Here is a 72089-nt window from a genome sequence, read left to right on the forward strand (position 1 = left end):
AAAGTTACATAGGAATGTGCATACATGTGTGCACTGTTCTCGGGGATTTTACACCTTGGGCGGTCCCTCATTTCTCCTGTATTGTCAATCATCCTCTTCTTCTATGAGGGAAAGTTCCCATTAGCATAGAGATGTGCTCTGGTGTCTTCTGACTTTAGCCTCCATCTCCTGATCCTACATCCCCTTATAGCTACCCTTACCGCCTCAGGGCCAAACTCCAAGGAGTTGTATTTGCATGCTGTCTCTAATCACTCAGGCCCCATGAATCCTTTGTCCTCTTATGAATCCACCTCCTTCCTCAGCATCCTGTGCTAAACCCAAAGGTCACTTATACATCTTCATTTAGTTCAACCTTTTGGCAAAAAGGACACAGTTAACCACTCCCTCCTTGAAATGTGCTGCCTTTGCGGCTTCCAGGATGCCATCTTCTGCCTGCCCTCCTCTCCCCTACTTACCCGGGTTTCCCTTCACTGGCTCCTCTTGCACCCAGATCTGAGATGTTGAGGTTCTTCAGATTTGGCTGTGGGCCTGCTGTCACCTCTCATCCACTCCCCTGTGCTCAAGTCATCAACTACATGGATTCAAAAACCATCTTTCTGCTGATGACGCTTACATTTTTATCTCTTTTTGCTCCAAATGTAAATAGCCAACTGCTCCCTGACGTCTCAGTGTGTATGTCTTAAAGACATCTCAGATTTAACATATACAGAATGGAACTCTTGATTTTCCCCACATGACCTAAAAAAGAAAAAACAAAAACAAAAACAAAAAACAGTACCTTCCAGCTAGTGGCTTAAGCCAGAAATCGAGGTGTCATCCAAAGCCCCTGCCATCTCATCTGCCAGATACTGGTTTATGTGTGATATTTTATTCAGTTCTGGCCACCAACTGTGAGGGAGAGATATTCCTTATCTGTAGAAACACACACAGGAGGAAATGCCTCTCTCGTCCGGGTAATGACTGAAAACTGCTGCTACAATTTTGTGGTTCTGTGAGGGGACATCGCCAACATGGTACAGAGGGCAGAACAGAAAGTGCCCAGCACCTGGGGATGTGACTGCACCACAGAACTGACCAAGCCCCACCTGTGCACTTCTTAGTAAGGGCGCCAATAAACTCTTCACTGTAAGATGCTTTTCACTGGGTCTTAACGTTATTTGAAGCCAAAAGCAATCTGCCTGACACATCCCTTTTCTATCAGTTATCTGCACAACAAATTATCTCAAAACTTAGCGGTTCAGAACAGCAACAAATGTGGTATGTCTTAAAGTTTCTGGGGGTCACGAACTCCGAAGTGGATTAGCTGGGTGGTCCTGGTTTGGGGTCTCTCAGGAGGCGGTGGATACTCTGTTGACTGCGGCTGAGTCAACTGGAGGCTTGACGGGGCAGGTGGACCCACTTCCAAAATGGCTCATTCTCATGGGTCCTTCACAGGCACAGCCTGGCGCTTGCTCGGGGGCAGGGGAGGGGGGGTCTCAGTTCCCTCCCACAAGGGATTCTCCACAGGCTGCTAGCTCATGACATGGCAGCTGACCTCTCTCCAAATGATCGATCCAAGGGAGAGCAAACCAAGTGGAAGCTATTTTTTTTTTACGACCATGCCTCAGAAGTCACAGAGCATCACCTCTGCCACGTTCCATTCATTAGAAGAGAATCACGAAGTCCAGCCCAGATTTAAGGGACGGAAATTAGTCTCCATCTTAGGAAAAGATGCGCAGACATATTTTAAAACCATCACATGCATCTTTTCTCACTGCATTCTAATGCCAGTGATCTTTCAGCTTCTAGAATTTGAAGTCCTTTCCACCTCAGAGCTCTAGCACATATGACCACGATTACCTGGATCGTTCCTCCTTTGAATTTCTCTCCTTCAGGCTGGTCCTCCCTCAACACCTTTCTGAAGTTGCTTCCCCACCCCATCCATTTCTGTCTTGGCCCCTTGTTTCTTTCCTTCATCACAATTTATTGTTACTTGATTTTACTTTTTTGTTGGTCTGTATTCACCCCTTGGAAATACGTTTCATCTTTTTTTTGTCCACGCAGCATGGGGGACCTTAGTTCCCTGACCAAGGATCAAACCCGTGCCCCCTTCAGTGGAAGCGTGAAGTCTTAACCACGGGACCGCCAGGGAAGTGGTTACCATTACATCTCCAGCATCTAACAAAGTCTGTCAGGTATCAGGCACTCAAAAACAGAGCGAATGAATGAATGAGAAAAACTTGGGCATGCGTCCACAAAATGGTTTTGAACAGTGGCATCTGCACAACCATTCAGGGGAAGATATCTAAGATGATAAGGAGTTCAGGAAGTTCGATATGCAGAGAGATATTATAGCTATCTTTAGCTATAGTAAAGCTAAAGATTATATTCTTTTGAATATTCAAAGGACTATCCTTGGGAAAAAAGATTAAATTTTTTCTTTCTGATTCATGGAGTAGAATTAGAATGAATAGGTATAAACTATGGGAAAACAGAGTTTAGTTCAATAAAAGGAAGACTTTTCTAATGATTAGAGTTACCTAAAAGAAATGAAACCCATTGATCTGTAAGAGAGTAAGCTTCCTATCATTTAAACATATGCTCTAAGACCACCTGCCTTCAATGTCAGAGAAGAAATTCAGATATTGGCGACCAATTGGACCAGAGGACTCTAAGCTCCCTTTGTACATTCTAGGACTCTATAATATAAGCCTTAACAAAATATACATTAAAAACTTTCCTACTAAAAAAATTTTTGAGATGTAATAATGAGATAAACATCCATAAGAAAAGATTTCTCTCTACACTCTCATGCTCTTGGAGATTTTGATTACACAGAAAATGAAATTAAAAAATTCTTTTTTACGATTACAAAAGGAGTGTGTTTATTTTCAAAATCTAAATCCTGTCATATATTGATGAAATATTGATTTCAGAGCTGAAGAGGTTTTAATTGAATGTTTCACCATGAGGCATATTTTCTAATATCCTTTGTTTCTGGAAATAATAAACTATATTAGCTACAGTTTTTACTTCTGCATTTACTTAATCTTTTAAACATCACATAAGGGAAAAAAATATTCTTCAGAAAATAACATAAATAGCCTTCAAAATGTGAATGGATAAACAAGCTGTGGTACATTCATACACTAGAATATGATTCAGCAATAAAAAGAAATGAGTTATCAAGCCATGAAAAGATCTGAAAGAACTTTAAATGCATATTGCTAAAGACAATAAGTCAATCTGAAAAGGCTACATATTGTATGATTCCAACTATACAACTTCTGGAAAAAATAAAACAATGAAGACAGTAGAAGATCAGTGGTTGCCAGGGGTTCGTGGGGGAGAGAGGGAAGGATGAATAGATAGGTAGGTGGAGCACAGGGGATCTTTAGGGCAGTGAAACTGCTATGTTATGCGCTTTAAATGGTGGATACAGGATATGTCTTTATACATTTGTCCAAGTCCACAGACACCAAGAGTGAATCCTAATGCAAACTATGGACCTTAGTTAATGATAATGTATCCATATTGGTTCATCAATTGTAATAACTATACCACTCTAATACAAATGTTAGTATAGGGGAAACTGGGTGGGGCATATGGGAACTCTTTGTACATCTGCAAAAGTGGATAATAAGAGACTGTGATAATTTGGTGTAACCCATATGGTATTAAGCATTAAGGTATGTAAAGACAGAGAATGGGGAGGAGAATGAAACAATAATGAGGTTAAAACGTATATCCAAAATTTGAAGGATTATAGAATTTGTAAAAAAAAAATTGTAGAAGAGGATACAATCCAGCCTAGTGAAACCAAATGACTGAAGGTTCAGAAAGAGAAACACTATTAGGGAGCGTATTGCCACTAATAATGAGTATTATAAATATTCATGTAAGATAGCCTTAGCTGAGCTTATGATTTACTGAAATATTCAACACATATTTGCTTGGGTAAAACACTGTGATAATTAGACATCAACCCTGCTCTCAAGAAGCTTGCTGGAAACTGAGAATTACATGATTTCATAAAATAAAAAACAGAATAGGAAACTGATCTGGAAATATATTAAGATACCGCTAACATTGGCTGTCTTAGGAGAGGGGAAACTAAACTAAATGAGACCAGGGGTATGTGATCAACTTTTCATCACATATGCATCTGCAACTTCTGAATTTTTAACTATGTGGATATATTTCATAATCATAAAGAAGATTAAAACTTAAAGAAGACAGTAAAATTAAAATTATATAAATATTTAAATAAAGAATCCCGAAATACCAGAATAAAACATGTCTGGGGCATTTTCTCTGACCAGTAGTCTGAAGCATAGCCTATTAATTAAGCACAAAAGAAAAGGAAACAATTCAAGTTGAGTTCAATCCTCAAATTGCTGACTTTCTTCCAAGGTTCAGATCCAGATGAAGACCCACCCCTACATTTACATGAAAGCGGAGGACTAAAATAATCCTTTTGTTTGAGTCTCAAAATCACATTCCTATATTAAATATCACTACCTCTAAATTTGCATACCTTTAGATATTTCAACCATCCAGAACTACATTGTGCATGTATGTTCTCATTGGAGCTTTCAAGAAAATTTAAAAGTATGGCATCGCTGCCCATTTTAGCAATATCAGTAACTAATGTGCTCCAAGATCTAAAGAGATTAATACTCAGAAATCCATTTTTAAAGGTAAGACAAAATAACCTTCAGACTGTACTCTTTTGTGAACAGCCATAAAAAATGTTTCTTCCGTTGTTGAGGTTCATAATGTGATTGAATGACTCTGAAATATTCCAATTATTCTTAATAAGTCACAAACCAATGAATAACACACCTCAGATGTCCAAGGCAAACCCAGTCAATCTGGGAACTTGTAATCTGGTATAATCCCAATGGTAGCTTTGGCAATCATTCACTTAACTAAATTTATTACAGACCATTTGTATTAAATAACTGTACCAACTATCAAGTTACAAACAGAATTGAGTTATTCAAGATACTCTATTCCAACTCCCTCACATACAAATCTATTCGTTCAGCTCATATGCGTTAAGTGCCCCCTATACAGAAAGTACTACATAAGACAGTAAAGGTAAACAGAAAACATGGTCACTGCCTTCCTAGAGCTCACAGACCAGTAAAAGGAGAGAGAGAGAGAGAAGCATGGAAACTGGAAAACACTGTGATTAGTGTTCTAATAGAAGCAAACAGAAGTGAGTATAAAAACTGTGGTAGCACACGAGATGGGATTGTTAACCTACTCAGCAAGGGGACAATGGTGAGGGCTCTTGGGAAGGATGCTACTTCTCAGTTATAGAGCGTGACAGTGGCAGAGCCTTGCTAGAATTCAGATCTCTGGATTTCCAGGCAGTATTCATTTTGCTACCCTTGTTCCCTAACAACTTGATCAAAGGTCATCAATACTGTAGCTATAGCACACAAGTACATGAGGGAGTAATTTAAGCAATGTTTTAAAGCCGTGTCTTGCTAACAATCACCTACTACACAGAGTGAAAACGGATCTTTTAAATAACTCTAACCTTGTACCAAAAGCATTTAACACTCACACACAGGTAGAGCATGATATATATGTGTGTGTACATGTAGTTTCACATAGAAGTTAATAAAAACACACAGCTAGTAAGAAGTGTTATTTCCAAACCACAAGTCCAATTCAGTCTATTTACAATCACTTTGGTACTGAAAGTTTGTTAACTAACCAGCTGTCAGACTGTATTGCTACAAAACTCTTTATCCCAGCAGGACACTTAAATTAGAAGCGAGGATGAATCTTTTCCATATTGGCATCTCTTATTCAACAGAATGTGTTTCAGAGGGATTACCTGGCTTAATGCAGCTAATTCAATACAAAACTGAGTTTGCTACTCAGACTGTCCAAATACCCTAGCCTCCTCAAATGTGTGCAAAGCAGTTAAAACCTCTGATGTTATGTTTGATAAGAATTAAGGTACTCCAGCACACCAAATGTTAATTCCCAACGGGTAGCAAAAGACCAAATTTGGCAATGTAATAGATAACTCTCACTATTTCCGATAACTGGAAATTCTGTGTCAATCCACTGGCTTTTAAGGAATGACGACACTGTACTTCCGTCCCAGAACCAATAGCAATAATAATGGATAATAATCAGTGGGTATTACCCCCAAACCATTTTAATGAGAAGATGCAGCTTGCGTACAACTCTTGGTATTCTCAAAACTCTTTTGAATAATGACCTTTAATATAATATGAGAATGCCACTTTATTTTTTTAAATGGCTTTAAGATAATTTGAGTCTTATTTGCAGGGTAATGTGCACTACATCTCCCCAGAACCGGGTGTTCTTCACCGAGGTTATATTCAGTAGCGTGCCCTTGGAAACAGAGCCTGTGTCTCATGTTTAAGTGCATGTGGTGTCAGCTATTCCCTGGTCCCTATATTGCCACACATGTGAATGGAATTTCTCCTGTTATCGCATAAGCCTGAAAAATACACTGTTTTTATTCCATTCTTCCTAGCAAACTTAAGACAAAAAATTAGGGGGGAAAGGTAAGGGAAAACACCATCTTCTACATGATAGCATGCCAAAGAGGAATAAATCAAAATGCTACAATTTTTCTCCAAGTAGTTGGTCCCCAGCCTTTTTCCCCTGATGAATCCAGTATACTATTGTTACAAGATGTTTTAAGTAATATTTCTCTTTCCATTTTAGTCCTATTGCAGATAATTTAAATGTCTAAGTGAATGAAAGCTAGCCATTCTACTTCAAAAAGAATTTACATTGCAGTTAAGACCTAAATCACATTAAAATAATCACACACAGTATAAACAGAGTAACAGAGCCTTTGTTCGAATTAGATAATCAAATAAATGGATATATATATATCCAAAGAAATGAGAAGCTTATTTTATGAAAGGCTGTTGTGATGAAATTAAACTAAAGGCAGCTGAATCATGGTCACATATTATAGAGTTGTAATGAAAACTGATTAAGAGAATTTCAGAGGTGGGGAGGGATTTGCTAAGAGGGTATTGGGGAAAGAGACTTTCTAAATCCAACAGTTCTATTAGCAATTTATGGACTTGATTATACCTTCAAACTGAACACTAACCCAGTAAGAACTCCAGTAGAAAGACTCTAAAATTTTGTGATATGGGGTAATCAGGGTGGCAACCATCAGCATAATAGACATGATCCAAAGAACCAGCAATTCATGGTAAACATAGCTGAGTAACACATTTGTCATAAGAAAAGACAAAATCTCATTCTTAAGACTAATTCAAAGAACAGAGAAAATCCTTCACATTAAACCACATCCTTGATTTATTGGTCATTGATTACAATATTTCAGTTTCAGGGCTTTAGCTTTTAAGCTGAAAGAAGTAATTTCCTTAAAACTTATATACAATATCTTAAAAGATTAAAGAAAACAGCCATATCATTTACCTATCCAGGTTTTATTTAACTGTATTTATTCAACTGTAGAAACTTCTCTAGAGTACAGAGAAAACAGAAATAGGTAAAAACCTACCTTTCTGTCATGAATTGGTCCAATATTAGTTACAAAGAGAAATAGAACAGAACAAATTTCCTCCTGGTTCTTTAATTCTTTGTTTCTTTGAAATGCAAAAGTACAATGTATTTAGAAAGCAGTTTCTATGTCAAGTAATGAATATTATTTTACATATTAAGTATATCTATATATTATGCTATTAATTTCTTGGAAGAGTTTCATTATGCATTTTGCAAGCGATTTGAGATTTTTACCTACTTTCTAGTATTAAATATAACACATTGCCTCAACTGCAATTTTAACTAACCAAATATTAGAGTGACTTCCACAAATCAGGCTAATATTGTAATAAAAGCTTGCACCTTATCAGAAGTCAGTAAAAAAAAAATCTAAAAAACAAACAATAATGTATCTTATGGTCAAATGAACGCTTTGATACTAACTATAAATTTTTAATTTATTTAATTGTATCAATGGATCAAAACTTATCATTTGCATAAAAGCATCTTGGGCAAAATTTCCTGACAGAGAATTCCTTTTAATATTTCTCCCCTTAGAATAGGTAAAAGACTGATTTGCCAGGCACTAGGTTCTGCTAAGTGGTGACTGTTTTATTCCAAAGATGCAGAGTAGCCATCTAACCACTGCTGCAAGGTTGTCTCCTAAGACATCAATGTGAGAGGTCCTGAAGATGTACAGTGTGGTGCCCTGGCTAAGGACACACCCAAAAGTATGTCTCTGGAGGGCCATTTCTATTGATTTCATTTGAAAATACAAGCAATCAATTTTATTGAGGAATTTAAGTTTAGCTTGCTTTAAAATAATATACTTGTAACTGTTAAATGGTCACAATCTATGTCCTGAAGACATATGAACAATAAGAACAAAACTCCACAAGAATAATGTTCACCTTTGGTAGGTCCTAAGCAGCAGACTTCTCATTGGAAACAATGCAAGCAGAAAGATCCTCTGCTGAAACATCTTTAAAGTATTGAATGGAAAACATCTATCATCCTAAAATTCAAAATCCAACAAAAATAACTTGCAAAAACAAAGGCGAACTAAAAATTTCATCAAAAAAGCAAAAATTAACTCAAAATGGGATCACAGATCTAAATGTAGAACCTAAACTATGAAACTTCTCAAGGAAAACAGAAGAAAAATCTTTGTGACTTCGGGTTAGGCAAAGATTAATCAGATATGACACAAAAAGCATATCTACCAAAAAAATTATAAATTGAACCACATTAAAATTAAGAACTTCTACTCTATAAAAGACGCTGTAAAGAAAATGATAAAGGAAACCTCAACATGGAACCTCAACATATGTTCAGGAACATATTTCAAAATCTCATTTCTGATCAAAGGATTTGCATGTATATAGATATAGATATATATAACTGTAACTATATATAACTATATATATATAAAACTATATATATATATATATATATATATATATATAAAACTCCCAAAATGAATAGTAAGAAAACAAGCAAACCAATTTTTTTAATGGGCAAAATATTTGAGCAGACACTTCACCAAGAAATACAGAAGATATACAGGATGATATCGGATGCCAATAAGCATATGAAAAGATGTTTGATATCACTAATCATTAGGAAATTGCAAATTAAAACCACAGTGAGATAATACTACACACCTACTAAAATGGCTAAAATTCAAAAGAGTGACCACACCAAGTGTTCGCAAGGATGGGGAGCAACCAGAATTCTTACGTGTTGCTGGTGGGAACATGAGATGGGACAACTACTTTGCAACAGTTTAGCAGTTTCTTAAAAATTTAAATACACACCTACTATATGACCCAACCATTCCACTTCTAGATATTTAACCAAGAGAAATGAAACCTCTGTCTACACAAAGACTTGTACATGAAGGCTCAAAAGCAGCTTGATGAATAACAGCCAAACCTGGAAACAACCCGAACAGTCCACGAACAAGTGGAATGATAAAGTGTACACTGCATGCAACTGAATATTACTTAGCAGTAAAAAGGAATTAACTATTGATAAACACAACAACATGGGTGGACAGCAAAATAATTAATCTCAGTGGGAAAAGGCAGACAAAAAAAGCATATAAGATAGGTTTCCACTTATTTAAAATTCTTAAAATTTCAGACTAATGGATAGTGATATAAAGCAAATTAATGGTTGCTTGCAGAAAGGGTAGCAGCAGCGTTGGGTCTGGGGGACAGAATATAAACGGACAGGAGGAACCTTTGGAGGTACTAGGTATGCTCATTACCTTGATTTTGGAGATGTTTGTATGTATCTACATACATCAAAACATCAAATTGTGCACCTTAAGAACATGCAGATTGTCAATTATTCTTCAATAAAGTTGTCAAAAAGTATACCATCAATCAAATTGGTCATGGTTCTGAATGCTCGTATTCTTGCTTTATAACTGTAAATTATTTTGACTTTATTTGTCCTTATTGATTTCATTGCTGTGTGTCTATTTTAACCCTACTGCATGCAGTAATGGATATTTTTGCAACAGTATGTTTAAGCTAAATTTTAAAAACAGTAACATGAGTCTATGCATGCACTGCAATTCCAATATTAATCATTCATATCCACAGTTAAATATTGATATGGGGGTTTTCTAGCTCTCATGGTGAGCCCTGAGTTGACAGCTAGCTGACCATGAAAGTTTAAAAAAAAAAAAAAGCCAGGAAAATCCCCCAGCCTTATAAGTACAATTGTCCCTTTCCCATTCAAGTGCCACAGCAACCACGAAGATGAATGATTCATCTTCATATTCAATCCACCACAGGTAGGAAGCGCCTTAGTAGCCCTGATGCCATGGCACACCAGGAGGTATCCCTGTCGCCACCTGACTGCTGAGCGACCCAGTTCCAGAGAACTGAGACGCTGCATTTGAGACTTTCTTCTTACACCAACCTTCGTAGCTTGGTTTTCCCCCAAAGCTTAACCTAAGACAACTACTTGTGTGCAGCCAGGTCATTTGGGAGGTGATCCTAGTAAGAAGCAGTAAGGGAATGGGGAGAAAGAGATAGAAGATGATACCAGAGTGTGTTATTGAAGTTGCTGCTGTGGGCAACCAGAACTCAGTTTCACCAGGACCTCTGAAGAAGCATGGAGAATGGTCTTACAAAACTATCTTGTTACAGGCTGAAAGACAAGAACCTTTACCCATTGGCTACTGTCTCCTGATTGAAAGCTGACCCAGGAGTGTTAACTCACCAACACTTCAAAGCTGTGCATGGTGTGAGCTGAGAGAGCTACTGCTGGCCTCGGGTAGGCAAAGTCAGAAGCGCCTCGGGGCAGAAAGCAGAGCAGCCTGGCAAAACGCAGAGGAGAGAAGCCGTCAGAGAGAAGAGTGGAAGCTTGCGTGAAACTGTCCCCCCAGTGAGTCAGAAACTAGAAAGGATGCTGAGCATATCAGTCAGGACACCAAAGGCTTTTGACACAACAGGACTATGAATTTCTTAGAAGTTATAACCAATTCATAGCTGCACATCTTTAATTTTGTTTGGCAACAAGGGTTATCACAGGGGGAAATGGGCAGCAATGCACCAGTCAGTATTGGTCAAATGCCTCCTCTATAACAAGTACTTCTCCAGAGCATCTCTCATACAGCTCGTATGTGACCTGTAAAAATATGTCACTGACTGTATTACTTCGCCAGGACTGCCACAACAAAATACCAGATTGGGTGGCTTAAACAACAGAACTTATTTCCTCACAATTCCAGAGGCTAGAAGTTCGAGACCAAGGTGTTGGCTGTGTCTTCACATGGTCTCCCCTCTGTACATGTCTGTATCCACATTTCCTCTTTTTATGGGGCCACAAATCAGATTGGATTAGAGTCCACCCTCGTTATTTCATTTTAACTTAATTACCTCTTTAATGAGCCTATCTTCAAATACAGTCACATCCTAGGGCACTGGAGGCTAGAACTCAACATATGAATTTTGTGGGAGACACAACATTGTCCATTACATTGACCTTTATATTAAAAAATATTTATAATATTTAATTAAAGTACTACTCATTTGATTTAATACAAAGTTTACCCTGGATTACTAAAGAGCAATTTCCATAATAAATGAACTCTTTGAGTATCAAAAGACAATAGTCATGCTAATCTTTATGATTAGGTTTATGAAAATTACTGATGACTAGTACCCACTTATATATTTATATATATAATTTATTTTATTTCTTGTTTTATATATATATGTATATATGTAGTGGTTTAAAACATTATGGCAGGGCTTCCCTGGCGGCGCAGTGGTTGAGAGTCCGCCTGCCGATACAGGGGACACGGGTTCGTGCCCCAGTCCGGGAAGATCCCACATGCCGCAGAGCGGCTGGGCCCGTGAGCCATGGCCACTGAGCCTGCGCGTCCGGAGCCTGTGCTCCGCAAACGGGAGAGGCCACAACAGTGAGAGGCCCACATACCGCAAAAAAAAAAAAAAAAAAAAAAAATTATGGCAAAGAATTAAATAAACATAACTTTATAATGAAGCACTGTCATAGTTGAAATTGGGATAGTTTTAGAAAGTGAAACTATTCGATTTTCTTCTTTCTTCATACATAATACCTTTGGACTTGCAACGGGAACTGCAGGGACATTTAATCCAGCTGGTTCTTTGTGCCCTATTATTTTCTTTGTCCTTCATGTATATGAGAAAACTTAAAATGCATGTGTCACTTGTGCTTTATTTAAACATTTAATTCTCTGCTATTTTCGATATTTTCTTTTTCATGGTTTAAAACAAATTCCAACTATTCTTTAAATATATTTCCCGGTCAGTCTGGAATTGACAGTATCTGATGGATACAATCTAAGAAGGATGGCATTTGCTGGTAAAGAGGGAAAGATAAACTAGCCTTGATGAGGCAAAGTGAATTTTCAGAGATGTGCTATTAGCAGTTTCCTATTTTGGTTATACTTTTAGAGGTCAGCATCTAGAACTACTGTAGATTTGATTACTGCCTTGTCTAGTGTCTCTGTTTACTTTGGTTGACTCTGCTCGGACTACCCTTCCCCCCCACTTTCCCCCTTTCCAAACAGCCCCCACCCACCCAGTGTGAATCCTCATCATCATTTAAATTCCATCGTCTAAAGGAAGCTTTCACAGACCACTCCAGGCAACATGTGACTTCTTCTGAATTTCCTTATTACTATCCTAACACTCATTTGGCACTTATTCATTCACCAAGTATTTACTGAGTGCTGACTGTGTACTGGAGCGCTCTGTTCTAGATGACGGCAGTACCGCTGTGAATAAATGAGACAAAAGTCCTGCTCTCATGGGACATTCCAGTAGAGCCAAAGAGGTAAGGGAGACACAGATAACAAATGTGTGGAAAGTGTGTGTGTGTGTGTGTGTGTGTGTGTGTGTGTGTGTGTGTGTGTGTGTGTGTGTGTGTGTGTGTGTGTGTGTGTGTGTGTGTGTGTGTGTGTGTGTGTAGGGTTAGCTCTCCTAGATGGACAGTCTGGGAAGAACTGTCAGGTCAAGTTACATTTGAGCAGCTACGGAGGAAAGTGACAGGGCACGTTCCGTGGGTACCTGGGAGGGCAGTGGTCCCCACAGAAGGAACAGTAGGTCCTGAGTGTTCTGCTTGGTGTGCTTGGACAGGGTCTGATGAAGTCTGAACAGCAGCTGTAGATGTGGTTTATCCAGACTGAGCTCTTTCTTAGAAGCCATGGTAAGGCTTTTGAATTGTAATCTGAGTAAAATGGTAAAGGGTTCTGAGCAGAGGAATGGTATATACTGGCAGGTTCTAAAAGGATCATTCCAGCTGCTGAAAGGAATTGGAAAGTAGAGAAATAAAGGGGAAGTAGAAAGGCGGGCCAGAAGACTACCGTAATTATCCAGGTACAAGGAGATGATACCTTGTAACACCTCTTGTACTGTAAGTTGTTTTATGCTAACATTTACCTTTTCCTGTGTACCTGTAACTCCTTGAGGGCAGAGAGCTTCTGTTTCTAATTGATGGATTACGGGCATGACCCATGTTGTATAAATGTCTAGCAGTAGCATTAAATCCACGTTACCCAGGTAACAGCATGGCATCATTGGAAGGCTACCATTTACTATTTCTTTAGGAAGTTTAAATTCTCTAAGCCATAGTCAACATTTGAAAAACTCGACCTAACAAGGATTAAATGAAAATGCCCAACCAGACCCACCATTTACAATAGGAGATGCCTGGTGTGCTTCCAATGCATTCCTTTCCCAGGAATCCAAAGCATATGCTCTCAAAAAGCTTCCTTCCTTATAGTAATCTTTGTCTTCCATATCATTTTAGCGTTACCCCCAAATCAATTCATCACCGATCCCATCCCGGTTTGTACATCACTGCATCTCAGTGATTGTAGATGCAGCCCTAACTGTAGGGTAAATGTTTAGTTTGGGAGCTGGTAGAGCCGTGGGATTTACGTTCTGAGCAGTAAGTGGCACTGTCCAAACGTTCATGAAAAGGACCGGGGATGCTGTAGCCACAAGCTGAATTATTACGTCAGAAGCAACCCAAGCGTTACTTGGGTTCACCTTCCCCGGAAAGCAGGTAAAACATAGAAGCAGAGAAAGGTACTGTGACTTTACCCCATCTCATTTGGATCAAGCAGAGGGAACCCCAACGGTGTCTATACTCGGGTTCAACGTTCTCCACTGGGCCTCCTCAAATTCCAGCGCACGGCCACTGGACGGGAAGGCGCCACCTGCGTGGGCGCCCACGGGGACCGGGGGACCGGGCCCTGCAACCTGGGGGGCTGCACAGGCTCGAGGAGCACGCTTCGGAAGATGAGACCACTCCACCCGACAGGCGCTCACCGCCCCGACGCGGCGTTTAGCGCGCGTAGTAGCTCACTCCCGGCACCGCTGGCCCACCTCGTCGGCTCCTGTCCAGCGCCCCGGAGCTGAAGGCGCCTGCGCGAGACGTGACCGCGCCCCCTCCGCCAGAGGCCGGAGGCCGGCGAGGGGGCGGGGCCGCGCGAGTGCGCACGCGCCGACGGACACATAGGCGGAAGTGGCGCGCGGGCGCCGGGGATACGAGCACCTGGCGAGGCCTCGGCGGCTGCGGTGGAACGTGCAGGAGTGGGCGAGGAGGAGAAGCAGGAGGTGATGGCGACGGACCTGGGGAGGGGGAGACGCTCCGTCTGGCTGAGGCGCCCCCTGGGCTGGGGTCCCCCTTTCAGGTGACACACTGGCTCGGGAGTGGACGTGCCCCCCCGGGCCTTTCGCCGTGTTTGTGACGCAGACCCCCCCCCCCGCCCCAGCCCCCGGAGAACCTTGATACCGCCCATCTTCATCCTAAGGAGAGAGCGGGAGAGGATGAGGTCGGGAGGCAGGGCGCGGGTGACTTCCTTTCACAAAGAATGGAAACCTGCTGGCACGGTTTCCAGGGAGGAGCATCTGCTTGTCCTCGCCCTTCCGCCCTGCGGCTGGCGAGAGCTCGCTCAGGCCGGTACTTGCAGGCTTGCAAGCCTGAGACCACCTCTGGGAGGGTCTGGTAGGCTATCCCCAGGGCCTCTGGACAACTGTCAGTCGCCTGGGTCCCCCACAACAGCGTTTTCAGTGAAGAACTACGTCTGGGATCTGCGTTCAGCTGGGTACTGTATGGTGCTCCGCTGTCCATTTGCAGTGCAAGGTGATTGTTATCATCGGGTTAAGTTCTTGTCGTGAACTTCCACTGGTAGTTCTTCAAATTCCTCCAGTCTTTGCAGCTTAACTCTCTTGCCCACCGTTTTATTTTCTTAAAGAAATGTTGGAAGAAGGTGGAAGGATTTGGCGTTCTAACATTTTTTTTTTTTTAATGTTGGGCATATGCATTTCTTCTACAGTAGGATATCAGACGTCAAGAACTGTTTTGGGGATGAATGTTTTCTTACTGGGTTGGTTTGGGACTTGGAAGAGGGAGATGCAGCCTTTGAAAATAATTTAGATAGGTGTTATTTGTAATACTTAATTTCTTAATATACCTGTAAAGTCCTAATTTTAGTTTTCTCCCTTAGGAAAAAAAAAATGATCTTCAAAAATTAGCACACAGTTTCTTGAACTTTGTGCAATGAAGTGTGTTCAAAGAAATGGGAAGGAATCTTGTTTTTCTGTGTTTTATAATTATACGCCACTGGTCATGATTAATATTCAGAGTCCAGTTAACCTAGCTATATTGGCAACATTCTTTTAATTGTAATGCGGAGTGTGGCAAAATACAGAACCGAGTTTTTTTTTTTCCAAGGTGCTCACATCGTAGTGACATATTTTCCTTATGTTCTACCTTTTTGTAGTGGGAGACTTTTCTTCAAAAGGTTGGGAAAGAATAGGTTAAGAAATTAAATTTTACTTCAGTTGGTATTTTAAATCAACATTGTCACCAGTCATTTATTTTTAAATTTCAATATGTGCTAGAAATGCTACTTTGTTATTGCATTTTAGCAATTATCTGTAACTTCAAGTAATTAAACGTCTGTGTTGACTTTAGGAAGAGACCTTAGGCAGTGATTCACACCTGTGGGTTTTTTTTAAGTTTCAAGGGTTACATTAACTTGTAAATTAAAGCAAAATGTTAATCGTTTAATTTGAAAGCTAATTTTAATTCTGTGCTTGATTTCTTTTTATTTTTTCCTACATCACAAGGACATTAGACCAGTTTCTTTAGATGATGGTTGGTATCAGTCATTAATGCCTGAAATAGAAGGGATATGGCAGACATTCAGGATCACAGTTATTGGCTATCAGAGCTCAGAGTCTTTCTTCACCAGTCACATGATCTGACGAGTGATGTTCTGATTAATAAAACTTCATTCTAAATGCAGGGGAGGGAGAGGAAGCTTAAAAACCTACATGGGGCCAGATTTATTAGAATGTACACCCATTTGTACACCCATTTATTAGTACACCCACGCCTACACGTATGGAAAATAGTTGCTAACCTTTTTATTTCTTCTACATTCAAACAACATTTAGGTAAGGTCTTTTAAGGCATGCTTTATAAAGAAAGTCATATCCCAAGGGGATCCTACAGGGTGACTTAAAAAGTCTTAACGGAGATGACACTGATCAAACGTAGCATGGGCAACAAGAACAATGTGTAAAAGAAGAAATGGGCAAAGGAAAGGAAATACAGTAAAACTTCTTGAAATTACACGTTTTCTATTTAGAAATATGGCAGGTATCATGTACAACAAATGTTCTTTGATGCCTGTGTATTATTGTTAGTTACAAGTTGTAGGCAGAGCCTTGACCCCAATTTTAAATTACAGAAGGAGACCCACTTAATCTCTGTAAATCAGCAAACTAGAAGCGATCATGAAGAGGTGACTCTAATTCTTGCCATTTTAAATCACCATATGGCAGTTTTGGGGTTTTTTTTAAAGATTTTCAGGGAGTTCACTGTCAAAATTATTCTTATCCTCTTCTCTCAACTAGAGTGTAAATTTTAATTCCCACTGGGATTGTAACAGACATTCTTTTCTAGGAAGATAAGTTTTTCTTAATAAGTTCTGTTTGTCATGATTCTGCACTTTCCTCAACTTTTACATGAATTTACTTTTCAGTTTCTATTAATCCAAAGAGAAATTGATAGTCATCTATGGAGTCTTCATGATTGTTTTTCACAGACTAACAAAAAATGATGTTTTTTTCAGCTTTTTACAAACCCAAGAGCTTTATTTCTTTTTTCTAAACAGCTTTATTGAGGTATAATTGATATATACAAAAAATGCACATGTTTAATAGATACAATTTGATGAGTCTGGGCATATACATACACCTGTGATACCATCTCCATAGACAAGGTAATAAACATCTGTCGTTAAAAAAAAAAAAAAAAAAAAAATCTGTCACCACCAGGAGTGTCCTTGTGTCCCCTTTGTGTGTGTGTAGTTAAGAATGCTTTACATGAGATCTACCCTCTTAACAAATGTTTAAGTGCATAGCGCAGACACTGTGTCATAGGGCCTCTACAACAGATGGTCTCTAGAACTTATTCACCTGGTATAACTGAAACTTTATACCCATGGAACAACTACCAAAGACTTCTTTAAATTGCAGAGATTTTTCTCCAAAGGAAAAAAATGTTTTCTTTTAGCCTAAGAGATGCTGTTGCTAAAACATAGTATCCTTTCTATAATCTTGGTTAAATCTAGCTTTTTGCACAACTTACAGATGTTTGACTTTATTTTAAAATGTTATTAGCAAATAAATTTTACAATTGTCTTGGTAGCTGTAGGAGTTTGGGCTGTTCTTTACTCTTTTCTGCAATTAAAGATGGACTTTAATGTTGAAGACATTATGCGTAAACTATTGTGGGCTTTAAAAATTATATCCTCACTGCAAATGGAAACATAATAAAGGCACGTTTACTTTGATGAAATAAATACAAGGTTAGCTTTTAGTTTGTTGCTCTGGAAATAAGAATGGTGTATATTTAATTTAGTCGTGTTTGGAGACTAAGCATATTGTTTCGGTGGATGGGAAGCTTGAATAGGAGAATTAATATATTACTATCCAGAGTATTATATATTACTATCTTACCTGTGTAATTTTCCAATTGTGACTTGAGATATTATTTGGAGCATAGCACTTTACTTGATGGTCTAAATGTTTTGCTTTAATTGTTTATTTCCTTCTGTAGGGCTTGGCTCAGCAGGCAAAAGAAAGACTGAACAAAGGGGAGGAAACCAACAAAGATAACTTTGGAAGCACTGAATGCTGCAACATAAGAAAAATGGATCTCAAGTTCAACAGCTCCAGGAAATATATTTCTATCACTGTCCCGTCCAAAACCCAAGCAATGTCACCACACATCAAGTCGATAGATGATATTGTAGTGCTTGGCATAAATCTCAGCAGATTTAACAAACTTACTCAATTTTTCATATGTGTTGCTGGAGTTTTGGTATTTTACCTAATTTATGGATATATACAGGTAAAAAATTAGTCATTTGTTTATAATGTGTTAATTATTTATAACAAATGAGCTCAACTTGGGCACTACTAATAGTTTTGTCCAAGATACTTTCTTTTATAAGATAGCAAGTTTATTCACAAATTAGAGTTTCTTAGTATAGTAGTAGGAAAGAGCTACTTACTTACGATTAAATTGACTGAAAACAGGGATCCAAATTTTAGAGTGAAATATTTTACATGGGGGAAGGGAAGCAAGAGACAATCTTAAAAAATTAAAATTATGAAAAAATACGAAGTGTTATGTTTTGCAAAATGTAGGTAATTGCGACCATGTGGGGTTTTTTTAATATATAAATTTATTTTTGTTTATTTATTTATTTTTGGCCGCGTTGGGTCTTCGTTGCTCCACATGGGCTTCCTCTAGTTGCAGCGAGCGGGGGCTACTCTTCGTTGCGGTGCGCAGTCTTCTCATTGTGGTGGCTTCTCTTGTGGCAGAGCATGAGCTCCAGGCGCACAGGCTTCAGTAGTTGCACACAGGCTCAGTAGCTGTGGCTCGTGGGCTCTAGAGCGCAGGCTCAGTTGTTGTGGCACATGGGCTTAGTTGCTCCGCAGCATGTGGGATCTTCCCAGACCAGGGCTCGAACCCGTGTCCCCTGCATTGGCAGGCGGATCCTCAACCACTGCGCCACCAGGGAAGCCCCACCATGTGCTTTTTAAAAGAAAATGGTTGAAGTATTGATTGGTATTTTGGAACATAATTCTTACATGAAATTGAATGATAGCACAAAAGCCACATTCTAGTTCACTCTTGATTCCTGGAGCTCATTAAGAGGTCATTTTGCAAAAGTGTATCAGGATGTTTTCTATTTTTCCAAGGGTGTCTCTTCAATCCTATAATACTTGAATCATCCTTTTCTTGAAGCACCTGTTGTGTTCTCATTCTTGTTGGTTTCCTCTTCTAATTCAACTTTGCCAGAACCTTATTTTTCTGTGATTTTGCCTATGCAAAACATTTCTAACATTGCCAGTTTGTCTTGTATTTGCATTGTTTTATGGGATAGTTGTAAACACTTGACCAGGAAATTCCTGACCTTCAAAGACAAGAGCTGGATGGATGAGGACCCAGGCTAGTGTAAACAGAATGTGTGCATGGGGACCATTAATTACCAATTGTCAACTCATCAGTGGGTATTTTCAGCTGTTACCAACTTTGCTTTTCTATGCAGCCCCCTAACATGAGAAAATCTTTATAGTTGAAGAAAAGGAAAGTGATGTGTTTTCTGAAAACATAGATAATATCTCTGATATTATTTATAATCAGAGTGATCTTAAAAATTGTTGAATGCTTTTCCTTTGTTTTATAGAGATGAAATATAAAACTAAATATAAAGGAGAAGACAGAATTGTGACTATTCCTTAGCTTCTGAAAATGCTATAGGGTGCATTAGTGTAAAACAACATGAATTTAAAAATCTTAATATTTATAATTGACTTTTGTACTAGAAGATGATATAAGAATTCAGATACTACAATGAAGAACAATACAAAATAGTAACTTTTATCAAATGTTAGGATCTCTTATTGAAAAATTTTTTCTTTTGTCCTTCGAAATACCATTGTTACCAAATAGCTTGGGAGCAAAGTTAGCCATTTTAATGGAATATGAATTAGAAATTTACAAATTTCATTAAATTTTTTCTATTTGATAAATGATCAGAGATTTTAATTTACAACTAATACGTGCAAAGTTTCTTTTAAAATAAGATAAACCGATTATAATTGTAACATCACTTTGGTGAGAACTGGCATTGCTACTAATTGGATATTAAAATAGTTTAAAGAAAATGGGGTTTTGTAGTAAATTTAGCAATATAGAAAGTGAAATATTTACCTGAATGCCAGGGTATTAATAAAGCTATTTTTATGTTTTATAGTTTATAAACCAGAAATGTCCTAAATAACTTACAGACTTACTTGAACGTGAAATCTAAATTTGTGGAATTACACAGCATCCTAAATGTACAAACTCAGTTCAGGATCTTTTTAGAGGCTCTGTTTAGTTTTTCTTCAAACATAAGTTTATCCATCAATTTTATCTTTTTAAAATTTATTTCAAATACAGCTGAAATATATCTATTTGGTGGATAGTTTGATGCATTCAGTTAAGCCAGATAGCTTTATTAGAATACTTCTTGATGAGATTAAGAATGGCTTTTTAGGGCTTCCCTGGTGGTGCAGTGGTTGAGAGTCCGCCTGCCGATGCAGGGGACACGGCTTCGTGTCCCGGTCCGGGAAGATCCCACGTGCCGCGGAGCGGCTGGGCCCGTGAGCCATGGCTGCTGAGCCTGCGCGTACGGAGCCTGTGCTCCGCAACGGGAGAGGCCGCAACACTGAGAGGCCCTCGTACCGCAAAAAAAAAAAAAAAAAAAAGAATGGCTTTTTAACAATTAACAAAAACTGTTTTCATGATATAACATTTTTAAGATGAGTAACCATTTCTCTATAAGGAGAAGTTTTATGTAGTCAGTGGCACAAGAATTCTAAAAAATAGCATTAATTATCGATTTGAACTGATTATCTTAATATTGGAAAACAGGCCTGAGATAATAGACTTCTAATGAAATATGCTTTTATACGAGTCCATGAGTCCTTGGATCAGCTGCCTTCCTCATTGTTCTGGGCGACTCTCTTAATTTTGGTCTTTTTAAAAAAAGAAAAAAGCATAGGAGGGGGTTGCTTCCTAGTTCTTCCTCCCCTGCTTTCTGTTTTGCTGATTGTCACACCTGGATATCTACTGTCACTTCTTTGGAAAGGCCTCCTAACTTCTCTAATTTTACCTCTCAGAAGCCTTACAGTGTGGATGTTTTTCTGTGCATTTTGTTGTTGGGGGTGAAGCTTGGTTTCTATTAAAATGCTGTGCTTATAGGAATGTGCTGTGAGGTAATTGGTCTGCCCCTGGGACTTAAACAGTGTTCATGTCTCTCTTGACAGGAATTAATATTTTCAGTGGAAGGTTTTAAGCCCTATGGCTGGTACCTTACTTTAGTGCAGTTTGCATTTTACTCCATATTTGGCCTAATAGAGCTTCAGCTTATTCAGGACAAAAGGAGAAGGTATGTGGTTTATTTGTTTTTATTTTTTGGCGGTTAAGTACACGAGTAGTAGTTCATTTTTATTTTATTTTTTGTGCACATGGAATATGTTATACATGAAATACACATTTCCCATTAATAAAACATTTAATACCCAAGAATTTTTATCAGTATTATCAACTTATTAAAAATATTAAATGTGGTATTTCCATTATACATTGAAAAAAGTGTAATGTTATCAGATTTTAAAATGTTTAGGGCATTTGTTGGCGGTCCAGTGGTTAGGACTCTGGACTTCCACTGTCAGGGGCCGGGTTTGATCCCTGGTGGGGGAACTAAGATCCCACATGCCACGCAGCGCAGCCAAAAAAAAAAAAATGTTGTTTAGACTCAGTAATAAGATAGATCTTCTTAAAATAGGAGAAAGTATTCAGTTGTACATATATGTTTTTATAATGGAAATAGGTGTGATTACTGAAAAATGTATGATGGTACTACATAAGAATGGTGATATGAAATATCAATACCTATTTTTATAGTGGCTTTTGAAATGCATAGTTAATGTTTTGTTTTGTGGGATATATTCCACTTAACATCCTCACGTTTGTAATGGCCAGCAGTAGGAATTGCATTCTTGACCATTAGAGAAATTTTATTATGTTCCTTTTTGTCAAAACTAAAAGAGTTTATATAGACAGTAGTTTTTAAATTAACAACCACCTAGGTTTGAGAAATATCTTGAAATATTGTTAATGGCATATTGAGCAATATGCAATTAAAACCTAGACTCATATCAGAAGGTGGTTGGCAATTTGAATATAACATTTTCTTGGTAAATTTAAGTGTGGTTATCCTGTCATATCAGACCCTAATATGTGAATATTTCATGTATATATTGAACAGTTTAAATGTAATAAGGAGCTAAAATGTTGACATTCTTCATTGATATAAATGTTTAATCCTTCGGTGAAAATAAAAATTTTTCATAGCTACTTTTTTTTCTTAAATGTTTCTGATGTTTGTATGAAAATAACTATAAAATTTTAAATATTTAAATCAGTAACACCAGTATTTCTTCATGCGTCTAATTTTACCTCTCAACCTCTCTATTGCCAATAAATTATTATAGCAGCAATGTTAAAAACGTTTGAATCTGAGGAGATCTTCTTTATTATTTTCATGTTCTGAAACTCTACAAGACTTAGCTTAGCCATAGGTGGTAGAATAGAAAGTAATTAAATGTGTCTGTCAGGACTAATATATATGGAAGCCTGACTTCCATATATATTCATTATGTATTGCAAACTGCTGGACCTCTGATTTGCTTCTAAAATAAAAGAACCCAATGCTGTATTTATTAAATGAAAAAAACACAAAGATGATGCATCTCCTGTTAAATTTTAAAAAGATACAACTCCCTCTCAGCTACCAAAAGATGGGGAGTGAGCCTCCAGTCATGTTTTTCCCAACCTTTAAACCACATAACCATAACATATTTAAAGTCATTTGTGTTTGATTGAAACATGAGTGAAGGAATTAGGTAGAAGAATTTATAGACCTATAATAAATGTAATTAGAAGTTGAAAACTTTTCATTCCAAGGCACATTAAAAACTTTTTTAGAAAAAGTATAAGTGTATTACAATGAAAATATGCCCAATCCCCTATTTCTGAATTTATTTGAGTGTATATATATCTGAATTTATTTAAGTGACACTGCTCTTTAGACCTTTAATAAGTCAAATTCTTTGCTTAGATTTTTCTCTCTTCCTATATTTATATGAATATCCATGTACTTGAAGAGTACAGAATTTGGGGTCAGAAAACATGGATTTGAGTCATGTTACTGCCCCCTATTCTGTCAATACCTCAGGGAAGTTTCTTAAATTCTCTCTGTTTCATTTTGACGATGAAATATGGTTATGTGTGATATAGCCCATCATAGACTAGGATACCCTAAATATACTCCAAAGTATATTACTCCAAAGTATATATTTCACCAAAGATCATCTTGTAACTTCAGTGTTAATCACTGTATGTGAGTTTTTAATAAAGGAGATCTGTACCAAATTGAAAAGCTAAGGGGCTTATCAAAGTTACGACTTTCCCATCATATCTAAAGTAGTAAGCAATTGGGGTATTCAAATAGAAACAGTGAGAGTCCCAGAGGCAAGATGATGAAATCTAACCTCATTTCACCAGTGAGAAAGCAGACCTGGAGGAGAGCTGGGATTTCCATGAGCTCGTGCCCCAGGCTGCACTCAGAGTTGGAACCTTTTGAATTTAGGTTTCCTGAGTTCCAGGCTGGTTTTCTTTCTTCCTTTACTGTGTTGCTTTTTTAATCTTGTGATTCTTCTGACCCAAATTTTTATTTTCTGGCCACTGTTTGCAATTTATGGATGAGGAAATTTGCCTCTTCTGACTTTTATCATTACCTGGAGAAGTGGTGCTGTCCTCCTTCACTGATACCCCACTGAGAGTTAAACCCCACGGACAGCATAAAAACCAGTGTCTGTGTACACTGATGCATAACGGGCATGCCCAGTTATTTCCACATGGATTTTAAATGATGACCACTGTGTTAGTAAAGTGTAAGCAAAGGTCTCAAAATTGAAACGTAAGTGGAAATGATGCATTTTAATTGAACTTATCTAGTAAATTATTTTGCCTTATATCTAGCCGTATAAAAAATGTGGAATTTTGTCACCTTGATTTAAACATGAACACAAATCCCAAAATGGAAACTAGATCTAAAAATGCAACATAATTTAATTATATGAATAGTGCACCAATGTACAAGATTATTGTCTTAGACTATTAAGTATCTTGTGAGCATATGCTCACAAGACCAGCTCAGAATTATGAAGATACCAAATTAATCTCCTTTAGGAAATCCAGTTAGAGCCCAAGGTAGAAAAATTTGGGATCGTGAGGAGAGTCAGATTCCTCATCTGAAAGTTGATTGTTTTAACATTTTATAGAATTACAGCATTAGAGATGAATCATAAGACATTATGGTAATAAAAACCATGTCTGGAGTTTTAAACCACCTTGTTCTTTTTCTAGAGAAATTCTGCTCAGGTTATTCTAGCAGAATGGATAGATGTATTTTTCCTAATGCTAGATGGAATGTTAGGAAACAACAACAATTTAGAAGTTAATTAACTAAGGTGCCTTTTCCCATTATAGAAGCCAATTTTTTTTAAATCAATTCTTTTTTTCTAAATTTAGTCAAGATGGTTTTTATATGTAGCTATAACTACTGTTAAAAAACCCTAAATGTAATAGCATTTATACTTTAAGTAAGAATCTAAGTAACTCTCTAATGTACTACTTTTTCAGACAGTTGAGAGTTCTCACTTACAATTGATTAAATAAAGGTAAATTGTTATTTTCACCAACATTCTTTTATACAAGTTAACACTGTTGTAACTTTAAGAATAGTGATATTTTACCGATATTTATAGAAATATTAAACAGAAATTAGAAGAGTAATTAGAAATTTACACATTGTAAACACATTCTCTTACAGTAGTATGAATTGGGTCCCAAAATGAAGATTTTAAAAATTGTCTTTTACAGAATACCAGGAAAAACCTACATGATAATAGCTTTTCTAACTGTGGGTACTATGGGGTTATCAAACACTTCCTTGGGCTACCTGAATTATCCTACCCAAGTCATCTTCAAGTGCTGCAAATTGATTCCTGTTATGCTAGGAGGAGTTTTAATTCAAGGTATAGTAATGATATATTTTCATACTGTTTGAAATTAATAGGATATGTTATGGCATCTAGCATTAGGAAAAACATTAAACTTCAATTAATATCTTTAATGAACAGTCTAGATATTGTAACACTTCTGAGTGATATCTCATTAAAAAAAAAAGCTATTATAAAAACACCGATACTTCTGTGATATACCTCAGGATCTGAAATCAGTAATTTGGAGATGGGGAAAAATAAAAATAGTATTTTGTTTTATTCTTTTAATCTGGAACCTACTACATTTCCAGAAATATTGTACTTACATATTGAAGGCCTAGCTCAGAAGTACCTGGAAAGCTCTTTTTTTCAGTTCTTTTCATTTTTCTACTCTCCAGGGCTCTGCTCTCCACCTCCATTATACAAATGGAAGATTCCCATGTTGAAGTAAAGCTTAAGCTGAGCAAGTGTTTGTTAACCAGCTCTGCTGACTGTTGACTCCCTAGGATCCCAACTAAATTACAAGCTATGTGAAAATAGGAGTAAAAGGGGAGGCAGTGATAGCGACAAGCAGTGGAACAAGTTTTTGTTTTGTTCATCTGACTGTCATGAGGAATATTCATGTTTTGATAATCACCAAAGTTCTTATAAAGCCTGACTTCATTTTATGCATTATAAGCCTTCCCAAAAGAGCCTTTTAAAATGAAAATGTGTATGTCAACTACTTCACATATAATTTCAGGATAACTGTTCACACAGGAAAAAACAATGATCCTAATTTCCTATTAAAAATCACATTTCACATCGTAACTGATTTGGCCTGTATAATATCTCCTTAACAGTCCTTCCAAAAAGTTACGCTATGTGATTTCATTATTTAAACTTGGATGTGCTAAAATAAGGTAATCCTCACCAACCTAGAAGTTATCTGACTATAGTATTTGCAAACATATACAGCCTGAATGACTACTCTGGTTTCTTGGTAAACTTACGAAGTATAAGAAAATTCATAGCCTTATGTTATACATAAAGTAAAAGAGGCACTAGTTTCCACAAACTTTTTAAATGTTCATATTTACTCACTATCATAAGAAGGATCTCGTATCTAACTTATAAGGACATTTTGGTGCTCACGGGGTAATTTTGATTTTCAAAGCCCTTCTGTGACTGTCTCATGCCTTGACCTAAGCGCTCGTGATCATTTTTGACATTGGATATAAAAGGCAGTCCCTGCTCTACTTGTTTAAACACATAGATCTAAAACTGTGCTGAGTGGGTAATTGCATAATCAGGTTGACTTACATTTATTTTGCACAGGAAAGCATTACAATGTTGCTGATGTGTCTGCTGCCTTATGCATGAGCCTCGGCCTGATATGGTTTACCCTGGCCGACAGCACGGTTGCACCAAATTTCAACCTGACAGGTAGGAATTTACTTGTATTCCTAGATTTTGTAGGTGTTTCGGTTTAGAGTAAGAATTTTTACAGTTTCATGAGGGTTTTAAATGATGGTGTGGCATCTGTGATTCTCATATCTAACATAAAGCTTTTGGACTTTCCATATAAGATGTAGTAAAAATATCACAACTCTGGAAACATAACAGTTGTTTTTAGTACTCTTGTATAGTATTTTGACATGACAAGAGGCTGTGTGCCTAGATAGAATCTCCCATTATCAAGTACATGACAGACCAATTTCTTATGAGCTGAATTGGAAATATACACATGAGTTATAGGAGGATCACAGTAGTTATTGTTATTCTCATTTTCTTAAAAAAATGAAACTTGCAAACTTACTTTTCATTGTTTTAGCTTAAAAAAAGAAAATTATGCTGTTCTTTAATGTTGAACTGTGTAATGTAAATGTGGTCATAACCTTAAAGTGCATAAAGCTTCCACCATAAACACTTTTCCTCATGGTGTGCCACGTGGAATTTTGTAAATTAAATTTAGATCTTTCACGAGGAGAATAGGTATTAAGGTATGTTTAGAAATAAATAAGAATAAAAATAGTGTTGGAATCTCATTTTTAGTCTAAAGACCTTACAGAGAGATTGCTTATTATATATACAGTATTGTCATTCTTAAACTATTGAGTGTCACTCATAAGATTATTTTAGTTTCATCCCATTTCCTAGCCTGATACCTGACAAAAATATTTCTTTCAAAGGAACTCTGAGAGAACAGGGAGAAAAACAAAGCAAAACAAAATAACAACAAAAAGAGCAGCATATGTAATATATATATACATATATCAGCAGTACAAACTATAATTATTTGTGAGAAAAAAAAGTACGAAGTAATGAAGAAAATCATTTACGTCAACTTTGCTGTTCTTTCTAAGAATCAAAATGTTCCTGACCAGTTGTTAGTCTATGTTTCTTACTAACCTGGTTAATCATGCTAAGTTAATGGATTCAGATCAGCATCTTAGAGCAGCCCTTTAAACCAGCCTTTTACAGACGATGCTGATAGAACCTATTAGGTCTGTTCTTTCAGCTTTGATCATCCAGAGTACGAGTGATCCTTACTTCAGTGAGAAAGCTTAGAGTTGCAGATGTTTCTAACATGGTTTAGGTTTTTCAGGAACACTTCGTTTTCGTGTCAGCAACTGCAAAAGGAAAATTATATTTGAAAACTGAGGGGAAAAGCTGTTTTAGAGGAGTGCTTCACCGTAAAACAAAGATAACGATAATAGCTTGCCTCACACAAAGGTAGTGGAAGGATAGAATGAGGTGCTGGAATAATGAACGTGAAAGCACTTGGCACGTGGTGGGGTGAGGGTGATGACAGTGACGGAGACAGCAGGTTTTGGTGGTCTGTAACTTCTCAGTATAACTCAAGTGCTCACCCTTTCTGAGTTCCATGGGGATGTTTTTTAAGGGCATGAGAACCTAACGATTCCTCATCATTGAGAATAATTGATGAGCACTTATCACAGTCCCTGATCTATGAGTGTATTGTCTGAAGGAGATTAAATTAGCTATTAAGATGGTTACTTAAGGCAGACATAAATAAAACTTCGGATGTATGAAGTGAATATATCAGAATTTACTTATTCAAATAAATGTCCTCCTTTAAAATATTGAGGTAATTCAGATGCAATTCAGGTATTTTCATGCTGTTGCCATTGTTCAGAACAGTTCAGAACAGTTTTGGGATGTCTTTGAATAGCCTTTTAGGTATTGGGACGTTGTTTTCCAAGTCTTGGATAATAGCATGTCTTTTTCTTTCGAGGACAGATTTGATATTTGAAACAAGGAAAAGAGCATTCAGAATCAAGTTTGGTGAATAAAAATGTATATTTAGGTAATAAATACCAAAGCTAGATGATAAAAAGTCAAATTGAAGAATAAGTATGAAAACTTGAAAATTCTCAATTAAGTGCATACACATGTACATTTATTTTTCTGCTACCCATTTTTTTTTCCATGGTACGTGGGCCTCTCACTGCTGTGGCCTCTCCCGTTGCGGAGCACAGGCTCCGGACACGCAGGTTCAGCGGCCATGGCTCACGGGCCCAGCCGCTCCGCGGCATGTGGGATCTTCCCGGACCAGGGCACGAACCCGCCTCCCCTGCATCGGCAGGCGGACTCCCAACCAGTGCGCCACCAGGGAAGCCCTCTGCTACCTTTGATTGCTTATATAGTTTTTAAAAATAGAGAAAACTTCAAATCCTACCAGACTCACAGATATAACCAAGGTTGCGGTTTTTTGTTTGTTTTTTTGTTTTTCTTTGGTAAAGCACCATGACTGGTGGCCAGTGTCCTATATACTTGCAGGTAGTAGCGTGCTTCTCAGGTACACATGCACATTTGTATGAGTGTGTTGAATTCCAGATTTGTTCATCTCAGTTGTATGTGTTATTTTAATTATACAATAATTAAATGTTACTTAAGTTATTCAAAAATGAGTTTGAAGAGAGAATTCTTTCTGTGAAAACTAAGTTAATTTTAAACACTTTGACAAGTCAATAAAATCACTGTTGAATTAAGTGTGGGTAAAAATTGGGGGGAAGCATAAAAATATGAAAGGACTGTATACCCTGATTGTTTCACAAGTTCCTAAGCTTTCGGTGCACTTTTTAAAAACAACTTGGAAATCATAGAGACTGTGTGTTCTGAATGCAGCTTGCACAAAGGCAAGTGCAGAATTTTGGTACAGACCCATACTCAAAGAAGAGGCCTTAACAGCTGCATTATGTTTATGTGTTTTAAATTAAATATTTTAATAATATGGGTACTATTTTTACGCTTTCCCTCTTCCTTTGATTGTTTGAATTAACTGACTAGATCTAAGAATCTCTTCTGTATTTGTTTAATACAGTGTTTCTTTCAAACATATAATCTGCTTAAAAGCAGAAATATTATGTGACATGATTGTGAAACACAACAAGGTGACAGCATTAATGCAATTTATTAGTATTAGTTGGGGTTTTTTTGTTTGTTTTTTTTTAAATAACATCACCTACATGCCTGTTACAACTGGTTGTGGATAAAAATACTCAACTTTGCTGAGCAAATGTGATTTAAGGTCTGATTTTGGTTTTTTAGCCCAATTAAATTTCTGATAAGTCTTGATTATCGTTCATATGTGTAAATGAGGTTACTTTTTCTTCTGCCTTCTTGAAGGTGTGATCCTCATCTCCCTGGCACTATGTGCAGATGCTGTCATTGGAAATGTCCAAGAGAAAGCTATGAAACTTCATAATGCTTCTAATTCGGAAATGGTAAATACTCTAGTGCTTTTTCTTCACATCAGACAGACTCAAAAATGACGATATACTTAATTTTATGACATAATTATGGTATTGAAGACTGGCATTGCAATTTTAAACTAGTTTATCATCATTATTTTCATAAAAGTAGTACGTTCAAATATTATAGGAAGGTAAAAAGTAAAATACCATTATCACTGCTGATACCTTATTGCAAGCATTTGATAAATTTTTTCCTCTTTGATTTATGGAGTTTGGGGCGTGTTAAAAAAAATGCTTTGTTACATCATTTTTCTTCTCTCTTTGTATTTGGTATTATTTTCCATTTAGAAGTTTGTAATTTACATGTAGTTTAGCTTATCTTTTCCTTCATGACTTCTAGCTATGTATTATGATTGAAAAGGGCTTTTCCAACTCTAACATTTAAGAATGTTATGCCCATTGCCTACTAGTTTTATAATTTCCTTATTTATTAAATCTTTGATCCAACCAAAACTTTAAAAAAATTTTCTTCCGTATGGCTATCCACTTTGCCCAACATCATTTATTGAATAATTCACTTTTCTAACTTTTACTTTAAACACCTTCTTTTACCCTATCTTATTCTAAGGCAGGGCTCACAGTTTTATTCTTTCAAGCTTATTTCTGCACCAGAACCATACAATGACAGCAGCTTTATCACCATACATTTACCATCTGTTAGGACTAGCCACCTTTGTTCCTTTTGTTTTTCAGAATGTTACTACCAGTAGTTATTCTTGGGTGTTCCTATCCCCAAATAAACTAGAAACCCATTGCTATTGTGATTGGTATGGCATTGAATTATAAATTAATTTAGGGAGAATGGCATCTATGCACTTGATTCTTTCAGTCCAAGAATAAGGTATGACTTTCCTTTTATTCAAGCGTTACTTTTAAATGTCCCTTAGATTTTAAAGTTTTCTTTGTATGACTCCAGTTATTTTTCATTGAAGTTATTGTTAGGTGTTTCATCTTTTTGCCGTTATTACTGCAAATAATGCCTTTTCTTCCAATATATCTCCTAGCTGGTTGGTGTTTGTATATAGGAAGGTTGTTATGCTGTGTTTGCATTAGTTTTGTAGCCCATCACCTTGCTAGACAGACAGAGCACACAGCAGTAAGGATATGTAGGACTGGTTATTTAGTCAACAGAGTGGGGCATCTTTACAGTGTCCCTAAGAACATAGGAACTTTACTCTTGGTCAGGAGTTTTCTTGATCATCATCACCACTCTCCCTAGATAAGATAACGATCAGAGAATTAAGGAATTGTAAGTAGGTAGAAAGAATGTAATACAGTGGTTAAGATGTAGGCTCTGGACTAAGATAGCCTTTGTTCTCTACTAGCTCTCCTGTTTGAGGAAAGTGACTTAATATCGCTAAGTTTTAGTTTTTCCATCCGCACATTGGGGAATGATGATTAAGAGTGCCTGTCTCTTAGGTTGGTTGTGAGAAATAAATGGAATAATCCATATAGAGCGTTATTAGCACAGTACCTGACACATAGCAAGTATTTAAGTTTGATGATGACACTGATTCTGCTTATAAGGAGTGTAATAGAAAGATTGGTAGGAAAATTGGGAAATAGGTATGTCATATACTGCTTATTTTCATTGTATTTTAATGTACTTGCAAACTTAATGTTTGGGTTTTTTCATGTCTAATAAGTAGTTTTAGAGTATCTTTGTTTTGTGTATGTTTTTAGGACCCCCAACATTAAAATCTCGTTTGAATTCAGTAATTAAACGAGGCAAAAAATGAATAATTAGGTAACCATTTATGAAAGGATTAGTACTGCTGTGTTACGTTGTACCTAAAATAATGTGTAAACTTATAAACAGAATCAACCATCATTTCCAGAAAATTAGGCCATATTGAAACAATACTGTGACTTTTAAAATGGTTTCCTCTACAGATTTAATGAAATAAAGAAATTGAGCCATATATTGAAAACCTTCATTTTACACCTTTGGTTAAATAGCACTTTTTTCCACTCTGTTTTTCTCTACTCTAGGTTTTGTATTCGTATTCAATCGGTTTTGTGTACATTTTATTGGGATTGACATGCACTAGTGGATTAGGCCCTGCAGTCACATTTTGTTCAAAGGTAAACACTAATCACATTTTTAAAAATAAACATCTTCCATTAATTAGTTTCCTCTGTATTTCTAATTCCCCTTGTCCAAAAAGACTGTTTTATGTAATTTGATAACTCCTTTAATACAATATATGTAAATCAGAAATTATTTCAGAAATGAAATAATTTATATTTAAATTTTTTATCCTCGCTCTTTCCTATAAGTTAATTTTTAAACTATTCATAACGTAGAAGTTGGGGATTTTTCATTTCATCCTCATTTTTCCATTAAATCAGAATCTCTGCTTGACTGCATTGTTGAATGGCTTATTATTGCTCAGAAGGTTGATTAAAATCTGTAGTTTTCTTTCATTTGTAATACCTCAGGGTTTGTTTTGCATTTTTCTAACAGGCTTTTTATATTTGCAGGATCCAGTTCGGACCTATGGTTATGCTTTCCTTTTTTCCCTCACTGGGTATTTTGGAATCTCTTTTGTTCTAGCTTTGATTAAAATTTTTGGTGCACTTTTTGCTGTAACAGGTAAGAACGATATACTTGCTTAGATTATGAAATAAGCATTTAAATTTTCTTTGATATTCTTTTTCACAAGGTAAGGGCAGCATCTGCTCTTCATTAAAAAGAAAATTGTCGGGAATTCCCTGGTGGTCCAGTGGTTAGGACTCGGTGCTTTCACTGCCGGGACCCGAGTTCAGTCCCTGGTCGGGAACTAAGATCACTGAAGCCGCACAGCACAGCCAAAAAGAAATTTTTTTTGAAAGAAAGAAAGAAGATTGTCACATTTCACCAATTTATTCCTTGGCTTGTGGTATTTCTTTAAAATTCTAAAGAAAATGATGTTTGATCTGAATTTCTTATTTGAAGGTTTAATTTTTTTTTTTGCGGTACGCAGGCCTCTCACTGCTGTGGCCTCTCCCGTTGCGGAGCACAGGCTCCGGACGCGCAGGCTCAGCGGCCGTGGTTCACGGGCCCAGCCGCTCCACGGCATGTGGGATCTTCCCAGACCGGGGCACGAACCCGTGTCCCCTGCATGGGCAGGCGGACTCTCAACCACTGCGCCACCAGGGAAGCCCTGAAGGTTTAATTTTAAAATCAGATATATGCATTTATCTAGATAGTAACTTTAAGTACATTAAAAGATGTTTTTATTAAAAAGTATGATGGGATGCATACCTTCCAGGAAAAATACTGTATTTAATCACTTTTAATTTATAATGGAAAATTACAGTTTTGTTACACTTAAAACATGACAGGTATATTTTAAGCAAAGGTTTTGGGGCCTTTCGTTTGTACACTTTCTAGAACCTCAACCAGATGAGCTTCCCTTTTCACTAATAATTATTATGCACGTGCTCTGTGCAAGGACTTTGCTTGGCATGTCAGAGAAATGGAGGTTGTTACTTGCTTTGCTTTGGAGGAGTGAGGGGAGCAGGTGCAGGGCTGCAGGTGAGGCCCAGTGAGGGGAGCAGATGACTCCAATTGCTGCCTCATACTGTTTGCCAAAAGAATGGTCCACATGACAAATGCTCTCAGTATCTCCCATCTGGAGAGAGCCCTGGGTGAAGCCCATCAGGATGGGAAGCCGTGTGACCTGCCATGAGGAACGCTAGGCTGGGGTGTGAGAGAAGGTGCAGCCCAGTCCCAGCCCTGACGTTTAATGATACGAGACCTGGAGAGTAAGTCTCTCCTCTTCCCTGGGCCTCGTTTCTCTCTTTTGTGAAGAGATTGGGTTGGACAAGATCATCTCTGTCAGAGATCTGTAGAATTTACATCCATAAGGCGTTTACACCTTACTCATTTACCTGATTTTGATTTTTCATGGTTTTAGAGGAATATTTATTTTAATACCACAGAGGAAATGAAACAAATGAATAAATGCCCCCTCTGTAAAAGTATATTTCTTCCTAACTGTTCTCTTTATTTGCTCACATATGACTCTGCTTTTTAAAGTTTATGTCCCTAATGGTAAGTAGAGGGAATTTAATTGTAGATTGGGCCATATCAGCAACCTTCCAAGTCAGCTTATGCTGTCAAGAAAGATCGCAAATGCATACACTTAGCTTGGGTTTCAGTTTTGTTTGTAAGATAGTAGCTGTTCAAAAAGAGTCTGATATCAGTCTGTATGTGTTGATGAGCCCTGTGATTGGTATAAAGAAATGTGAGATGCAATCCTTGTGTTGAAGGTGCAGGCAGGTGTCTTTCTCTCTCACGCGAAACAAATCCAGAGATGGTAATATAACAGCTAACATGTCCATAGCCCTTATTATGTACCAGGTACCATTTTAGCTATTTTACATATATTATTCATCTTAACCTCACAATGATCCTATAAAGTAGGTGCTGTTATTGTTCCATTTTACAAATGGGTAAACGGAGGCACAGGGTGGTTAAGTGGCTTGCCAAGTGATCAGCCAGCTAGTAAGTTGCAAAATCAGTATTTCAACTGAGGCCGTCTAGCTCCAGACCTGTCCTCTTAACCGTATGCCATGTGCCTCCCAAGCTGGCATGGTAGCTCCAGCTCCTTAGGAATCCAGTCCCTCTTTCTGCTCTGCCATCCTCGTCCTCATTCCAGACGGGGTAGGTGGAGAGAAGATGAAAGACACATCCTTCTCTTTATGGAAAGTTCCTACAAATCACACTCCTAGAGACAGCACTTCTGCTCACACTTCGTTGTCCAAACTTAGTCCCGTGACCACACCTGACTGTAGGAGAGGCTGGGAAGGTATCCCAGTTAAAAGTAGGGGTCTTTTTACTAAAGTAGTAGGAAAAATAGATTCGGGGAATCGGGCTCTGACAGCTTCCAAAGCAGCTTCTTCATCTGGTATTCATTCATTAATTCACACTTTGAAGATTAAGTGCCAGGAACTACAGAGTCTGTGGAAATGAGGACAAGGAACTGAGTAAAGCACACAGTCTAGTGGTGGAAAGGTGTACCGGAGCCACGTGCAGAGTTCCTCTCTGCACCGGGGTGGGACGAGGGAGGAAAGCTTCAGGCCATAATCCTTGAAGGACTGTACAGAGGACTGGAAAGATGTCTCATGGTCTTACCCATAGATGCCCACCACTAGGACGTCCTTTAGATTGCTGCTTTTAAAGATACGGAATCCAATCGCATCTTCCTTGGAAAAGTCCTTTCTTTCCTGTCAGACTAAGTATGTCTCCCTAAAGGATGACGTGCCTCCGTAGCCTCATGGCCTCCATCAAGCACTTAGTACAGTTGTACTTTAAATGTAACTCTATTATTTAATGTCTGTAACCCTGCTAGCCTATAAATTCCATGGTAGCAGAAGCAGTGACTTTCTGTGTGATTTTCTTCTTTTTTCGCTTTCCTTTGTTTCCTTGGCACCGCACGTAGATCTTGGCACACAGTAGGCTCTGTAAATATTTGTTAAATAAATTATTTCCGAAATATTACCAAGACAATAGGCGCATTCTAAAACCACCCTTTTTCTCCCTACAGTGACAACAGGGAGAAAAGGAATGACCATTGTACTTTCATTTATATTCTTTGCCAAACCATTCACGTTTCAGTAAGTACTTTTTACTTCGACAAGTTTCTCTACCTTTAGATACTTTTGTTTCACGTCTACTCTTAAACAGCCTTAATTTCTTTGTAAAGAATCCTTTTCACCTTGACCCAGATTTATTGATGTGTCTTCTGTTTCAGAAATGTATGTAATTATTTTGAAGAAATCATTTTGTATACTTAAATTGCCTAACCAGTCCCAATGCACATGCGACCCTGTTTCCCGTATAAATGAATGTGAGTGATGTGGTGAGATTAAGGGACTCCCCTTGCCCTGGTGCAAATATATAAATTTTATATATATACATATATGGTTTTTAAAATTGTTAAGTTTATTTGCTGTCTTTTCCCACAAAGGATTTGAGTTAGAGTTGTACCCTAATGGTTTTCTTAGTTTGTGGTTTTCGGTGGAAGCATTGACTGTTTTCTTTACTGTCTAGTATGTATTTGAAATTAGCATCATTTCAACTTATATTCGTTGGTAATTGAGAAGATTCAGACTTAGAAATTATCAATGTACAGTCATCCCTTGGAATCCATGGGGTGCCGGTTCCAGGACCCGCACATATACCAAAATCCAAGGATGCTCAAGTCCCTTTCAGTCAGCTCTTTATGTCTGCGGGTTCCACATCTGCACGCAGAGGGCTGACTGTATATTTATTGAAAAAATCCACGTGTAACTGGACCTGTGCAATTCAAACCTGCGTTGTTCAGGGGTCAGCTGTATGAGCTTAAAGGTAACCACAAATAAACTTTCAGCAATGTATAGTCGGTCTTCTGTATCCATGGGTTCTGCATCTGCAGATTGAATCAACCAACTACAGAGCAAAAATATTCAGAAAAAAAATTCCAGGAAGTTCCATAAAGTAAAATTTGAAGTCCAACTCCTACCAAAAGCCTCAGGAGTATGTTTAAAGCCCTGGATATGTAAACCTGCCAATGGCCTTCTTAGGAATTCAATTCAGCAGTCCAACTAGCTGGGGTATAATACAGAGAGAGAAAAAGGGACGCATCCTGAGAAAGTAGGAGAATTGGCATTGATTACTACAATGACTACCTGGTACCTATTTACATGACATCTACATGTGTTAAGTATTGTAATAATTTAGAGATGATTTAAAGTAGACACAAAGTTGTGCATAGGTTATATGCAAATACTGTGCCATAAATAAAGGACTTGAGCATCCAGTGATTTTGGAAAACTCTGTTTGTTTTCTATAAATTAGTTTCTCTTTCTGCAGGGGCTAAGTAGGCCATTGGCAGGTTTACATATCCAGTGCTTTAAACATACTCCTGAGACTTTTGGTAGGAGTTGGACTTCATATTTGCTATTATCCTCAAAGAAATGAACTACATTTAGTATCTTGTAAAGTGCTTTTCCTACATATATACTTAACATTAAAAATATAGAATTCTGGGCTTCCCTGGTGGTGCAGTGGTTGAGAGTCCGCCTGCCGATGCAGGGGACACGGGTTCGTGCCCCGTTCCGGGAAGATCCCACGTGCCGCGAAGTGGCTGGGCCTGTGAGCCATGGCCATTGAGCCTGTGCGCCTGTGCGTCCGGAGCCTGTGCTCCGCAACGGGAGAGGCCACAGCCGTGAGAGGCCCGCGTACCGCAAAAAAAAAAAAAAAAAATAGAATTCTGTCTAGTGTGATCTAAATATTATTTGTAAAATAAAACAAATACTGTTTTATTTAGTGCTCTTAGTATAGGTACCCAATAGCAAAATTTTATTTCATTGAGGAATTTTTGTGATGTCATCAAATTCTGTGGTTAATGACAAATTGTGACTCTGACATTAATCTTTTTTCCTTATTTTTTTTCTCTTAGGTATGTATGGTCTGGTTTGTTAGTTGTCCTTGGTATATTTCTCAATGTTTACAGCAAAAATATGGACAAAATAAGACTCCCATCGCTGTATGATGTGATAAACAAAACAGTGGAAGTGAGGAGGTCGGGGACGTTGGCACAGACTGTCTAGGCAGTGATTCGCTTTATAACGTAGAATTAATTCATCAATCAATTAACTTTCCAAAGGGACTTTTATAAAAACCAGAGGCTCTGAAGGCATGCTGTCATTTGTGGATGGATTACATGTGAAGTCACCCTTTCTTCAGAATCTTTGTTGGACTGTTTAACTTCCAAAGCAATCAAAAGAGCCGCACCCGGCACACCTTAGAATAAAACGTCAAGATGAAGGACTGTGACGCTTACAATCTGTTGAGAATGTCACTGGAAATGGACCATGTTGCAAGAAAAATTGGATATCATTATGACATATCAAAGAAATTGATATGTAAACGCAGATTGTTTTCTTTTTTCCGTTCCATTTTGGTGGTGTTATTTAAATTGATTCTCTGTTGTAAGAGTGAACTGATGGTTTAAGTCTAGAGAGAATAACTTCATTATAAATAAAAATTATTCTCTGATTTTTTTCTTTAAAAGAATGTGATGGAATTGGGGTAGTGAAGGTTGGATTTTGTTACGAAGATGGGAAGTACAGTGTACATAAACTTTAAAACTTAGGCTTTTCTCTGATCATTTAAAAGTATTTATTAGAGAAAATGTGCTTTACATTTTCTGTGGAATATAGGCAATAGAGTAAAAATAGTCATCATCCTGTATCCTGTAAGTATGTATCACAAGCCAGATTTCCTATTATCCATCAAAGGTGCTAAAAGATTTCATGATTTGGATTTTTAAATTGAAGGGAGGGACTTCCCTGGCGGTCCAGTGGTTAAGACTTCACCTTCCAATGCAGGGTGTGCAGGTTCAATCCCTGGTCAGGGAGCTAAGATCCCACATGCCTCGTGGCCAGAAAACCAAAACATAAAACAGAAGCAATAGAGTAACAAATTCAATGAAGACTTTAAAAATGGTCCACATCAAAAAAATCTTAAAAAGTAAAATAAAAATAAATTGAAGGGAAAATAATTGATGTCTTAAATTACTATAAAATAATAAAATTATCATAGTGTTTCTTAAAAATGAAATTTAATTTGACAGCTTGAAGATGAAATTGGATAAATTAAAAAACAAGTAGATTTAGCAAATTCACACAATATGTTGCTTGCACAGTTGGTTTTTTTTGTTGTTTTGGTTTTTTTTTTTTTTTTGCGGTACGCAGGCCTCTCACTGTTGTGGCCTCTCCTGTTGCAGAGCACAGGCTCCGGACGCGCAGGCTCAGCGGCCATGGCTCACGGGCCCAGCCGCTCCGCGGCATGTGGGATCCTCCCGGACCGGGGCACGAACCCATGTCCCCCGCATCGGTAGGTGGACTCTCAACCACTGTGCCACCAGGGAAGCCCGCTTGCACAGTTCTAACTCTAAATTCAGAAAGATTTTGGCCCTGATTTTTTAGCAGTAAGTTTTGGAATTGCTTCCACTGTATTAAAAAAAATCCTATTAATCTTCATTTTCAGTGTAAATGTTGGTTAAAACAGCTTAATATCCATGCTCTTAGTAATATCACATATTTTATGAGTATAGTATACTTGGAATATGTAATCTCATTCTTAAAATTCCACTGTATTCTGATGGTGACCTAAACCTGTTTTGTGCATGTGTGGGTGCAGCAGAGCCCATGATAATTTAAGGATCTAGCCCAAGAAATTCTGCCTGGTCTTCATGTGTCATATGTTAAATTAAATACTGTGGGTGTTTTTTCCCCCAAATGATAATCATTTTTAAAGTTTTCATATTTTAAAGTGAAAGGAATGTTAATTTGCACTTCATACTACTGCCTTAAACTCTAAGACAGTAAGGATTTGTGCTGTTTAAAAAAAAGTTAATTTTCCTGAATCCTTGATAAAATATAAATTTAACTTATCAAGTCATCTTTTTATCCCCATACTTTTCTAATGTTTTTGCCTGTTACCAGCTCCGCATCCCACCTACGCCATCCCCAATTTTAAACAATTTAGCACTGTTTAAAAATCAGTTTGTCAGGGATTCCCTGGTGGCTCAGTGGTTGAGAGTCCGCCTGCCAATGCAGGGGACACGGGTTCGTGCCCCAGTCCGGGAGGATCCCACATGCCACGGAGCGGCTTGGCCAGTGAGCCATGGTCGCTGAGCCTGCGCGTCCGGAGCCTGTGCTCCGCAACGGGAGAGGCCACAGCTGTGAGAGACCCCCATGTACCGCAAAAAAAAGAAAAAAAAAATCAGTTTGTCAGGCTAACCCTTTACACTCCATTTCCCTTGTTGACCTGCCATCAGAAGGAGGTAAACTTCATCGCACTTATTTGTATCCATGGAATAGTAGTAGTCTAAAATACAGAATAATTTCTGTAGTGAAGGAAATCAACATTGGGATGTGTACTTTGTGCCAGATTTAAAATATGACCTTTCATGAATATGTCATCCCAGCAACCAAAAAAAGTAATAATAAGGGAATTTAAAATATTAATTGCAGGAGTTCCCTGGTGGTCCAGTGGTTAGGACTCTGCGCTTTCACTGCCGAGGGCCCGGATTCAATCCCTGGAACAGTGCAACAAAATAACAATAGCAGAAGAATGTAGCCAACTCTTTGTGGATCACTGTGTCAAGATCTGACCTAGAGGTAAGCCAGCCTGGCCAGAATCCTCAGCAAGGCATGTTGTATAGTAAAGAATTTGGCCAACCTTTGTCCTCGATTTCTGGAGGGAGCTTCTAGTCCTTGGAGTTTCCCATGATAGGAATTGTTAGTCTTGGTGGTTCCAGGGTCGGGGCTGGCCTTACTGGAAAGTCTCACCGTGTGACTATAGGATTAGGGTTTTGAGCCTCAGGATATCGGCCCAACCTTTGGGGAAGGTAAGGGGTTTGGAGATAAGACTGAGTTCAATCGCAAGATCAGTGATTCAGTCAATCATGGCTACATAGTGAGACCCAATATAACCTCCGGAGACCAAGGTTTGGGATTGCTTCCCTGATTGTAGGTACCCACGGATGTGCCAGGAGGGTGATGCTCCTTGCCCCACAGGTCTCTTCTTTTGTCTGTTCCTGATTTGTATCCTTTATGATAAAACTCTAGTGGAATGTATAACGCTTTCCTAAGTTCTATGAGTTGTTCTAGCGAAGTATGGAACCTGAGGGGAAAGTGGTAACGCCCCCAAATTTGTAACCAGTTGGTGGCCTGGGAGCCTCGGAGCTTGCAGCTGGTTCTGAAGTGAGAGCAGGCTTGTGGGGACTGTGCCCATAATGTGTGACATTTGACCAACTCCAAATAGGATTGCACTGCAGGCTTTAGGCTTAACTAATGTTTTTATCTTTTAGCATTCTCTGAACTGTTATCTAAATCTCTTAATTTCCTAAAGTGATTTTTGTCTTTAACCCACTATATATTCTAGGTTCTTCCTTGGTCAATGAGTGCAGAATTCTAGTAAAATTTGACCAGCATAATAAACCAACAATATGGCTTAGCATAATGAAAATATTTATGCATCCCAGTGTCACATTTGCTCTTTAAACAACACGGTTATCAAATCATCAGGCAAAGCAGAGTGATGCTTAGAACTTTTTGTGTGCTTCCGTCCTAATTAAGCAAATGACAGTTTGTTTCCACTATGTGTTTGGGCAAAAATGTTTCATGTGCACATATTCTGCTTTTCATGTGTGCCTATTGAATGTCCTTGTACTTGCCCATTGAACCAACCTTTTTAACAAATACTGTAACATCACTGACTTGACTGCTCTATTTTTATTTTAACAGCATTTGTTCATTCACTCTCACTGCATCAGATGTGAGCCAGGCATTATACTAGATGCTTAGGATGCACAAAAGAATCAAATACAACCCTCACTCTTAAGGAACACCCACTCTAGAGAGGATTTGCCATGATCTCTACACAAAAATACATGAACTCTGTTGATTTCCTTCCAGTCATTGGAGTATCTTATTAGCCTTAAGTTTTCAAAATTATAGTTCCCCACAATGGTAGTGCTTCTAAAACCTGAATGTGCAGGTGAATCACCTGAGGATCTTCTTTAAAAATAGGATTTTAATTCAGTAGGATTGGTTTGGGGCCTGAGATTGCACCAACGAGACGCTGACGCTTCTGGTCCATGGACCACACTTCAGTGTGGAGGTCTTAGCTACAAACTCCGGATGTTTCCAATAACAGGACATCTTAAAATATTTGAATACTTTTCCCGTGATTGCCTTCATTTGCTTTCAAACTTAACCATTCTGTGTGGCCTGACCCTATTTAACTTCTCTGAGTCTCTTTGTTCAAACTGAACAGAAATCTTACCATGTTGCAGAGTTGCTGGCATAAGTGAATTCTTTAATCATTGCAGATGTATGAAAGATTTAATATTCATTACTTTCTCCATAAATATTACTTTTTTTTAAATCTTCACGAAAGTAAGATAAACCCATAATTTCCTATCAGTCATGGTCTGTTGTTTTAATTTCATGGCATGTAGTTAGAATATGCCTTATGCTATTTTCTGGTGACATTATGAAGAAAACGTTCACTTCAGTGATTTACTGCTGCTTCTGAGTGAACTGTGTATTACAGGGGTTTCGGGAAGTAGGGCTTAACACTTAAGGGATTCTTCTGAGACTTTAATCACAAAATGTGTTTTATTAAATATCTTAATCCTATGATACCCCCCAAATTTTCTAAAACATAATTAGACCATTTTAATCAGTTTGACATGATTGATAAGATTTAAAATAGATGAAATATGTAAAACGTGGATAATTATTCACAATAGATAATGATAGAATGAGACCTTGGAGTCTAATTGTTACAGATTTCCTTGCAGGTCTCGCTGCCCTTTTTTTTTTCTCCTAATGCCAGTTACAGTGAAAGGAATGAAAAGCAGATCAATTCAAGTGTATATTGTGTTTCATTTCTGACTAAACAGAATATGAACATTTGGGGATTGACTTTTTGTATGTTCTGAAAATGACCATTAATACATATCTTAATTGTGTAGGATATGTTATTGTATATGTGTCCAGAGAAGACTCATAAAAGCAAGTAATCATTTTTCTCTAGTTTCTACCTACATTTTACTTGATAGAATGTTTCTCTGCAATCTCTCTGCTAAACAGCACAAAATCATAAAATCTCGGACTGTTTTGATGTTGACACCTGTCATTAAATCAAAGAAGTCAATTGAAATGTCTTAAGAATGTTTGATCTAGGAATTCCCTGTCAGTCCAGTGGTTAGGAGTCCATGCTTTCACTGCAGGGGGCACGGGTTCCTTCCCTAGTCAGGGAACTAAGATCCCTCATGCCATGCAATGCCACCAAAAGAAAGAAAGAAAAAAAAAATTGTTTAATGTTTGATAGAATAGATGGGTCAAGCCTAGGGGGAATTTATTATAAAATGCCTACAAACACATCCGTAGTCAAAGCCAGACAGGTAACCATCTTTATACAGCTAGGAATCATTGTTGGATTCAGGAAAATTGGGGAACCAGAAGAGTGCCAACCTCAGCGGGCAGTGATAGGCCTAGTCTACCATTACGGGACTTGTACGAATGAAAAGACACACAGGCTGAGAGTCACACACTGAATAAGGCGATTTATTCTTTTAAATGTCCCAGGTATTTCGTAAATTCTGAAAATCAATCTTATTAGCATATGTTTATTTGTTCACTCAGTTCTTTTTTTTAACATCTTTATATGTTTATAAGCTGTTTATATGTTTATATCTTGGAGTATAATTGCTTTACAATGGTGTGTTACTTTCTGCTGTATAACAAAGTGAATCAGCTATACATATACATATGTCCCCATATCCCCTCCCTCTTGCGTTCTCTCCCACCCTCCCTATCCCACCCCTCTAGATGGTCACAAAGCACGGAGCTGATCTCCCTGTGCTATGCGGCTGCTTCCCACTAGCTAGCTATTTGACATTTGGTAGTGTATATATGTCCATGCCACTCTCTCACCTCACCCCAACTTACCCTTCCCCCTCCCGTTCAATTCTTAACAGCTTGGCTTTCTCAAAAAACTGAGGCATGAGTAGTAATTTTTTTCTTAATTCAGAGGGATTATCTCTACAAACTTTCTGAAATGGTCCGTTTGATTTTTTTCTTTCTTTTCTGGGACTCCTTTAGATGTTGGCCATCCTCCTCCTGTCTCGTGTATCCCTGGGCTATTCTTTCATGGTTTCCATCTCTTTACTGTTTTCTGGGAGAGTTTCTCGGTCTGACCTTTCAACACATTCTTCATCTCTTCAACCTGCTATTTATTCCATTCATTGTGGTGAGGCTTTTTGTTTTGTTTTGTTTTTTGTTTTAAAGAAGACGTTGGGGGTAGGAGTTTATTAATTAATTTATTTATTTTTGCTGTGTTGGGTCTTCGTTTCTGTGCAAGGGCTCTCTCTAGTTGCGGCAAGCAGGGGCCACTCTTTTTCGCGGTGCGTGGGCCTCTCACTATCGCGGCCTCTCTTGTGGCCGAGCACAGGCTCCAGACGCGCGGGCTCAGTAGTTGTGGCTCACGGGCCTAGTTGCTCCGCGGCATGTGGGATCCTCCCAGACCAGGGCTTGAACTTTGGCAGGCGGATTCTCAACCACTGTGCCACTAGGGAAACCCTGTGGTGAAGCTTTTGAAAACATAGTTCAACAACTATATTTTTGTGCCTACGAGATATTGGCAACCATGTGGAGGAAGGCTCTCATACGCCACTGACAGAGATGTAAGTTGACAAAGCCACTCCAGAAAGCTATTTGGCATGACCAAATTTGCATATAGGCACACCAGTGACCGGAAGTTCCACCCACAGGCACGTACAACTGAAATACGTGCACACGTATATAAAAAGACACAAGAATATTCAGGGCAGCATCGCCCACAGAAGCAAAAACTGAAAGCCGTCCGGATACAGGAGTCACCTACAGTAGAATGGGTAGGAAAAATTGTGGTATGTGTATATAATGGAATGAAAGTGAGAGACCACCACTCACAGCCACAAGAATAAATTTCACATTCAGAATGTTGCATGAAAGGACATAGATACAAAAGAATATAAACTGTATGATTCCACTTCTACAAAATTCAAAAAAACAAGGGCAAAACAAAACTATAATGTCTAGGGATGCATGCTTTGATGGTAAAATTGTCAAGAAAAGCAAAGAAATGATAATATAAAAGAAAACTGAATTTGGGGGGCAAGGGAAGGAGGAAGGATTGCAGGAGGGGCTTATACGGCACTTGGCAATGTTCTGTCGCCCTGTGTGGTGATTACACTGTATGCCCTTTGAAATAAAGCAGTGAGCTGTATATTTTTATTTGGTACACTTTCTGTATGAATAGTACATTTCAGGATGAAACAGTTTTCTGAAAGAGGAAATGGGAGGGGAGGACAGAAAACATGTTCTTTGGAAGATGACTCAACAGATCTCTAAAAAATGGGGACTCTTAGACCAAACTATAATGCTTTGTCTTAAGTCTTGTTTTCCTCTTCCAGGAAAAGATCCATTTCTTCATTTTGAACTGCATCAGACACTTTTAATAAAATATGAAATTTTCTTCTAACAGTGCCTTCTCTTTATTGGAGTATCTTTAGCAAGCTAAGGGTGCATGCAGAAAGCGTGGTCCTTTGCTTAATGATAGTAGCAACTGATTAAATGGATATAACACACACATGCCTACCTACATACACCCATTTATTTTTTAAACCCTTCTTCAAAGACACCGTATTTGACTGTAGGACTGTATTCAGTCATTAGATGCTTTTTCATCACATGTTGCATTAAGTGTTTTCCATTCAGAAGATAGATCTAACACACTAGCCTTATCATTCTTCATTTTGCAATTTAAGTGTAAAATCCTGCCAGTGTTTCCATTCATTAAAGCAGTCTCAGAAACTAAGCACTAATTTCCCCTTGAAGTGGCCATTTCGGTTTTTTTCTTTCTTCCTTCCTTCCTTCCTTCCTTCCTTCCTTTCTTCTTTCTTCCTTCCTTCCTTTCTTTCTTTCTTCCTTCCTTTTTCTTTCTTTCTTTCTTTCTTCCTTCCTTCCTTCCTTCCTTTCTTCTTTCTTCCTTCCTTCCTTCCTTCCTTTCTTTCTTTCTTCCTTCCTTTCTCTTTCTTTCTTTCTTTCTTCCTTCCTTCCTTTCTTCTTTCTTCCTTCCTTCCTTCCTTCCTTTCTTTCTTCCTTCCTTCCTTTCTTTCTTTCTTTTCCTTCCTTCCTTCCTTCCTTTCTTTCTTCCTTCCTTCCTTCCTTTCTTTCTTCCTTCCTTCCTTTCTTCTTCCTTCCTTCCTTCCTTCCTTCCTTCCTTCCTTCCTTTCTTTCTTTCTCTCCATTACCACTGTAATGAAGGGGCCAGTATTATGGTAGGAAGTGATTTCAAAGGCAGCAACTTCTTACTATGAATCGTATACTTTACCCACCACCCCGCCCCATGGGAGTTGGCCATAGTTATATAAAATACATGTGCAAACTCCATCTCTGCTGAGACTAAAATAGTCTTTGAATAGCAAATCATACTATCAGCACAAAGAGTAAACTTTCAAGCATTTCACTAAAGCAAAAAAGAGGAACGCCACTATATATTCACTATAGGGTCATTTCTGATCACTCTATTACTCTTAGAAACAGATTTTCAAACTCTTAAAACACAGCTATATTATAACACATCTGATAGAGATAACTAGTATCAAAGGACATATGAGAACAGACACTTAGAAAACTATAAAGCACTATAAAAGTATTAATTTTTTTAAGCTTTCATCTGGCCATGCTCTTCCACACCATCAGTCACACAATTCACTCTGCTTCTACATGGGCTCCTCTTTTTGTTTCCCGTAAAACTGAGGCTTAGCAAAAATATCTTGCTTTCATCAGTTAAACGGGAATTTCTCTTTTAACTTTGATCTTATCCCATGTGGACTCCTGATCTATGAGGAAAAATTATTTTCCATCAAATGGCTAGAATGTGGTCAAGTGACACTATTGCTGGTTGCAATTTGGTGACAGACAAGAGAAATCCGTGTCCCTCTTGGGTACTTCTGGGTTTATCTGGACGCCCATTTATCCCCAAGGACCTTTCTTCCACCTATAGCTTGAGTTGACCCACGACGTATTCACTCTAGGTTAATGGGAGTAGGAAATGCAACCTGGTCCTTGAAAAAAACTCTACAACTAACTGAATAAATTCAATCTGTGACCATTTCCTAACTATGCAAAATAACTTAAATTTCATGAACATATTCTTTCTTCATTTTAAGAAAAACAAAGAGATCTGCCTAAAAATGTGATGAAATCTCTGGCTCAAAATGTAATGTTGGGGCAAAACTACAGTGATGGTAAAAAGAGTGGTTGCCAGGGGTTGAGGAGGAGAAGAGGGCAAGGAAAGATGGAGAGGCGAAGCACAGATGAAACTATTCTGTTTGAAACTGTCATGGTGGATCTATACATTATACTTTAGTCAAAATCCATGGAAGATCCATACCAAAGAGTGAGGCTTAAGGTAAATTGTGGACTACAGTTAATAACAATGTATTAATATTGGAACATTAATTGTAATAAGCGTACCACACTAGTGAAAGATTTGTATTTGGTTGTTCCCTTGTCGCTGAGTTCTAAGAGTTCCTCATATATCCTGGATACACGTTCTTTATCAGATACATATTTTGCAAATATTTTCTCCCAGTGTGTCACTTGCCTTCATTTTCTCAACAATGTTCTTCAAAAAGCAGAAGCTTTTAATTTTGATGAAACCTAACTTACCATTTTTTTCTTTTGTAGATCATGTTTTTTTATCATTTCCTATAAATCTTTGTCTTACCCAAGATCACAAAAATTTTTCATCTATGTTTTCTTCTAGTTTTATAGCTTTAGATTTTACATTTAGGTCTAGTTATCCTTTTTGAGTTAATGTTTGCATATAATATGAGGTATGGGTCAAAGTTCATTGTTTTGCATGTGGATATTCCATTGTTCCAGCACAATTTATTGGAAGGAAGTTCTCTTCTCCACTAAACTGTCTTTGCACTTTTTTTCAGAAATCAGTTGACTATATATGCATGAGTCTAATTTTGGACTCTCTATTCTATTCCATCCATCTATATGTCTATCTTTTTGTCAATATTATACTGTCTTGATTACAATAATTTTAAAATAAGTCTTAAAATCAGGTAGTGTGAGTCCTGCTTTTGTTCTGCTTTTCAAAAATTGTTTAGGCTAATCTAGTTCCTTTGTCTTTTCATGTACATTTTAGAATCAACTGGTCAATTTCTTTTTTAAACACAGATGCATACAGAGGTTGAATTATAACGCTGTACACCTGAAACATATCATTTTAAAAAATTGCTGCTAGATTTCTATTGGGATTGAGTAGAAACTATAGAACAGTTTAGGAGAATTGACATCTTAACAATATTAAATTTTCCAATCCATGAATATTGTATTTATCTACATTTATTTAGGTCTTCTTTGATTTCTTTCATGAGTATTTTTAACTGTCAGAATATATATCTTGCATATGTCAGTAGATTTTTACCCAAGTATTTCATGTTTTGGGTGCTCTTGTAAACTGTATTTTTTGAAATTTCAACTTCCGATTGTTTAATGTAGATATCTAAAAATAAAATTGGTTTTCCTATATTGATTGGTGTTCTATTTTCAATGACCAGTTTCTCCCTGAACATTGTATATAATGTAGAACACTGGTCCTCAAAACTGGCTGAGCCTCAGAATCGCCTACAGAACTGTAAATACACAGATTCCCAGACCACATGTCCCCAAAGTTCTTACTCTAGTTCTGGGATGAACCTAAGAATTTATGTTTACAAAGCTTCCCTGGGTAATTCTGATCTTGGAGAGGTTTGGGAATCATCATAAAGCATTTGTGGATATAAATGATTTCATAGATAAGGCAGACATGACAGGAGCATAATTCATTTCCCATACTGACACTACTAACCTATGCTCATTGGGCATCTTCAGTTGGATTTCCAGTGATAGATTTGCAGTGATAAGTCTTTTCTGAAATCAAACCACTTCTTTTTAACCAGTGGCATGCATCCGTTGGAAACTGTGCCACATTACTAACTGGGGTTAGAAGCTCATTAAAATTTAGTCTATGGCCATGCTTGGCCAGATTAGCACAATATAGCTAACTATTTGAACAACCTATATACAATTGCTTTGGTGGGGGAAGCAAATAAGGGGACACTGGCTGAAAAAGTAATAAAATGTGGTTAAATTCTAGAATGGTTTGCCAAGATAAAGTATGATGATAAAGGGGTTGTTGAGTACAAGGGCTACAAAGTCATATTTAAGTAGTTTGTCAAGAGGGTGGGAATGGCTGTATTAACAGGGCATTGAGATATCTCTTAGAAGAACCCAAAAGCAGGAAGTGCAAACTGGCCTCCCGGGGAACCTGGAGAAGGATAAAGAAAGCCAGCAGGATCCTCGGCAGTTCCTCTTCTCCTTCCATCCACACAGCTGTTTCTGTCTTGTTTTCTTCCTGCACAGCAGCTTTCTCAGCTCCTTCTCAACCAAAAAAATCCTTCAAGGAGATCCACACCCTACATCTACATGACTCCAGAAGTCAAATCAATGCCCAACCAAGCAGTTCTCAGGTCAGATTACGAGACTGGCTTCAATTAGATGATGTGACCATCTCTTAATATTGACTGATGGTGGCTTTGGGAAAGGATCCTCTGAGAAAGAGATTGAGTAAGGCATGCAATTTGGTTAACATCTGCCATATATGGAATCTCCTAAGAAGTACGAACGATGGCCATAGAGTGATATAAAGTGTTTCTACCATGTCGTGTCATGCTGTGATGATATGTCCCGTAGAAATACAGCTATTTTGAATTTTCTAATAAACAAAGAACAGCCTTTGCTAAATAAAACTCTAATTTTCTTTACTGTTTACTCTTGTAAAGAAAACTCTTTCTTTACTCTTTCTTTACTCTTGTAAAGAAAACATTCTGTTCTCAACACACAGAGTTGAAATTTAGTCTATTTTCTAACCTGAATATTGCAGAGACAGTACTGGGGTAATTAAAATTAAATTACTTTCAAATAAATGAGTTGACTACATAACAAGGTCACGGAAATAAGGCCATTTACTTGAATACTATGCTATTTTTTTTTCTTCTTTTTCATTGCTTCTCAGATTACAGTGGTTTCCAGATTATATCTCGGAGTTCAGTCAAGTTGGGCATGAGGCTTGGCATTCATTACAGAGCTACTTCCATCTCTGTAAGTAATGTAAGGGGAAGGAAGGTTTTTACATGTCACGTAGCAAGTGTTCTAGAAATGTTGGACCCAGCATACACACTGTCCAGAATTAAGTCTTAGGTAATAGCAACCAGGCTGTTAGGGGTAGAATAGGGTCCTATCAAGATCTACACCTCACTTTATAGAAGAGGAGGTTGAGGGCTCCGGGGATTATAACGTTGCCTACGGTCTTGCTCTGAGGTACTGGCAGGACTGGTTGGGGCAGAATACTGATTTTTGAGTCCCAGCTGAGCTACCTTTTGTGAAACCACATCTTTCCACTTAAAAGCTCTGAGCAGGAAAAAAATAACAACAGTAAGCTTTTAGGGATTCTGTGAGAACTGTTCCACATGTAGATGTATTTTTTATGTATTTGTGGGAGCCTGTGAGCTCCACATCCTTCTATTCTGCCATCTTGACCTTCAACAGTAGGCTTTTTAAAACCAAGGTTGTTGTTCTCCCCAAAGAAACAAACCTGAACAAGGTTCCTTCAGCTCTTATTCTACTGCTGAGTCCCACATCTATCTCACTATGTTCCTCTCCTCCAGCAGCTGGGTGCCCAGCCTAGACTCCTTATCCACTGCTTTTATTAGAATGTGGCTTTAATCTTCAAAGAATTATGTCAGTGTTGCTGGTATTCTTATAAATGCATCTAGACTTTACAAATGATACCTGGCATAATGACTCACATAACTAAAAATATTTATATATAAATACATAAGGCACTAGAAAAAGAAACCATCTTAGTAAGAATTTTAATAACTTAATTTATGATTTAGCTCTTCCCAGAGTTGACACTGATGAGTGTTATGGACTGAATTGTGCTCCTTACAAAATTCATACACTGAAGTCTTAACCCCAATGTGACTGTATTTGGAGACAGTGAAACCGCTAGATGGCATTTTGGGGGGCTCTGAAGAGCTCCGGTTCTTTATGTCTCAGCACAGAAAGAATTCAGTGAGAGGCAAAGTGATAGATAAGAAGTGATTTATTAGAATAGGATGCTTGTGAGGCTTACAAGTGGGTAGGCGATCATTGCACTGCCCTGAGTACTTAGTGGGTTGCATTTTTATAATCAAAGGAAAAGAGGGGAGAGGGAGAAGACCACCTTCTTCCTCGTTCTTCAAGCCTTCCATCATTAACTCCTCCTACATGTCAGGTGGGGGAGTTTTTGACCCTATATGACTCATCTGTACTGTCAGGGAGCTATGGAAAAATTATTTCAGGTCTCAGTATAATGAGGGCCTTTCACTTTGAAATGTCACCTTTCCCTAAATTATTGTTTTTATGTGTGCACAGAGCATGTCCTAGGGGTCGTTAACTTGTTGACATCACTGGGCAGGATGTAGGCCTTATTTTTCCACTATTGTTTCGTTGTCTTGAGGCATGACTTGTGCCTCCATTGCATGTTTTTTTTTAAATTTCTTTATTATTATTTTTAACATCTTTATTGGAGTATAATTGCTCTACACTGGTGTGTTAGTTTCTGCTTTATAACAGATGAATCAGCTATACATATATCCCCATATCTCCTCCCTCTTGTGTCTCCCTCCCCCCCTCCCTATCCCACCCCTCTAGGTGGTCACAAAGCCCTGAGCTGATCTCCCTGTGCTATGTGGCTGCTTCCCACTAGCTATCGATTTTACATTTGGTAGTGTATATATGTCCATGCCACTCTCTCACTTCATCCCAGCTTACCCCTCCCCCTCCCCGTGTCCTCAAGTCCATTCTCTACGTCATCACATGGCTTTGTTGCTAAGCAAGTTAGCTTAGTTGCGTTGTTAGGCAAGCCTGTCTGGCTTTGATGCTAAACGACTTGCTCTGCTTCATAAGTCAAGCACGCCGACATTGTTTCAGGATTTTTCCCATTACTTTCTTGAGTGATCATTAACTTACTTCAGTCTCCCAAATCCCCCTAAATTTCATGCTCTAGCTATGGTACAATCCCCTAGTGGGGTTTCTGGAATAACTGTTTGATTATCCTACTCTATCCCTATCAACAGGGCATATAACGAAGTAGTTAAGGTTAAATAAGGTCACCAGGGTGGAGCCCTAATCCGACAGGACTGGTATCCTTATAAGAAGAGAAAGAGACACCATCTCAATCTCTCTCTCTACACATACACAGAGGAAAGGCCATGTGAGGATAAGTGAGAGGACAGCCATCAGCAACCCAGGAAGAGTGGTCTCACCAGAAACCAACCTTGGCATCTTGATCTTGGATTCCAGCCCTCAGAACTGTGAGAAAATAAATGTCTCTAGGTTAAGCCACCAGTCTGTGGTATTTTGTTGTGGTCCAAGCTGACCAATACAATAAACAAGGCTGTAGACTATGTTGCAGATGATAAAATGTTTTCTGAACTCCTATGCGAGGTATCTCTAATGAAAGAGTAACATAAGCATATCTCTAGAACTTATTCTAGTATATATTTTTTAAAGTTTATTTTCAATTTCCAAGGTTAGCACTTCAAAACCTTCTGAGAATGTAATATAGTTGTGCGGCTCCTTTCTACTATAAAACTTTTGTCAGATTTTTTTAGCATGTTTTACTTTTTTTATTTTATATTTATTTCAGATGTATCATTTACCAACACTATTCCATTGGATCACCTTTCATATTATTTTTCCAGCAGTTTGGGAATTTCATCAAATATTGTGACCCTCAATCTTCTTTTCCTAAAATCTAGGTACTGTGTTTTAGAAAACCCTATTTTTTCATTATATAAAGATTTTAGGCAGTTTAATTTCTTTTTTATCTTGCTCCTTGAAAATGAGCTTTTATGTCTGTTGCATAAGCCTATTAGATTAAAGAGATACTACCTGTCTCATCTTTCCTTATATCCAGACCCCACTCCTAAATTATAGGAGGAGCCATACTGACTATACTTATTTACTTACTCCTGAAAGATACAAAATCTCTAAATCACAGTACATTCCCTTTTCAGCAATAAATCCTGAAGTCCTACAAAAAGTTGCCATTAGTTGTATTATCCATCCCCAGGGCATTTGTGTGGGAAAGCTGTTAAGGGCATTTTACAGGCTGGTAAATTGAATAGCAAGATTGTGTGAATTTATTTTCAGTATCATGCTGAAGGATCACAGTGAAATATTCCACTCTTAGTCTCTCTTGTACATTTCCATTTTCCATTACCTGACTGTTAAAAGATGATGCCAATATACTTGATTGATTGAGATCAAGGAAGAAAGACAATGTCCACCAACTTTTCATAGTTCTAACAGGTAAACGTGCTCCAAAAGATCTTTGAATCTACAAATAGGGATTAAAAATACAGGAAAATGTACCAGTTATGATGTTCACATTCACTTTAGCACATGTTATTTTATACAGGACATTTAAACACATCAGAAATTAGGACAAAACATGATTTAAGAAAGACTGGCATTCATTGCGATTCTGAAGGGCACAACGTTAATTCTCCATGTCATCATTAGGGGATGTTAGCTACATCGGACAGTAGGACTTTGATTGCCCCCGTTCACACAACCTGGTCTGATTATTTTGACTGCGTGTTATCATGTGTATCAAAGTCATGTCAAACGGGTTTCCCAGAAATAAACACCAGAACAAAAACATGAATCTGCAGTAACCACGTTAACTCCTGGCTCGAGTCCTGAATTCCTGTGAAAGACAGTAAAATCCTCCATTAATTTCCCTTTCCAAACTCTCTCTTCCTTTTTTTTTTTGAAACCTCCACAGAATCCTGTGCTGTAATCAGGCCTTGCTCCTTCTTCTTTATGTCCTATGAATATGGCATTTGTTCCAGGCTGCTCTCAGAGTAAAGTCTTTACTATAAAGGATTCTTTACTATAATTTCCCTGGTTCTCCAGCCTCATCGCTTACTGTTCTGGCACACACACCCCCTCTAGCCAAACTGAGACATGGGACGAGCTCTCTCTTCTCTCTTTCCTCTTGCTCTCACGGAAGGATTCCATCTGCCTGGAATGTTCTTCCTCTGGCTAATTCCTTCTTGTCTTAATATTCCTCTTGGGCATTAGCAATGCTGGGAAACTTTTCTGTTGCCTCTTTGTTACTTCTGTACAGCCATAAAAGGTTCCTAATACTCATTGGTTGATTTGCCTGAATGGGGAATAAAACACTCTGCAAAAAGGGTAGAGGGTCAACTCCTTCAAAAGAATAATGATCTGTACAAGGCCACGGTACCTTTTCAAAATAAAAGAATTCCCTTTGTTTAATATAATCACTATTATCATCATTAGTGTTTTTTATTATTTTTTTTTTTATTTACCAAATACAACACATCTATCCTGAAGCCAAGAAAAGCAATAATACTAGTGACATGCTTTGAGTGCTTTTATTAGTCAGAACCCTGGTCTATTACATGCCCAAGTCTTTAATATGCATGAAACAATATTCTCTGATGCAACAGAAGATTAAAGAAATACATTAAAGCATTCATTCTGAATGAAAATACATGGACAAGGTAATTCCCAAGACTCAGAGCAACTACAGTGGGGAATATAAGCTGAAGTAAGTCATTTCTCCCCCAGAGGAACTCTGTGGAGATTGCTTTCAATTTTTGGTTTTAAATCTAAGAAGTTATGGCATAGAGAGTTGAAAAATAAGGTTTCTGACTTGTTCACATACATGTTCTGGTGAGTGTTTTTTTGTTTGTTTTTTAGGGGGGAGGATTATTCGTTGATAATTTCACCACAGGACCTATTTGTGGTTAAAGTGCCGGGAGCCTCCTATGTGCCCTTCTAGGCTACTAGCTGCTTAGGGGCTTTTCTGAACCTCAGTTTTTTAATCTTTCAAATAGGAACAATAAAATCTTCTTTGCTTACCCCAAAGCAAAGAAGGTTGTGGGGTGGAGTGGGGCTGGGAGATCAGATATAAGGAGTTAGACATTTTCAAAGCAAATCCAAAGGCAAGACATTAAGATTCACTTGTTCCCACAGTTTGGGATCCCCAAAAATGAATTTACAAACATCTGTATTAAATCATGAGACTAGTGCCAATATATGCCTAATGTAGGCTTACAGCAAAACCTGCTTTGCTTATCTACAGGGTGAGGAATTATTGTTGGGCTACCTAACACACTTGGCGGGAAGTATGAAGCCCTGAATTGTATTCTTCTTACAACCAATCAATCAATAAATATATATTCATTAGGTGGTATTCACAGGCAAATAGAATGGGCACTGTATGCAGTTTTCCCAGTCTCCAGGATCAGAATATATGTTCAAAGACATATGGCATGTATGTTAATTAAAAATCCACCCAATGTAGTTGTACAGGGGTGGGGAAGCGGGGTGGATCAGGAATCTGGAGGAGAGACTGCTTGAGATGAAACCAGAAAAGATAGTGGATTCGTTTCCTAAGGTTTCCCTAACAAAGACCACAGGCTGGGTGGCTTAAAGCACAGAAATTTATTTCCTTATGGTTCTCGAGGCTGAAAGTCCGAGATCAAAGTGTCGGCAGAGTGAGTTCTACTGAGGTCTCTCTCCTGGGCTTGTAGAGGCTGCCTTCTCCCTGTGTCCTCATGTAGTCGTCCTTCTGTGTGTGTCTGTGTCCTGATCTCCTCTTCTTGTATGGACCCCAGTCATATGGGTTTAGGACCCACCTTGAAGACCTCGTGTTAACTTAATCACTTCTTTAAAGGCCCGTCTCTAAATAGAGCCACTTTCTGAGGCACTGGGGTTAGCAATTCAACATATGAATTTTAGGGGGACAAAATTTAGGCTCTAACAAGTATAATTCAGATACTAGAGGGAAGGGAGGGAAGGCATTCCATGCAGGGAGAAGGTTCAGATGCAGAAAGGTGCAGGGGCAGTGAGTACACCAGCATCATACAACTCAAATCAATGATATGCTTCACGAGCGCCAGGATGCATTGTTTTATTTAATCTTCACAGTAGACATGAGAGAGAGAGATGATTCTTTGCAAATTAGAAAACAGAGATTTAAGTGACTTGCTGCTTACCTCGCTCCTCAAACTTAGTGTACTTGGGGATCTTATTCAAGAGCAGATTCTTATTCATCAGGTCTGGAGCAGAGCCTGAGAATCAGCATTTCTCACAAACTCTCAGTGATGTTGAGGCGAGTGGTCTGTGACTACACTCAAACTAGCAAGGGTGCAGGAGACAGAGGGCAGAGTAGGAGGAGGGAGGTCGTATTTTAACAGTTGGAACTTGACCTTACGGTATTGAATCTGCTGTCTCAGATCATGAGTTAGATTAAGTATCACCTTGCCAAAAAATCATACGTAGTGATCCTTTCCCAGTTTAGAAAAAAATTAAGATTTTTGAATTAGGTGGGATATTCTCCATTAAAATTTTTCTCCCAGAAAATTTTCTTTAAACACTTAACATTTAACTAAAACGAAAATACAAGCAGCAGGAAACTTCCAGAAAAAGAATTTGAAAGTAGCCAATCATGCTTAGTTTGACAGCATGTTCTTAAAATAGATGTTTGCTCATGTCTGTGATTTTGATATTATCTGCAATAGAAAATCTGCCTCCTACAAGTATTATTCTTAGTGTGTTTAATGGAATTAAATACATCATGACTCTACGGTGCTCTTTAAACCCTATGGTGCTCCCAGACCCCTAGCTGAATAAGCTGGGAGTGACTCCGTAGGAGAAGAAGGGCCACTGAGGGCTAGAGACCAGGGAGTGGCTTGATGAGAGCAGTGTCTGGGGAGACTGACTATGGAAACTTCTGCAAGATGGGTGAGAGGGAAAGAGAGAGATAGCAAATGAATGCAGTTATGAAGCTATGAGCAAGGGTGGTGATAGAAAGGACAGGATGGAGGCTGCAGTGTCCGGATTGGGGGCCTGAAATCAGCTGGAAAATATGACAGGTCTTATGTTTTGAAGGCATGAATGGAGTGCCAACTGGTCATGCTTTTCAAGAGACTTCAATTAAGAACCTGACACCGGGGGAAATTGCCTCATAAGATTTTAAGGTGTATTAACAATTCATGGTTAGCATTAGCCTGGGAAATAAATATAGTGGAAATATCCTTATAAGTAATTGTAAAGATGCTTTCTAAGTACCCATTTCCCTAAGATAGGCTCCATAGAAAAAGGAGTCGGGAGGATTCAGAAGAGGTATCCATGATCAATTAAATGTTAGACACGATAGCCCCTCTTTAGAGATGTGCAATGCTCATTTGTTTATTAAAAGTTCTGAAAATCCCACTATTAACAAATACACTAAAATCCCTGTCGAGCTTTAACACAGCATTTCCTTAATTGACCACATGACTCTTTTTTTGATAAACACTCCACTAACATCCGGCTCAGGTAGTGTTTCAAGAAGCATATCGTAGAAAACACTGTTCTAAATCAACTAGCTGAACAAATACTTTTGTTCTTTGTCGTTTGTAAACTCTTATATCATCCCTCCACTTAATGATTTGGGAAGAAAATTCACCCTTTTGTAATATTTGTATTAAGACATGAGACCCAAACTCTGGGTCCCGAATTCTCATGCTGGAAATGCATCGCCATGATGAACTTCTAAATGGTCAGTCATTTATTATTTAACACACGGCTATTGAATATTCACTTCTGGGGGAGGCACTGTCCTAGGGCTTTGGTGGCATCTACTAAAGTATAGTCTTGGTGTTCAAAATCTCTAAAAGGGAGAAAAGAAGACTGTAAGTAAGTACAACCAGGAAACCGAGAGAGGAAAGAAGAAAGATGATGTGGTTTTGGAAAGGGTTAGATCACAGACAGTCAAGAGAATCAGAAAAAACATCAGGTGAGATTTGAATGGGACGGTTTGACAGATAGAGATCGTGGGTGGCAGGGGGGAGGGTAAGGTAATCATATAACATCATTCAAACCTAAACACTTTCGAAAGTGAAAGAAGGTAGACTGATAATTACTCCAGGGAAATAGGCAGAAGCTGGTCAGTCTAGTTTAGGGGGAAGAAATGAGTCAGACCGTCTATTTACAGAGACCCCTGGGGAGGACAGAGAATAGTGAATGGTCTAACCAGACCAGGAGGACATTGGGCTGGTGATCTAGTCCCCAGCGACCTCTCAATTTCGTCTTCTACCCCTCCATCTCCAGCCTGGGCAGTGTCCCCCTCACACCACACAAGCCCTTCTCAGGATCCTTGCACTCGAGTCTCTCAGATGTCCACATGGCTAGTGCCTTTACGTCACTGATAGCCAAACAAAACATCCTTGCTGTGCCCGTCTGAGTATGACAGTTTGTCACTGACATGAGTGATGACCTCTGATTTGTGCTTTAAAGCGACCACTGTTGACTGCTGTGTGGGGAGTGGACAGGCTGGGTAGAAGCAGAGATCTGGGAGGAGGGCAGTGCCCTTGTCCAGGTAAAGAAATAAAAGATTGACTCTAAGAAGCTTGGTTTAGCAGCCACGCAAGAAACCAAGAGTGAGACCAGTGGGGGGATTGGCTCATTTAGACAAGAGGGATTGAAACCTGAATTAGGACTGTGAGAGTGACAACAGCAAATGAAGGATGGAAGTGACATGCTTGGTATCTGACTGTACTTGGAAGAACAGAGAAAGCCAGGTACCTTTGATGAGTGTGTGAGAAGTGTTTTGAAGATGACAAAATCCATCAGACTGGGTTGTGAGGTCGTTTTCTGTGATGTGAACCACATTTCAAGACAACTGGAGAATGGTGAAGGAGAGTCAGCGAGCACGGACTGTTTTTTCAAGAAACAGACAAATAGTCGTGATAGCTTGAAGGAGAAGCCGAAGTTAAAGAAAAAATATTCAAATGTGGGGATAACTGGTTTGCTTGAAGCCTGAAGGAAAGCTGTTTATGGAAAGTAGTGACGAATTCCTGTAACAGGACCCAGAAAATGGGGGCCGCCCCAGTGTTGTCCCCATGTCACAAATCTAAACCTATATCCTGCACTTCCTGGAAACGCCTGGCAAGGAGACCTAACACACACGGATCACAGTCCTCCAGCTCGGCCTCAGCCAGCTCACCTGACCCTAAAACACAGGATCTGCTCTCCTTGTAAGGAAATCCCCGGCCTCCTAGCCAATCACGCCTTGTTTCCACGTTGCCTCTTCTAATGCTGTATAAACCTAGCTCTTGCCCACATCCCTCAGGAGGAGAGCCCCGTGCCTGTGAGGCACTGTACTCCCCCAGTCCATGCATGGTTCTCCCTTGAGGAAAGGACCTCAAACTCGTTACTAGATCGTTTTAGTTTTGTCATTTGACAGAAGTAACTTGAAGAAGCCGGAGAGACAAGTGATGGAACGAAGTCTTGGGGAGAGTGGGAACCAGACCAACGCCAGTGGTTGTGGGTTCCTTCTGGAGAGCCTCCTTCCTCTGAGACAGGAGGGCAAGAAGAAAAGAAAGGAACTATAAGCCACACTGGAGATAGAGAGGGTTGGGGTTAATGAGATCCACACAATCTCAAAGAATTGACAGGCAAGGTGATTTGGAGAGAGGGCAGGGTGGGAGAGTACCTCGGAACTCGAAGTGAATGGAGTCCATCAGTGATAGGCACCAGGGTGAACTCTGAAGCTACAAAGATAGAAATACACACAGTCTCCATCTTCAGGAAGCTTACGATCTAGCCAAAGTCTGAGCCCAGCATGTTCCCAGGTCTTCAATGGTTGACCCAAGAATTCGGTGCAGTCTAGATAAAAGCCATCCGCAAAACAGAGTGTGCAAGGGTAGCATTTGTAAGTCACTGGACAGCAAAGCTGGACTTCAGGGCACATGGACCACATAGATGGTATTTTTTAGATGGTATTTTATTAGATATTAAAGGCAAATTAAATTTATTGATTTGCATTGCAACTCATCACAGCTTTTTTTGTTTTTGTTTTTGTTTTTTGCGGTACACGGGCCTCTCACTGTTGTGGCCTCTCCCGTTGCAGAGCACAGGCTCCGGATGCGCGGGCTCAGCGGCCATGGCTCACGGGCCCAGCCGCTCCACGGCATGTGGGATCTTCCCGGACCGGGGCACGAACCCATGTCCCCTGCATCGGCAGGCGGACTCTCAACCACTGCACCACCAGGGAAGCCCCCACAGCTATTTTTTAAATACACTATTTGCATAAGCAATGGTATCTTTGCTATGCCAACCCTCTCCACTGTAAATTATTTCTCTGTGTGTATCCTCACTGTAGAGTAGAAAAGGTAAACTGAAAACATCCCTGGAGTGAGAGTTAAGACTGGCTATAAAATGCCTTCTGACTTCAAAAAAATAGGTATCTGGGCCAAATAAATGGAATTCTGTACAAACATAGTGTTTTCCTAAAAATATCTCGCAAATAGGAGAACCATAAATACAAAGTTTTAAATATGAATAAAAGAGGGAGTGAAAAACATTATGTTAGTCTGTAATGACGAATAATTTCCAGTTAATCAAAGAGCTACTTTCATTTTTTTTTTCTCAATGAGGAAACAAATGTGTTAGCCGTTTTTTTAAGAAAGCAGTTTCAGACACCCCACAACTTTGACGATTAAACTACCTCTGTTTTAGGTGAACCCGTTGTGTATAATAACCCAAACCATGAAATGTTCAAGTAGCAACCCTTCTGGTTCTACCCAGACTAAAATAAAACATTATAAATTAAATGCTGGTGAGATAACAAAATGGTTTTTTCATATTCTTAGGTTGAGTTCTGGGGTGTTATTGCCAGTGACTTTAGAATTATATTTTCTGAGGTAGCGAGGTCTAATTTGTGTTTATACCTGGGTTTATACCTGGGTTAAAAATGATAATTGGGGGGCCTTCCCTGGTGGCGCAGTGGTTGAGAGTCTGCCTGCCGATTCAGGGGACATGAGTTCGAGCCCCAATCCGGGAAGATCCCACATGCCGCGGAGCGGCTGAGCCCGTGAGCCATAGCCGCTGAGCCTGTGCATCCGGAGCCTGTGCTCCGCAACGGGAGAGGCCACAACAGTGAGAGGCCTGCGTACCGCGCAAAAAAAAAAAAAAAAAAAGATAATTGGGATGACGATGATGAGGGGAGGATGGGATGGTGATGGTGGCGACAGTGGCTTCAGAAAGGACAAGGGCTCCAGCATCCCCTGCTCTTTTCTGAGCTGTTGAAGAAGCAGCTCCCCTGTTTGTGTTTTTGCAGTAAGGATCTATCACCCAGTTTGGTCAGTTGCCTTGTCAGTTACACACATATACACACACGCACAGACACACACACACACTCACACACAAACAAATGAGCTCCCCACACTTCATTCATGTCAGAACTCAACAGCTTGAGTAGCACAAATATTCTGCAGTCACTCATGAAAAGAAATTTTTAATAATAAATATCTAACAATTAATGGGCTGGTGGCTGCAGTTGTCTTCAGGGCATACTATCTAATTTCCTTGCAGTGTTTCATATCCTTACTTTTCACGCTGCAACAGTCTATCATTAAAACCAAATGCAGGTTTCTATCACTTGTATTTATTTTCCAAATCAACTTATAAATCAGTGCCAGGCCTTGTTACAGATGAATTCCAATAAATTATCGGCTGTGGACAAATTCTGAATGTTAAACACTTCCTTTTTCTTCTTCCCGCCCTTGGTCTCTGTCTCCGTTCTCTATTGTTTTTCCTCTCTCTGCTCGGAGAAACGATGGCTCTCCACAGCCCTCTAGGCCTCCATACCTCACTGGCTGTGCTTTGGGTACAAGGAACAGAGAGCCCTCAGTACTTAATTATGTGCTACTTAAATAATGCAGAAAGACATTTATTTCTCAGAGGAAAATATCAACATAAGAGACAAGAGCCATTTTACAGTCCTTGGGAAATTTACCTTTTCCTGAAGTTCAAAAGTCAAAGCATTCTCGTTAGAAGCCTTTTACATCCTCTCAGCAGCCTGAGATTTGAAGACCTGAGGTCTGTTTTTCACAGATGTCAGTTCGTTAAGCAGCTCACCGACCTTTTCCCAACTGTCCTGTCACCACCTCCGAGCAGCCCTCTGGCGTGCCTGACGGGCTCCCGCCACCTCCCCCAGGAAGGGTTGGGGGCACAGTATCAGTGTTTCTGCTCCCACTGACCTGGGGTCTGCAGAACATACAGAAAACATGAGACACCCTTCCTGTAAGACTAAGGAAGGAAAATTCTAAAGAGACACAGTCTATGATGATAACCCAGGACTGTCACATGCTCTATCACACTCACATTCACAAAGTGTGTCTGAAACACTCACACCTTAGCTGGAAACTGAGAAAAGTGCCTTCCGATTCTTCAACCAGCAAGACCCTTTCACGAGTTCTCCCTCGTTGCACCGTAAGTACCTAGTATGGTGCCCTTCACTTCATGACGTAGTGTTGCCATATTTTTGACCGCTGATCCATTTTATAGCAGGTAAGGCCAGGTACAGCCTACCAGATATTGTTCATTTGACAAACTCAGGAAAGAACACGGAGCCAAGCATGGAGCCCAAGAACTCGCACAATGGGGGTCAGGTAGAGGACAAGTTGCTGGAGAAGGAAACCGGGAGCTTCAGGCAACAGAAATTCGTAGAGATGTAGTGTCAGCAAACCAAAGGCTTCTTGAAAGTCAAGTAAGATGAAGACAAGGTTTTAATTTAGATTTTGTGAAGAGATCATTCAGAACCTTGAGGAGGGCTATTTTTGTGGGGTGGAAACAGAAATTGTACACAACTTAAAAAATCTTTTATTATGAAAAATTTCAAACCTACAAAAGTAGAGAATAGTAAAATGAGCTCCAATATACCCAGAACCTAGATTCAATAATTATCAAGGTTTTGCCACACTTGCTTAATCTACCCTCTTGTCACTGTTTGTTTGTGCCTCTTGTTTCTGGAGTATTTTAAAGCAAGTCCCAGACTCATGTCTTTTTACCTTTATTGTGCATCTTTGAAGGTTATCTAGAAGCATAATGCTATTACCACACCAACTAAAAGAATACTAACCCTTTGGTATCATTCAATACTAAGGTCATAAGCAAATTTCCCTAACTGTAGGCAAGTGTGGTCCATAGACCCGCAGCACAGGCATGGCCTGGGGGCTTGTTGGAAAGGAAGCATCTCAGGCCCTATTCCAGACCGACTGAATCAGAACCTGGGTTTCACAGCATCCCCAGGTGGTTTGTATGCCATTAAATTATTTGTGTGTGTCTACAGTGAAAAGGCACTTTCCCCATGCCTGTTCTTTTCGCAAGTCCCACTCCTACACAAGTACACACACACCCAGGCATGCACACACACACACACACACACACACAAATAGCTACTATTACTACTTTTGTTTTTCTTCCCAACATTTCTTTTTGCATATACAGGCAAGTACAAAGATAGGCATATTTCCCACCTTTTCCCACAAATGTTTGCTTATTATTGATTGCTGTTATGAATCTTGCATTTTTAACTTACTAAAATTATTTTTAAAGAATTAAATGCTCCTCTTTTCATGTTTAAGGGTGATTTCCTATGAACCCTGTGTCTCTTCACCATTCTACCGCTCATTCTTTACTCGGATTTGTCAGTGCTGTGGACTAGTTGCTGGGAGGCATTTGCACTCTTTCACCTTAATGACCCGCATCCTGCAATTGTCAGACCGTGGTTAAGCTGACGGCATCATCAATGACTTTTTTTTTTTTTGAAATCAGAAAAGCCAATAGAGTCACTGAGCCTATTCCCACTAGACCCTTGCTTAATCTCAAAAGACTTTTAAAGAACAATTACATTCAAAGGAACATTCTCTGTATTTCATGTCTGCACAAAAGGAAAGTTGACGGTCGTTTTATTTGACTCCATGTGCCGGATCAGCATACTCTTGGATTTTCCAACCTCTGCACCATTACTCCTGCCATTATCCCTGCTAGAATCACCTACCGCTACCTTTGGAAACCCTTTCCATATGTAAAATCTTAACTCCAATACTACTTTTTCCAAGAAGCCTTCCTGACCATCCAACCAGAAGAGCTTCCCTATCTTCAGAAACTCTATTGTTTTTTTGAATGCCACCTCTTTGACATTTCACACATTCTGCATAATTACCTGTGAGCAGAATATTCTCTTAACTGTGGGCTTCTTGAGGTCAGAGACTGTGTCTTAAAAATCTTTGTATCCACTTTCATTCCTACTATGTTACAGAATATGGCATAGGTTCTTGATAAATATTTAAGTGGTTGAGTGAAGCTGTGTAAAGCACTTTATGCATGTAGTCCTGTGCTAAGCTTTACATTACCCACTTCTTTGCTCTCTCCTGCCCTCCTAATTTGTTCTAATCCTCTGCAATCAGACCACACCACTCAGCCCTGAGAGTAGAGCAACCTTTATTCATAAACTTCTTCAATGTTAGATTGTTATCCAAATTAATATTTTGTAAGGATAGGAAACCTTTTTCCCTACGTGTTAAAATATTTTAAAGACCATTATTTCATTTTGCCACTAATATCTCTGTGAGATAGAGACTTTTGAAATCATGCACTACCTCCTTCAGAGACTTGAAATTGCAATGATGATTGATTCATACAGCACCCAAACATGATACAGAAATCTGAAAAGTGAATATATAACTCCCAGAGTTCTTCCAATCTAAGGTTCAGCAATCTTTTGATAGACTTGAACCAGATTCGTCATAATCTGACATTCTTAAAAGTCAGATATAGCCCACAGTTGAGAAAATTGATAAAAATATACACAACATTGGATTTAGCACAAGTATATGTGTTTGTAGACGGCATGAATAAACATGTAAAATAAAGGTTAACAAAAAGTGCTTCAACAAAATTTTTGTCTGTATAGCATAGAATATATATTTTAAATTCCTAGAAATACCTTCAAAATGGGGAGTGGAGAGTATATATATAATTTAAAATTTATAAATTATATACATTATAAATATATATAATTATATATATTATATATAATATATATATAATTTAATATACAATTAAAATAGAGATGATCATACTAAGTGAGGTAAGCCAGACAGAGAAAGACAAACACCATATGATATCACTTATATGTGGAATCTAAAAAAAAAGATACAAATGAACTTATTTACAGAAACAGAAATAGACTCACAGACATAGAAAACAAACTTATGGTTACCAAAGAAGACCTGAGGGGAGGAAAAAATTAGGAGTTTGGGATTAAAATATATACACTACTATATATAAAATAGATAACCAACAAGGACCTACTGTATAACACAGAGAACTATACCCAATATCTTGTAATAACCTATAATGGATATATATATATTTTATATATATATATTCAGTTATATATATATATTCATATATATATAACTGAATCACTTTGCTGTTCACCTGAAACTAACACAACATTGTAAATCAACTATATTTCAATAAAAATAGCTCCACAATTTTAGAATTTGCAAGGTATCTCAGGGAAAATTCTAGACATATTCTAGACATATTTTTTACAATAAAATCTTAGGATTTCAGTGTTCTGTCTACAGAGGGAAAACAAATAAACAAACATTCATGGATGCCATCACACACCTCAGCAGGAGCAATGAACTTCCCATCTATCTCCCCCCTCCCCCTAAAAAGCAATTTAATGCACCACTGGAGGTTGCCTATTAATTGGACTAGAAGTAAAGTAGCCTGTGAGGGTTGGCCGGGGAAAACGCAGTTTGCGTGCGCGTGTGTGGGTACATATATATAAGCATTTAGGTATATAATATTTCACCCACAAAATAAAGAAGCCACACTCATCATTTTCTAATTACAGAGTTGTTTCATAAACTGTAAATGCTAACATGGGAGAGGTAAATCATAGCAATTTAATTAATAAAACAGTTTAGACACTTAAACCCATATGTGCACCCCTGGGGCACCACATCGATAACAGAAGCTTGCAGGCATATTTTAGAAAGTTTATGCAATCATTTGCAGATCTTGTAGTCAATAATTTTTACAAACTGCAGTAACTCTTTTCTTGCTGTACCCAAGAAGAGAATATTCTGTTGTTCAATGTTCTTTACTTTCTGGATGGTCTCTTGGGGTCCCTAGGAGTGGAGGAGCCCAGGGTTTCTTTCCCTGAATTTGAAGCACTAAATGGGCTCAGAAAACTCCTTTTCCAGCCAAAGAGCAAAATGTGGGAAGTGAGACTCCTGGGAAAGCAGGAGCAGGATCCACCCCCTTTCCTACCATTAAAGGGGGATGTAGAAGATTATAAATGTCAGAGAATGGATTTCAACATTCAAATTTGTATATTTTTAGATCCTCTTTCTCTTTTAACCTTTTAAAATTATGTCTAGAAGACTCCCATATAGGCCTTCCCTGATGGTGCAGTGGTTAGGAATCCACCTGCCAACGCAGGGGACACGGGTTCAAGTCCTGGTCCGGGAAGATCCCACATGCTGTGGAGCAACTAAGCCCGTGCGCCACAACTACTGAGCCTGCGCTCTAGAGCCCGCGAGCCACGACTGCTGAGTGTGTGTGCAACAACTACTGAGCCCGCGTGCCTAGGGCCCGTGCTCTGCAACAAGAGAAGCCACCGCAATGAGAAGCCCGTGTACCGCAACGAAGAGTAGCCCCCGCTCGCCACAACTAGAGAAAGCCCGTGTGCAGCAACGAAGACCCAACGCAGCCAAAAATAAATAAATAAAATAAATAAATTTATTAAAAAAAAAAAAGACTCCTATATATTATTGGTACGAATGTAAAATAGTGCAGTCAGTTTGGGAAACAGTTTAGCAGCTTCTTAAAAAGTTAAATATAAATTTACCATACAACCAGCAATTTCACTCCTAGGAATTTCCTGTTTCCTGAGAGAAATGGAAACAACAGTCCACCAAACAGCTTGATCATGAGTGTTCTCTGTGTTATCAGCATCCTCACAGTTTTCTAATTTCCTCACATATACTGGATCTTCTCCTCCCCCCTACTCATCTCCAGTCCTTTGGTCCTGTTGAACTCCCAATCCACCCATCCTTCCATCCTTCCATCCATCAGTCCATCCTAACCTCACTTGGCTCCTGTTTCACTGTGGACCACAGAATTAACCCTTTTAGGATGTGTTCCCCAGTACCCTAAGATACCCCATCCCCTCAGCCTTCTGCTGTGCCCTACACAATAGAGGCACTTAATAATTATCTGTTGACTGACTTCCCGTCTTGCCACTACCTACTGGTGGAGAAAGTAATACAACTGTCTTGATTGAATCCATTAAGACATGTTGAAATCTAATGTCAGCTAAGCTTGCTCCAGGATCCTCCCATTCAACTCCAGATGACTTATAGTGACTCTCCAATAAGAGTATAACACTTTCACACTCAATCCTGTCTGGGTTTATAAAATACCAGGCTCCATTCCAGACCAGTTATTAAACCAGAATATCTTAAGCTCAGGACCAAGGCATCTGCATGTACAAAATCTCCTCAGGGGATATTCGTGTGCAGCCAAAGTCCAGAAGCTCCCACCCCTGTTCCCATCTTCCTCACCTCAGTTGTGAGAGGAGCAAGATAAGTCCTCCTATGTTGTTGAGATGATGAAAGACCTCTGGTGTATGTTTCTTCAATTCCCCTTTTCAGTCTCCTGGAATATCTTTTCAGAGCAGGGGTAAGCAAATCATTTCTGTCAAGGGCCAGATAGCAAACATTTTAGGCTTTCAGGTCAAGAGGAAATGTCCTCAACTCTTGCAGCAGCTGTGATCACAGTTAAATATTTTATATCTAAAAATGCAAAAAAAAACACATTTGGCTTGTGGGCCATACAAAAGCAAGCAGTGGCCGTAGTTGGCGAACCCCTGTTTTAGAGTCACTGATGATCTGGTCGACAAATCCAAGGGATACTTTTTAAATGTTTTATAAACCTTGATCTTTGTGAAGCCCTTGATACCATCAATCACCTTCCCCGTTTCAGGCTTGACTTTGATGTCATTAAACCACCTTGGTTATCCTACCTCTACCCTATTTTTTCTCTGTCCTGTGCACCAGCTCCTATGTTGTGCATGTGTGTGGATGTGCACGTGGGCATATGTGTGTATCCCAAGCTGCTTCCATGGCCATGTTGTGAGTTAAGCTGCAGTCATACTTTATTTTAATCCAGTTCTACCCTCACCACTGGAGCCTGACATAGGCCACCCCAACTGCTCTGCAGATAGACTGCTCTCCTCAAGCTGTGTGGCTCCTGCAAGGTAGGAAGAACAGTTCTGTCCCTCTCTGCAGCAGGCACTGAAACCCAAGGCTGCCTGACCCAGGGTTCACTGCTCCGCCTAATTGAAACCCAAGGCATAGCGATACAACCATAATTGGTGAGACTAGCAGTGGCATATCATGTTTGCGTAGTACCCCATGCTGCCAAGGTCTGTACTTTATCAAGGTCAGTCGAATGAACAGAACTTACTTCCTAAGGAGGAAAAACCGACATAAAATGTGTACGGAGAGTATTTGTCAGTTGCCCAATATATTCAAATGCCATATTGCCTCAAACAGTTCAGAGCAGGGACAGCTGTGCGGGGGAAACTACTCTTCCAGCTGGGAACTGAACCTGGGAAAGAACACTGGCCTGATTTTGCAACTACTAAGCATTCTAATGAAGTTGACTTGATTTCCATTTTAACAATATCACGCAAATGTACTACATGGCACTTTTCCAATAACCACTTCGACATCATTCATTTTGACACCTCCCATTGTTATGAAAAGCAGAATGAATAAAGCAGCATCCCAGGATAGGGCAACGGAGGGGAGCTGGATTTCATTTGATTTTCAAATCAGATAGCCCCGACACGCCCTTTTGTGAGATGCAGGTTTCTCAAGACTGAAACTCTATGACGCACCTTCCCCATCTTCATGAACCTGAGTCCTGAGCTCTTCCTGCCCACCTGCCATCAGAGACAGCTGTGCAATAATTAACACTCAGTATCTGACTCATCCATTCTGGAAGCCAAGCAAATACACTTCCTGTACTACCAGAAGCAGGCAATCTTGGAAAAATGGATTGTTTCAGGATACTTAACTTTCCTCTCCTGGACTAACCTGGTCAAGGCTCCTTGCTTCTTGGTCCCATGTCCTGATCAGAAAATGAAGAACTGATTCTGCTTCCCTATTGGCAACACCCACAGTGTTTAAATATGGCACCTAAAGGGTCTGATTATATTTTTTTGCTGTGCAGAAGCTTTTTAGTTTTATATAGTATCACTTGTTCATTTTTTATTGTGTTCTTTAGGGGTCATATCCAAAAAATCATTGCCAAGACCATGTCAAGGAGATTTTTCTTATGTTTTCTTCGAAGAGTTTTATGGTTTCAGGTCTTACATGTAAATCTTTAATCATTTCATGTTAATTTTTGTGAGTGGTGTAAGAGAGAGGTCTAGTTTCATTTTTTTACATGTGAATATCTAATTTTCCCAGCACAATTCATTGAAGAGACTGTCTTTTTTCCACAGGGGATTCCTGGCTCCCTTGTCAAATATTAGTTGACCAAAAACGCTTGGGTTTATTTCTGGGCTCTTGATTTGGTTCCATTGGTCTATTTACCTGTTTTTAATGCCAGTACCACACTGTTTTGATTACTATTGCTTTGTAGTATAGTTTAAAACCAAGACGTGTGATGCCTCCAGCTTTGATCTTCTTTCTCAGGATTGCATTGGCTCTTCAGGGTCTTTTGTGATTCCATATAGATTTTTAGGATCATTTTTTCTACTTCTGTTAAAAATGTCATTGGAATCTTGATAGGGAGTGCCTTGAATCTATAGATGGCTTTTGGTAGTGTTGACATCTTAGCATTAGAGGACTGCCTTCTGACTTTCCCTTTGGCTCATCCTTTTCCTTCACAGAGCTGGACACATAATGTCCATGCAATTATCCCTTGCTGGTTGCTGGAACGTTATCGCAGCATTAAAGGGACCAAGGGCAAGTCACTTGGTCATCTCTTATGTAGTATGTCAATCTCCTGTACATTATCATCAGTTGGTGGTTGTTCAACTTCTGCTTTTGGTACCACCAGCAATGAGAAAGTCATTGCCATGTTGAAACAGCAGAGATGTATCTTGGGGGGGGCCCGAGGAGCTCCATTTCTTTAAGTCTCAGCACAGAAAGAACTCAGCAAGAGGCAAAGTGATAGATAATAAGTGATTTATTAGAACAGGATGCTTGTGAGGCTTCCAAGGGGGTGAGCAAGGGAGTGCCACACTGAGAACTCAGTGGGCTACAGTTTTATAATCAAAGGAAAAATTGGGAGGAGGAAAAGACCACCGTCTTCCTCATTCTTTTTTTTTTTTTTTAAATGAAAGCTTCTTTATTTATTTATTTTTGGCTGCACTGAGTCTTCGTTTCTGTTCGAGGGCTTTCTCTAGTTGCAGCAAGCGGGGGCCCCTCTTCATCGCGGTACGCGGGCCTCTCACTGTCGTGGCCTCTCTTGTTGCGGAGCACAGGCTCCAGACGCGCAGGCTCAGTAGTTGTGGCTCACGGGCCTAGTTGCTCCGCGGCATGTGGGATCCTCCCAGACCAGGGCTCGAACCCATGTCCTCTGCATTGGCAGGCAGATTCTCAACCACTGCGCCACCAGGGAAGCCCCTTCCTCACTCCTCAATAGACATCAAGCTTCCATCATCAGCTCTTCCTCCACATCAGGCAGTGGAGTTTTCTTATCCCTACCTGGTCAAGCCAGGACTGTCATGGTGCAATGGAAATGAGCAAAAAGTTGGTAACATATACTAAAATATGGTAAATCTTCTCAGGTTTCAGTATAATGTCACCTTTTCCTTATATTTTTGTTTTTAGTGTGTGCAGAGGAGCATGTCCTAGGAATCATTAACTTATTGAGCTCACTGGGCAGGATGTGGGTCTCAGTCCACCATTGTTTTATTGTTTGGGGGCATGTCTCATGCTGTGTTGAATGGTTTTGTGGTTAAGCAAACCTGCTTTCTTGAGTGACCATTAACTTACAGGGGCCTCCCAAACTTTCTCTTTTACTTATGATCCCTTAATGGGATTAACTCTTTAATCACCAACTTTGTCCCTTTACTCTGTCCCTATCAATGTGAGGTATCATTCAGATTTGTGGTAGCACTATCTTTCTTCCCCGTTTTCATATGGAAAAAAACAGAGAAGGAGATTTTTCTTCCAATTAAAAGTCTTAAGAAAAAGAAAATGTGACAACATAAAATAGGCCCTGCAGTGCGTTGTAATAAAATGAACACTGGAGTCCAGAGGAACCCAGGTTCATATTTTCCAGTCCCATGACATAGATGTGTGGCTTTTAGCAAGTTTATTTTTCATCTTGAAAAAAATCATTGTGTTGCCTATTTATCTCATTTATTCAGCTGTACATGAGGGTGCTAGTGGCTCTGAACAGAAGACTTTTTGACCGGGGTGTGCAGAAGGGATATTGGGCTTGGGCTTGGCTTTGGACATTTTAAACCTTAAGAACGTCCAAATGGGTATGTCCTGAGGCATGACAGATAATGCGCACCCTCTTCCTCTAAGACCAGAGAGAGGTAGAAAGGAAACATAGGAGGGTCTTGCTCTGAGCACCGTTTCACACGAACACCCTCTATGTCAAAAGGGCTGCTTGGTGTCAGGGACACCAAACCTTGTGATAATTTCTGATCAGACCCTCTAGGGGCCACATTTAAACACTTTGGGAGTTGCCAATAGGGAAGCAGAATCAGTTCTTCATTTTCAGATCAGGACATGGGACCAAGAAGCAAGGAGCCTTGACCAGGTTAGTCCAGGAGAGGAAAGTTAAGTATCCTGAAACAATCCATTTTTCCAAGATTGCCTGCTTCTGGTAGTACAAGAAGTGTATTTGCTTGGCTCCCAGAATGGATGTCAGATACTGAGTGTTAATTATTGCACAGCTGTCTCTGACGGCAGGTGGGCAGGAAGAGCTCAGGACTCAGGTTCATGAGGATGGGGAAAGTGTGTCATGGAACTCAAGCATGAGAACCCTGCAGAACCCTACACACAATGCCTGGTACATAGTAGGATGCAATGAGTATTTTTTTGCTTCTTTTGTCTTTCCTTCCTAGTTAGCTTTTGGAGTGTGATGCGTAGAGTAAATGCCCAATAAATGTTTTATAAATAAAATGTTCTTAATGGAGATGAAAAAATTAGTCTAAATATTCAACTGGATTTGATTCAGTCCTCAAAAGCTACCTTGCAATTAAAGAGTTCCTCCCAAGTTGTATCTTTCTTTTATGAAGTTAAAAGGATTGAGGATATTGTCATTTAATTTTGCTCATTTAAATTAGATTCTTTAATGCATACTTTCATACTCACCAGTCATGCAATGCAATTTTTAGAGTGAAATTTCTAACATTCGTATAGCAAATGATTATTTGTCTAGAATCATTGGGCATCAGGGAATCTGACTGGTTGAATAATACGAATGAAATTTTAGACCGTCTGAGGATTACCAATTTTCAAAGGAAATAAATTCAAAAACTATCCTT

General features: G+C 38.8%; 1 protein-coding gene across 2 annotated transcripts; it reads left to right on the forward strand.

Annotated features, from left to right (window-relative positions):
* The first annotated feature begins 14526 nt into the window (after nt 1-14526).
* SLC35B3 (solute carrier family 35 member B3) lies at nt 14527-38006 on the forward strand. 2 transcript variants are annotated; one of them, XM_030881467.2, is made up of 10 exons: nt 14527-14707; nt 18148-18441; nt 21414-21535; nt 25096-25250; nt 26535-26642; nt 29850-29947; nt 31970-32062; nt 32462-32573; nt 35512-35581; nt 37408-38006. In XM_030881467.2, exons 2-10 carry the CDS (start codon nt 18241-18243, stop codon nt 37556-37558), a joined length of 1110 nt encoding a protein of 369 aa, XP_030737327.1. In that variant the 5' UTR covers nt 14527-14707; nt 18148-18240; the 3' UTR covers nt 37559-38006. The 2 variants fall into 2 exon arrangements, with proteins under 2 accessions (XP_030737327.1, XP_030737326.1); XM_030881466.2 differs by having other exon boundaries at nt 14528-14630.
* Nucleotides 38007-72089: the final 34083 nt, after the last annotated feature.

The sequence above is a fragment of the Globicephala melas genome, chromosome 11 (genome assembly GCF_963455315.2).
Source record: "Globicephala melas chromosome 11, mGloMel1.2, whole genome shotgun sequence".
In the NCBI taxonomy this organism is placed as follows: Eukaryota; Metazoa; Chordata; class Mammalia; order Artiodactyla; family Delphinidae; genus Globicephala; species Globicephala melas.

Bases quoted from the DNA above. Each gene is read 5' to 3' on its own strand.
- SLC35B3 (XM_030881467.2), top strand. From the start codon at position 18,241: ATGGATCTCAAGTTCAACAGCTCCAGGAAATATATTTCTATCACTGTC. The intron at 18,442-21,413 runs GTAAAAAATTAG...CTCTCTTGACAG, and splicing joins TAATTTATGGATATATACAG to GAATTAATATTTTCAGTGGA. The intron at 25,251-26,534 runs GTATAGTAATGA...TATTTTGCACAG, and splicing joins AGGAGGAGTTTTAATTCAAG to GAAAGCATTACAATGTTGCT.